Here is a 70,301-nt window from a genome sequence, read left to right on the forward strand (position 1 = left end):
AGGCCTCTCAGCTGGCAGAAGAAGGGATTGGTGGCAGCTGGCAGGACCCTCGGACCTATGCGTGCCTAACCTTCTGCAGTGAGAGAAACGAAGCAAAGGCGGCCGCTCACAGATTCCGAGCGTGCAGGATCCACCAGATGGGCAGGAGCTGGGCTGCCGAGAACACGGGTTGTGTCCAGTGCAGGGCGATGCTCAAGGCTCAGCTGACTTAAAGGCTGCAGAAGAGGATTCCCGAAGGCATTACTGGACCCCTGGACACTTGTCTCCACGTGTGGCAGAGCCGTAGAAGCAGGGGTACCTGGGAATCTGTCCACTTACCCTGTGGACGTCACCCCCCGGGTGTGGGGATTCCTCCGCCCCGCGTTTCTAGCAGCCGCGAGGGCGACCCGCCCCTTCCCCCCGCGGGACTCATTTCTAGCCTCCTTCTCCAGCCCCCGGGGCCGAGCGCTGGGTCCAGGGCGGGAATCTTCGGGGGCAGCCCAGGGCCACTTGGGTTCCTTGCACACCGCCAGCTGCTCTCTTGCGTCTGGGCTCCTTCCTCTCCCCCCAGGTGGTCTCTGCGCACCGCGAGTCGCGGCCGGACCGCCCCCCGCCTCTCTCTTTCTCAGGTGGCACCGCCTCGTCTGCGCCCCGGGCTCCGCGTCCCTTCCGCTCGCTCCAGAGTGGACGCCCCTCCCCGATGCTCCGCAGCCCGGCCGGGCCCGGGTTTCTCTCCCGCTCGCTCCGGCGCGCACCTCGGGTCCCCAGGCGCCCTGTGCTGGCCTCCCCAGCGGGAGCGGAGCCATTCCCGGGCTTTGGCAGGAGGGCTCCGGCATGGGGGAGGGCGGCGGGCGGCCGGAGGGCGTGGCGGCGGGTCTCACGTTGCAGCCCGGCCTGCGGCCCGCGGGATGCCGGCGGGGGCTGCCGGCTGCTGCCAGCACGCGGGCCGGAGGCGCGGCCAGAGCGAACGGGTCTCGCCCGGAGAAGCGCTCGCTCGCTCGCTCGCGCGGATCCCTCTTTTTCCCTTTGAAAGGATTGAACCCGCTTCCCGCTCCGGCTCCGGGCCGCGCACACGTCCCCGCGCTCCCCGAACCCGCGCCGCCCCCGGCCCGGTCCGCGACGAGGACCGCCGCGTCCCGGAGCCGTCCGCCGTTCGCCCGGCCGAGGGGGCGAGGCATGCCCACCCGGGACCTGGCGCCATGAAGAGGCCGGGCGAGGGCTGAGCGCGCAGCGGCGCGGCCAGGGTCCCTTGGCTCAGGCCGGCGCGCCGTCTCCCCGGGGTGGGGCAGGGTGGGGGTGGGCCGAGGCGTGGACTCGGGGATAAAAGGGCGCTGGCTGGCTCTGCCGCGCTGGGAAGCGGAGCAGCCTCGCCCCGGGCCCCGGGAAGGGCATGGCCCCGGCCGACTCGCGGCGGTGACTCGCGCGCCCCAGACCCGTGGATGCTCCCGGCTCACCGCTCCCGCGTACCTCGGCTTCCCAAGGGCAGGTGAGGACCCGGGGTGACCCGGCGCGCGGGGGACGCTGGCTCTGCCCGCCGAGGGTAACAGAGCTGGAGGGAGCCGGCGGAAAGACCCGGGCGCGAGGGTCAGAAGGCACAGCCAGCGGGTCGCTGGCCCTGTCCTAGGAGGGGTGTTGGGGGCAGATCCGACCCACGCCGGCTCTCTGTCCCTCCCTCTCTCTGGCCAGCGCGACACCCGTCCCTCCCTCTCCCAAGCAGCCCCCCACGCCCGTCTCCGCCGGGCTGCCAAAGGGATTTCTCGGTGAGGTCGCCTCTGTTCCTGCGATCACGGGGAAACGGCCGTCAGGGGCCCCTTTCCAAGTTCCTCTGGCTCGGCTTTCCCTTCCCTCCCCCTGCCCTCTCCCTCCTCCTCCTCCTCTCTTCCTGCGCAGTCCTCCCCTCCCCCCTCCGGTCCTTCCTCGCGGTCCTCCTCCTCCTCTCCGCTCTCCTCCCTTCTCCTCTTCCTCTGCCCCCACTACCTTTCTCCTCCTCCTTTTTCTCGCCCCTTCTCTTCCTCCTCTCCCTCCTCCTCCTCCTCCTCCTCCTCCTCCTCCTCCTCTCCCTCCTCCTCCTCCTCCTCCTCCTCCTCCTCTTCCTCCTCCTCCTCCTCTCCCTCCTTTTCCCCCAGACCTTTTCGGGAAAGGGGACCAGACGAACGTCCAGATGTGAACCGAGCTGTGCGGAAACCCAGCGAATCAGCGCCGCGGGGAGATGGGTTGGAGGCCCGCGCCCCGGGCGGCTGGGACGCGCGGGGGCAACCCGAGCCGCGTTCCAGGAAAGCTCATAATTCACCGCGCCGCCGGCTGGGCGAGACCGAGCGGGCCCTGGAAGCCGGCCAGGGGCGCAGAGCCTCCCGCCCGGACGCTCCAGGTTGCGGGCGCTGGACCAGGAGGACGCCGCCCCCAGCTTGCCTGGGATCCCCGGCTGCCCTGAGGCTTTGCCAAGCAGGGTAGCGGGGGACCCTAGGACTGGGGTTCCCGGGGGCGAGTCCCCCGGGGGTAGAAGGAGCGGGCGGAGGCAGAGCAAAGAGGAGGGAGTCGCTTGAAGCGCTCGGGCCCGGTCCGCCCGCAGGCGCTGGGCGCGGGACGCTGGCCGGGATGCGCTCGGAGGAAGCCAACCGCGAGGTCTGGCGCCCAGGCCGGCGGGCGGGGAAGCCCGGGCGCCCGCGGCGAGGAAATCCCCCTCGGCAAAGCTGCAGGAGCCGGTGGCTCCCAGCACTCGGCCGCGGAGCGCGTCTGGCTGGCGGAAAGCGCCGGTTCTCTGCGCGCAGCCGAAAGGCTGCAGGGAGGACCGACTTCGAGGTGGTTCGGAGCCGGGGAAGCGCCGGGCTGTGGATGCGGCTCCCCAGGGGAGCGAGGGGGCTGGAGGGCGGGCGCGGCTTTCCGTCCCGGGCCGCCCTGTACCGTCCGCGCGCATCGCCTTTCTTAAGGAAACTGCATTCCGGCATTGGCAAAAATTCCTAGAAGGCCAAGGCACGAAGGGAAAACCGAATCGCCGGTGTCCGAACGAGGTGGCTCGGCGATCTCACCTTTGTGCGAGCGTTTCGCATTTTATCTCTTTACTTATTATTATTTTTTAATTTCCTTGGACACGTCTGTTTGGTGGCACATACTTCACCAGGCAGTCCTTTCTCTATTTCAGGGTCGATTTTTACAGAGGTTCGCCCCAAGCTACCTCCCCAGTAAACCCCGATACCCCACCGTCCAGTGTAACCCACGGGTTTTCGCAAGAGAAAGTAACCGGCTTTGTTCCTCACGAATGACGTGACGGATCTCCTTCCCTTTTGTGCGTCTTTAAAAAGGTGTCATTAAAACTTTGAGGATTGTCACTGAAGGAAGACGATCCTTCTATTCAAAAATAACTTTTCTGTTGTTGTTGTTGTTTTTGTTTGTTTGTTTTTTTAATTCAAATACGTACCAGGTTCTGGGGACTCAGGAGACAGGAATGAGACTCGTTCCTATTTAATTTTTGCAAAAGCACCAATGCGTCGCCCCTGGGTCCCTTCCTCTCTTTTTCTTCTTTTTGCACAACCTGCTTGCAGAGAACAACACCGTCCGGTTCCCCCAAACGACCATCGAGGTCAAGAATGAAGGTTCTTTTCTACCGTCGCGATTAAAGAGAAGGTCGAAAGGTCGCGCGGCCTGGAAGTAAGCGCCTCTCCCTGTCTTCTTGCTCCGCAGGTGTCCCAGGACCACGCACCCGGACAAGATGCTGACGCAGGCGCACTGGGGGGCACTCTCCGTGGTGCTGATCCTGGCCTGGGGCCATCCGCCGGCCGCGCGGGCCTGCCCTCACCCCTGCGCCTGCTACGTGCCCAGCGAGGTCCACTGCACCTTCCGGTCCTTGGCTTCGGTTCCCGCTGGGATTTCTAAGCACGTGGAAAGAATCAACTTGGGGTTCGTACCACACTCTTGGCGCACGTGCGTCTTTATCCGGGTCCGCCCAGACCTGCGCGTCTCCCCCGTCTCTTCCCGAGTGCAGTGTCTGTCTGTCTGTCTAGCGTGGCTTCTCTCCGTGTGCGTCGGGTAGAGGGGGTCATTTCTGAGTCCTCTCGACGCCTGCGTTCCAGCGACGCCCTGACTCTCTCCAGCCTTTGGCTACAAGGTCGGCAAAGTTCACTCAGAACTTTGCACGCTTTGGTTGGTGGAGCAAATTCCCAGAGAGCGGTGTCCTTAATTCTTTGTCCCTGGCAATGTCCGGGGCCACAGTTAAGGTGCCCGTTTATACAGAGAGACTTCAGAAACGAAGATTACGTAGAACAGGAGGGATTGGGTGCTAGGACTCTGGCTAGAGGATGCCAAAGATGTGCTCTGTTTGCCTCTTGAAATTCAGCATGTGCTTTGGGTTTTAAGAAACAGGGTCGTCGGTTCCCATGGTGAAGTAAGATTTTTTTCTTTTAAAAAAAGGAGACTCCTTCAAAGTTTGTCTCAGCAAATGCAAGGCGCCGAGGAGAACCAGAAAACACCAACTGTTGCCCTCTCCTAGCCAGCAAGGTTGAGTTCTGCTCTTCTACCATGACAGATCGAATCCCTTCCAGGCCTTTCCTCCTTCCACCAAGGCTTGGCTAAGAGACTGGCCAGGAATGGACCTGGCTCCTGGGTACCATTCAACCCAATGCCAGTTTCTATCTTTATTTTATTTTTTTAGGGTGTACCAGGGATTGAACTCAGGGGTGCTCAACCCCTGAGCCACCTCCCCAGCCCTGTTTTGCATTTAATTTAGAGACAGGGTCTCACTGAGTTGCTCAGGGCCTCTCTTTGGCTGAGGCTGGCTTTGAACTCACCGTCCTCCTGCCTCAGCCTCCCGAGCTGCTGATTATGACAGGCATAGGCCCCTCTCCTGACTGCTTCTTTCTTTATCAGAACCCTGATGAAATTCTCCAAGCAGAGTCAAGTTCTATAACTCTGATGCTCCTTCTAGCCCACGGTTGACCCCCTCATTGGGTTCCCCTGGCGGCAATTGCAATAATAAACTGATTCGACTTATTCACCACCAACAAGAAGAACCCAAAATCCCTTGAACGGGTATTTTTAGGCAGCGTGACTTGCGCAGTTTTTAATTTTTATTTAATCGCACATAGTTTACAGACCCAGAGGTCAGTCATCATGAATCACATGCAATTTTAAGAGGTGCCAATCTCGTGGATTTCTCCCACGAAACACATTAGCTCTTTTTTACTATCCTGTGAATGACACATTGAATTCATGTCTGATCAATGTCCCCCAGGGGGACTTTTTAGTAAAATGAACTGGCCAAAGTGACTTATTAAACATTAATAAATGGAGTTGGCATCTTGGTAGAGGGATATGCATCTATTACCTATCCATGGCATTCAGTAATTTTCTCCACACAACCTTAGGAAATTGTCCCGTTGGACTGTCTGAAGATCCATGCCCAGTGCCGCTCGCTCGCTGGGGAACTCAGTTTGGCTGGACCAAAGGAGAGAAGGGCAACACTGAAACGGGGTTCCCTTCTTACAGTCTGTCAAGGAACCAGCACCTCTTCCCGCGCTCGTGGGAGTAAAAGTTGCTCAGACCGCCAGGCAGCAGCCTGTCATCCCAGCAGCTCGGGAGGCTGAGGCAGGAGGACCTCAAGTAGGAGGCCAGGCAGCCTCAGCAACTTAGTGAGGCTCTAAGCAACTCAGCCAGACCCTGTCTCAAAATAAAATATTAAAAAGGGGCTGGGGAGGTGGCTCAGTGGTGAGGCGTCCTTGGGTTCAATTCCTGGTACCTAAAAGAAAAGAAAAGAAAAACCAAGTGGCTGGAACAGATTTGGAAATGGAAGACTGTGTCCTGTGGTGATTCCAGCTCATAAGACGAAGCTGAGACTCAGTTTCCCTTCTTTCCTTTTCCTCTCGGGGTGCTAGATGCTCTCTTGAGGAAAGGACTGTTCTTTCATGAATGGCTTTAGCACCTGGTGGCCTTGGCTGGGATGAGCCACCTCGTCCGTCAAGCCTGGCTCATGTTTGGAAGCACCTTCGGGGGGGGGGGGGGGGGGGTCTTAATAGGACCCCGGGAAATGCCCGGGATCGGGACCATGTCCTAGATCCAATTTCTGCTGGACTGAGGTGCAGGAGACTCGTGGGCTGTGTGCGTGGCTGATGGGCACAGGGCCGATCAGAGAGGGCTGGGGAGGACAGACTGACCTCATGCATGCACCCCAAGAGAAGGCTGATAATCGTAACACGTGCTTTGGAGCCACTTCAAGGTCGTGTCGATACCTGTCCGGCTGTTGGCACCCAGTAGCGTCTGGGATGCTTTCCTAACTACCCATTTTAAACTGCACTATTTCATAAGCATGGAATGTAACCAGCCTCCAAATTAGAGCCCAGTTCCTGAAGGCTTTGTTTTAAGCATCCTGTAGTAAAGACCAGGAGTCGCAGTGCAAGTAAGATATAAACATGCTCCTTTTCCTATTGATGCCGATGCTATCTTGAGATGGATTTGTGTCACAATGTTTAAAAAAAAGGGGGGGGGGTGAGGAATCTGTCATCCCAGTGGCTCTGGAGGCTTAGGCAGGAGGATCACAATTTGAAAACCAGCTTCAGCAACTTAGCAAGGCCCTGAGCAACATAGCGAGACCCTGTCTCTAAACAAAATGTTTTTAAAAAGGGCTGGGGAGGTGGCTTCATAGTTGAGGGGCCCTGAGTTCAATCCAAAAAAGAAAAGAAAGAAAATCGAAATTCCGTCAGGCCTCAGTTCATTGCACAGGCATGTATGTTGATTCCCACTGGCTTGACTTTCATTGTGGATGAAGAAGCTGCTTTTTAAAATCACTCATGATCTCCCTGCATGCTTCTGAAAATGGATTTCCAAGTAGACCGTGAAGCCAGCCTTCTGCATGTTTTTGCAGATTCTGAGACAGAGGGAGACACGGCGTGATGCCTCACGCTGATAAAACTCGGGATCTTGATTTATCTCTTGGCGGTTTGGAGAGAGAGCCAGGCTCTCAAGCAGAGCAGGCTCCCTGCCAGAGTCTTCGTGAAGCCTCTCCTTCCCCGCAGCTGTGTTTAGTGTTTGCAGTTGCTTGTTGTTGCTCCCTGCTTGGAGAGCCTCAGACCTTTCCAGAAAAGGACTTTCCAAATATTTTTCTAAGAAACACACAGACCATCGTTCATCCAGGGCTGGTTCTGCATGCTCTTAAAGATGCATCCCCCCCGCCCCGGCCCCCGGATCACAAGACCAGTTTTGCATGACCTCTTCTGGACCTTCTCAATGGCCCATATTCATCTTTCAAAACTAATTTTCCTACTGGGCACAGTGGCATATGCCTGTCATCCCTGAGGCTGGGGAGCCTGGGGCAGGAGGATCACAAGTTGGAGGCCAGCCTCAGCAACTCAGCGAGACCCTGTCTCTAAATAAAAGATAAAAAGGGCTGGGGATGTAGCTCAGTGGTTAAGCACCCCTAGGTCCAATCGCTAGTACCAAATAAATACATCATCGTTTTGCTTTTGATTCTTGTCTGTGACACGATCTTGCATCTGGTGTCCAACCTTTTCTGAGCTCGCTATGCATGCAGTCAGTGCCAATCAGTGGCTGATAAATGTACTCCAGCACATTGACCAAGTGGCTTCTACGTTACAGAACTGGGTTCCTGCCAGGCTTATATCAGCCTTCTGTCAGTTTCTCTCTAAGTGCCATCTGGAATTTCGTGCTCGCTCTAAGGACGATGCAAAGATGATCCACGTGCATCCTCCGGGGCCGAGCGGGAAGAAGACTCTTCGGCACTGATTACTTGTATCTGGCCACCTTCCCGTCCTGTGCACCTTGGCTGCCCCTAGAGGCTCGATGTCCAGTTGCACCTGGCCGTCTTGCACGGCAGGAGCAGGACGTGGTATTCCCACCCATGTTCTCCAATGGGCCGAGCCCGTCAAATCCTTTCTGCCCCAGTTGCTCTGAGAGAAACCTGATTCCCCCATCCCTGCGCTCCGTCTCCGTGTTACATCCTACGCCTTCTGTTTCCAGTCCGGCCTCTTTCTCCTGCACTCTCCTCTCTGGCTGCATGGTCTCATCTACTACGCCCAGGGCTTGCTCTGGTAGCCAAAGTCCCCTGGAGGTGCATCTGGGGGTCTCCAAGATGCTTCTGCTTCTCCTTTGAGCACGTGCAGGAACTTGCCACCAGCCACTGTTGCTACTGCCCTCGCCCTGGGGGCAGACGCCAGCATCCCTCCGTCCACCTCAGCATCCTCCGGGTCTCCTCCTTCTCCTGCCTCCCTCTCATGCTTTCTGCACGGTGACCACGGGGCCACGCCTTCCTGAAAGCCCTCCATTCGCTTCCATTTGCACTTGGAATGAAGAAAACACTCCTTCCCGTCACCTCTGAGCTCTTAGAGAGCATGAGGTGACCCGTCCACCCCGTCAGCACCGCCTATGCCTCCTCCGTGGCTGACTGATCTCAGACACATCCAGTGGTCCAAGCAGGGAAAGGGCTCTGGATGCTGGCGTGCGTCCTCCCTGAGTGAGCTCCCCACCCCGGACAGGCTGGTGGTGAAGTCCTAGGTAATGATCAGCCAGGAGGCAGCCAGCACGCAGGCCCGACCCAGAGGCAGACCTGCGCCTGTCCAGCTCAGCACCGTTGACCTGAGGGACAGGTGTGCTATTTGAGATAGGGTGGCTCTTTGCTGCCCAGGGCTGTCCTGTTATTTGTAGGGTTTCAGGAGATCCCTGATGTGATGCTTGAGGTGGATGCTAGTGGTGGACCCCTTCTGAGACTGGGACCGAACACAATGTCTCCAGATATTTCCGTGTGTGCCCCAGGGGGCCAGCCTATTCCTATTTGAGAATCACTTTGATAGACAGATAGATGGTAGAGAGATAGGTTGATATGGAAATAGATGATAAATAGATACAGGAGGAATGACAGATCGAGGAATGGATGGGTGGGTGGATGGGTGGGTGGATGGGTAGATGGATGGATGGGTGATGGGTAGATGGATGGATGGGTGGATGGGTAGATGGATGGATGGGTGGATGGATGGATGGATGTGTGGGTTGGATGGATGGGGTGGATGGATGGGTGGGTGGATGGATGGATGGATGGGTGGTTGGATGGATGGGTGGATGGATGGATGGATGGATGGATGGGGTGGGTGGGTGGGTGGATGGATGGATGGATGGATGGGGGGGTGGATGGATGGATGGATGGATGGATGGATGGAGTGTGGGGGTGGATGGATGGATGGATGGATGGATGGATGGATGGATGGATGGGTGGGTGGATGGATGGGTAGATGGATGGGTGGATGGATGGGTGGGTGGATGGATGGATGGATGGATGGGTGGATGGATGTATGGTGGATGGATGGATGGATGGATGGGTGGTGGATGGATGGGTGGATGGATGTATGGATGGATGGATGGGTGGGTGGATGGATGGATGGATGGGTGGATGGATGGGTGGATGGGTGGATGGGTGGGTGGATGGGGATGGATGGATGGGTGGGTGGGTGGATGGATGGATGGATGGATGGATGGATGGATGGATGGGTGGATGGATGGGTGGATGGGTGGATGGGTGGGTGGATGGATGGATGGATGGATGGGTGGGTGGATGGATGGATGGATGGGTGGATGGATGGGTGGATGGATGGGGGGTGGATGGATGGATGGGTGGGTGGATGGATGGGTGGGTGGATGGATCGGTGGATGGATGGATGGATGGGGGGTGGGTGAGTGGATGGATGGGTAGATGGATGGGTGGATGGATGGATGAATGGAAGGATGGATGGATGGATGAGAATATGGACAGATGGATGATAATGAATGGATGGATAGATGGATGGGAGGATGGATGGATGCAAAGAGAGCCCAGATGGGTGAGTAATGGAAGGATGGATGGATGGGTGGAGATAGATACTTCTGTGCTAAGGGCCACATTCCAAGACCCTTGATGCTATCGATGTTTGAGACTCTCATCATCCACTCTACACGATCATGACACCTAACAGCATCCAGGCAGGTCCAGATGTGCCCCGGTGGGAATTGCCCAGTTACCACACCCTCGTTAGACAACTCAGATTTGGACAATTCAAGTAAAAGTGTCAGAAACATGGAACCACCCTGGGCAAGACCCCAGAGCAGAGAGATGGCTGACAGCAGCTGAGTCATAGGCAAGTGTCCCACAGGACGCTGGGCTGAAATCATATGGCCAAGACCAAGTGGAGAAAGATTTCATATCTGTCAGTAAAAGTCGGCATCTGGACACATCGATCGAAGAAAGAGAATGAATTTCCCCCTGGTGAATCGTGTTCCTAGAGGTAAGGGCTATGGGGTGGGTCTTTAGAGTAGCACCCCACCAAAAATAAAATAAAATAAAATAAAAGGTCTTGCAGAACCAAGAAACCTAGTATTGAATAGAATGGAGGGGATCCCGGTGGCTCTCACCACTAGGCTTTCCTTCAGGGAAAACTTCAAGCAATAATCGAGGGAAATTTAATCAACGTTTTTCTCCTTGGTTCCCATTTCTACCAGCCCTGCAGCTGGTTTGCAGAACCAACCATAGCCTGACATCAGGTACAAAGTGAATCTGTAAATTGCCTTTTATTTTTTAAAGGTCAAAGTCAAATAACATCAGACTCAGTCCTCAGGTGTGTAGTTGAGTGACTGCTGGTACATTGGTACAGTCATGGCTCCAGCCACCGAGTTCCAAATATTTCCATCATCCCCCAAGAACTTCGGTACCCATGAAGCTGGGTTTCTCCTTCTGCTCTCCTCAAGCCCCCCCAGTGCGTTTTCTGTCTCTCTGAGTTTAACAGGTTTGGGAGCCTCACCCGAATGGGGTCTTAGGACAGCTGACCTTTGCTGCCAGGTGTCAGTGTGACCTGGTTCTGAGGTTCATTCCGCCGGGCAACTCGGCCCGGGCTCCGCTCCGTATCCCGGTGCCATCTGCTGCAATGATCTGGCCAGAAGCAGATTTGGAAAGTGGACGAGGAGAGTCATGGGCGAGGTTCCCCTTGTGCAGAAGGCGTCTCTAGAACATTACTGTCGACTCAGGTCACTTGGGACAGGTGGGCATCTCAAGCATGCTTCACGGTTGATAGTCTTCTCCACGAAATTCCTTAGCACCAAGTGATCCTGAAGTTGGTTTTTTTGGTGGGCGGACAGACCAGGGACTGAACTCAGGGGGCGCTCGACCCCTGAGCCACCTCCCCAGCCCTATTTTGTATTTTATTGAGAGGCAGGGTCTCATCGATTTGCTTAGGGGCCTCGCTTGGCTGAGGCTGGCTTTGAACTCGCCATCCTCCTGCCTCAGCCTCCCCATCTGCCAGGATGACGCACAGGCCTGGTTGCCTGGATGATCTCACGCTGCTAGCTCGCGTGCGCTTGCATTTACATGCAAAGAAAGAAAGAACGTAAGAGATGTTTCCTTAACCAAGAAAAGGGCTACTTAGGACGGCTAGGCGGTCCTGCACTTGGCCCCTGAGGTGTTTCCGAGGAGAACCCGAAGGACGGAAGCGCGAAGCCCTGTCATTTTTATTGCGTGACGTTTTGTTTCCGCTTTGACGAATCTGAAGCGCTTGGCTGCAGAGGATTTGCTCTGCTGCTTCTCTCAGGCGCGCACCACTCGGTGGCTATTTTTCTGCTCCTGCTAACTCTAGCTTTGTGTCTCTTTGCTGTCAAGTCTCCTCCCGTCTCCCGGGCTCTCCTTGGCCAGGAGGCAGAGTCCACTCCAGCCAGCGATCCCGGGCCTCCAGGGCCCGTGGCCGCCCCTGCCGGACTACAGACGTTACGTCATTGTCCCATACCGTCTCCTGCAGGGAGACACATCAGGGCCATTCCTAGTGGGCAGCCGGGAGCCAGAGCAAAATGCAAGTTCTTTCCAGAGTGCCCTGTCTCCTCTGACCCGGCACCGTGCAGACCTAGAACGCGGGACCCCAAATTCTCCCCCCGTCTGCAGAAATTAGCTCCCATCTTGCAGTTTTAACCCACATAAGAGGGTCCTTGCTATTCGGATCGAGAAAGGAGTTTTGCATGTATCTTTATCTTTGCAACATTATATAATCGTAATAATTATTCTGGTACCAGGGATTGATCCCAGGGGTGCTTACCTGCTGAGCCACATCCCCAGCCCTTCTTATTTTTTATTTTTATTTATTCATTTATTTATTTGCAGTGCTGGGGATTGAACCCAGGGCCTTGTGCATTTGAGGAAAGCACTCGACCAACTGAGCTACCTCCCCAGTGCTATTTCTTTTATTTTGAGAGACGGTCTTGTTAAGTTGCTGAGGGTTTCACCAAGTTAAGACTGGCCTTCATCTTGCCATCTTCCTGTCTCAGCCTCCTGAGCCGCTGGGATGCCAGGTGTGCACCCCCAAGCCTGGCTTGCAGCATTATCTTTGGGGAGTTCTGCACCGTGATGCAGCCCTTTTGAGCTCAGCACGTAAACAACGGCATTTTTTTGCTTCTCCCAACTCGGTTAGTGAAGTCCGAGTGCACGGAGAAGCCTCCGTCCTGTGGGATCTTAATTTCACCCATAGCGATGGTGCATTGTGGGTAACATTCCTAGGAAGTGTGAGTTTCCCCTTCTGTAAAATGGGCATGTCCCGGTTGGATTTTGGTGGGGTTTTTTAAGTCCTGATTGAACAGGACCAGAGGCCACCTGCAACACGGGATGTAGACTTTGGAACTGGACGTCCCGTGACTATCCCCCTTCCTTGTCTCTGTGTCTGTGGTCTGTGTTGGGATCCTACAGGGTTCCCTGTGGCAGGTGGGGACCTGCTGAGCCTTTCTGCTCTGTAAGACTGGGGGACACAAGGCAGAAAGCAACCCACAGAGAGACTCCTTCATCCCGCCCCAGAGCATAAGCATTGTGGACCAAAGAGCTCTGAGTGTGTGCTCAGTTCTGAGTGTGTGCTCAGCTCTGAGTGGGTGCTCAGCCCTGAGTGCGTGCTCAGCCCTGAGTGGGTGCTCAGCTCTGAGTGCGTGCTCAGCTCTGAGTGCGTGCTCAGCCCTGAGTGGGTGCTCAGCCCTGAGTGCGTGCTCAGCCCTGAGTGGGTGCTCAGCCCTGAGTGCGTGCTCAGCTCTGAGTGCGTGCTCAGCCCTGAGTGGGTGCTCAGCTCTGAGTGCATGCTCAGCCCTGAGTGCGTGCTCAGCCCTGAGTGGGTGCTCAGCCCTGAGTGCTTGCTCAGCTGTGATGCGTGCTCAGCTCTGAGTGGGTGCTCAGCTCTGAGTGCGTGCTCGGCTCTGAGCGCGTGCTCAGCTCTGAGCGTGCGCTCGTTAACTTTTGCCCTCATGTCTGTCAGAGAGAGCAGGGCTCAGTGAGCAGGAGCAGGGACTGGGAGGGATCCTAACATTGGTCTGTGGACGACCCAGCTCAAAATGAAAATCGGGCAATGGAAGCATCTTGCACTACATTCCCCCATGTCCCCTTTTGGCTCCGTGTGACATCACCCTGCTAAGTTGACTGGCGTTTCATTCCGCGTGTTGGGCTTGGCGTGACAGGGTCTTACTGAAAGCGAGGCAGTCGTAAGTCGGTGGTTGGTTTAGAGAGTTCACAGCCATCGAGATCATGCTGCGGAGGGTATTTCCTGCACTCGGGACCTGATAGCTTGAAGGTGTCACCTTAGAGAATAACACACCCAGCCCGGCGTTCCTATCGGCTTGGAAATTTGGGTCTGGATTTGGGCACCTTTGAAGTGACAGGTGGACAGGTCCTGTGCGGGGTGAGCTCGTCACCCGCCTGTCTTTGGGCTGTGTTTCCTCGGATTCCCGGGTCAACAGAAGCAACCGAGGAGGCCAGACTCCACGTGTTCTCTCTCCAGGAAACACACCTGTTAGGATGCGGCCCGCCAATCAGACCCAGCTACTTCGTAACTGCTGCCCTGGGACCCAGTTGGGCAGTTGCTGTACGCTCTGGCTAGCTCCTCACTAAGTTACTGAGGCTGGCCTCCAATTTGCCATCCTCCCGCCTCAGCCTCCCAAGCTGCCGGGATGACAGGTTTGGCCCTCCACAGACCCATTCTTGCTAGCTCTGTGCCGATCATTATTTTAATTTCTTATTTGTTCTAATTAGTTGTGCACGGCAGTAGACCGCATTTCTGCAATCATTATTATTATTACCAGTTTAATGGAAGAGACTCATGGGGAACCCTGAGTCGCGCCAGGAGCTACTGCTCCGCTGACCCCTTGGGCATGAGGCGACGTTCCTGGTGGCGACTCCGCAGCGGAGCGGTGATAAACATGCTGTCGTGCCTTTTCACACCCGGGAGACGGACGGGACCAGACCTCGCTCTGCTCGCGAGGAGCCCGGGAACCCCGTCCCACCAGGGAAGCTAGCGCCTCCGCTCATGCTAACCGCCGCCCTCCTGTCGGGCAGGTTCAACAGCATCCAGGCCCTGTCGGAATCGTCCTTCGCCGGCCTCACCAAGCTGGAGCTGCTCATGATCCACGGAAACGACATCCCGAGCATCCCCGACGGGGCTTTGCGAGACCTCAGCTCTCTGCAGGTAAACCCGGGCCTCCGAGTCCGCCTGTGAAGAAGGGAAACTGTAATTCTCCCCTAAGGGTCGAGGACGTGCTAGTTGTTGACCTGAGACGCGAGCCTCATGTCCTCAGGTTCCCGCCCTTTGAGCTGGTTTCTATTCTTGGCTGTAAAAAAAAAAAAAAAAAAAAGTTTTGCAGAAGGTCTGACCTCATCTGCTTACGAACAGGCACCTGTATTTACAACCAGGGGATCTCAGATGAGTCACTCGGGGGCAGGCGGAGACACTAAAGGCCTTGAGGATCGATGTGTGCGTCTTTGCTTGGGGATGGATGTCAACCTGATCCCCAGGGCACCTTGCGCCTGCTCACCCAGGCGGCTGCTCCCAATTCCTATGAGAGACATCTTACCCAGGAGCATGACGTCACCACCTCCCTGGCGTCCCTGAAGGCATCCCGGGGTCAGAAGAATCGAGCCTCAGGGTGAAGCTTCACCTTGTCACGAAAGGGCAGGTGTCCGGCAGCCTTTCTGAGCACATGCTTACCTCGAGTCCTTCCGTGGAGTCCCTGGACAGCTGTCTTCCAGGGGTCTGCCAGGCTGCAGGAAGGAGAATGGGCCTAATGCATGGAGAGAGAGAGAGAGAGAGAGAGAGAGAGAGAGAGAGAGAGAGAGAGAGACAGAGAGACCAGAGAGAGAGAGAGACAGAGAGAGAGAGAGAAAGGAAGGAAAGAAAGAAAGAAAGTCTGAATACTGCAGTCGCATACTTGTGAACCCTTTAGCGCCGTTTTAGGCTCACAGCAAAGCTGAACACACATGCACAAATTTTCACATGGGTTTAGCCCTTGCTTTCTGTGGATTCCACCAACCACAGATTGAAATGCAAAAATAAAAGTTGCATGCATATGGAACAGAGCCTTCCTTCCTCCTTCCTTCCTTCCTTCCTTCCTTCCTTCCTTCCTTCCTTCCTTCCTTTCTTTCTTTCTTTCTTTCTTTCTTTCTTCTTTCTTTCTTTCTTTCTTCTTTCTTTCTTTCTTTCTTCTTGGATAGTTACTTCCTCAAAAACAGAGCATGCCAACGTTTACCCTGCATGAAGTATGATCAGCCACCTAGGGATTTGATGCACATAGGAGGATGCGTATGAAAATTTTGCATCCATTTTGAGGGTCCTGGGAATTGAACCCAGGCGTGTTTGCATTGGGTTTCCCCCAATTCCAGAGCCACATCTGAGCCCTTTTTATTTTTATTTATTTATTTATTTTTAATTTTCAGACCGGGTCTTGCTAAGTTCTTCAGGGCCTGGCTACATGGCTAAGGCTGGCCTCCAACTTGCTATCCTCCTGCCTCAGCCTCCGGAGCCGCTGGGCCCTGCTTTGCACTATTTTATATAAAGGACTGGAACGGCTGCAGATCCTGGTGTCTGCAGGGGTCCTGGAACGAATTCCCTGCAGATTCCGAGGGGCGACCCCATCCCTTCCCTTTTCAAGGGCACCCACGGCCCCATCATCCAGAGGGGAAATCTGCAGGTGAATCTGCGCGGACACCTCCGGACCCATCCGCGTCCGCACGTGCGCGCAGGCTCCATGTGCGGGTGGTGTCGCTAGAGAATTTCGAGCAGGCCCCCCGGACGGGACCTCTTTTGCGCTGAGGGCGCGGGCGGTGTGAGTTCGCAGGCGAGGCCGGCCTGGGCTTGCGTGGAGGTCTTTGCAGGGCCGCCTCGGTACTGGCTGGCATCCCCCTTCCCTGCCCGCGTCTGCAATTCCCAGCTTCTGTGGTGCGCGAAGGGAAGATCTGAGGGGAAGCAAGGTTCCATGACCTCACCCTCCTGCATCCTCTACCAAGACGGAGTCTGGAGACCCAGAGGGGGAGAAGCCCGTTCCAGGGCCCAGCAAAGGGCCCGCGCCTCTGTCTCCCCGCGAGCTGCCCAAACCAGCCGGGCACCCTCCCCTCCAAACTCCATGCCAAAGACAGGACGGCCTCCCCGGCCGCCGACACCTCCGACGTTTCCCCTGCAGGCGTCTCTTATTTATTTACAATCCCCTGAACTAGCTGAACAAAGGCTGTGGGCAGGAAAAAAAAAAAAAAGAATCTGAAAACCTTTCGGTAAAGGCAGCAGAAGAGGGTCGCTGCGTCCCCACACGGCCAAGGAAAGCGCCTCTGCTCTGGCCAGCCGGCTGCATGGCTCCGTGTTGCTGTTCAAGTTTCACCCCGGGGCCAAGTTTCCCAGGGAAAATTCCTGAAAGTCTGTTCTGCTCTTGGGACTTCGGAGCTCTGGAAGTCGGTGAACTGAACACACACTTCCTGGGCAGATGCTTATTTTTAAGTCTCTCTCTCTCTCTCTCTCTCTCTCTCACGCTGTTACCCTGGTGAACTCGGGGTGAGGCGGATCCTGAGGGCTGGGAGGCCCCCCGAGTGTCAAAGTGACTGAGGATCCCGGATAACCAAACGACAGGGTGATCCCCAGAGTCTTCCAGAATATTAAACTCTCGAGCAGAGGTCAGGGCCCGTCAAGGGATTTAGCTCCTGCAGAAAGCAGCCAGCCAATCTGCAGGAGACCCTGCCCGCCGGCAAAAGTTTGGTAGGAGGCGAAAAGATGTAACCACGCCGTAAAAAAGATGGGGCGCCCTGGCTTCTTACAGCTGCAAGCAGACAGCATCTTCCTTTCCCCCCGAGGAAGCTGGTTCTGGAGAGAATGTAAACAGTGTGCGGTTCCAGCCCTGTTCTCTGTCTGCCTGGGTTAGACTGGACCCAGTGGCTACGTCCCCAGACCCCCAGTGGATGGCTCACCCTCACCTGGCACCAGACCCAATACACACTGTGGTTGTCTCTGCGAGGTTACCTACGGTAGCTTCAGGTGTGACTCGGGTACACGGAGAGATTGTCTTAGTCAGCATTTTGTTACTGTGATGAAAAGACCGGACAGGGAGAACTTATAGGAGAGTCAGAGGGTCAGTCCATGGTGGGCGACTCCATGGCTCTGGCCCAAGGTGAGGCAGAACAAAATGGCGGAAGGGCCTGGAGGAGGAGAGCAGCTCAGGACGTGGCACCAGGAAGCAGGGAGAGCTCTGCACCAGGGACCAGATATAAACCCCAGGAGCCAGGGACAAGATATAGTCCCCAGGAGCCAGGGACAGGATATAGTCCCCAAGGAGCCAGGGACAGGATATAATTCCCAAGGAGCCAGGGACAGGATATAGTCCCCAAGGAGCCAGGGACAGGATATAGTCCCCAAGGAGCCAGGGACAGGGTATAGTCCCCATGGAGCCAGGACAGGATATAGTCCCCAAGGAGCCAGGGACAGGATATAGTCCCCAAGGAGCCGGGGACAGGATATAGTCCCTAAGGAGCCAGGGACAGGGTATAATCCCCAAGGGATGTCCCCAGTGACCCAGCTCCTCCAGCCACACCCCACCTGCCTACAGTCACCACCCAGTGAGTCCATTCAAGTGGATTAATCCACTATTATATTAAGGCTATCATAACCAGATCATCCCGCGTCTGAACTTTCTTGCATGCTCCACCACATGAGCTTTTGGGGGACACCTCTTATCTGAGTCACAACAGAGATGAATCATCATAGCCAATAAGGAAATTCACAACTGCGACGATGTCCTGCAAGAAAACTGACGTGAATGTGGTCTCGGTTTCTCTCTCCGTCTCTCAAAACATCTCACTGGACGGAAGCCGCCCTTCTTGTGATGGGGTGAGATGATTCAGGGGTAGGGGTGGTCCCATCATTAAAACCAAAGCAACGAGTTAAACGTTTCTGCCACTAGGTATTTCTTCTGCCTTGCTCGCTGTTTCATGACATAGGAGTCCACGCTCCAATTCAGCACCCAATCCGGGTCTGAATCGCCCTGGTCTCATGCCTCCAGGTCATTAGGAAGTAAATATTTGGAACCCAGGTGCTGTTGTATCCCAGCCGTCGATCTGATAAGCTCGTGGGCTGCGGGGTGACTCACGGCAGCGGTGTATACAGAGTGGATACACTGGTCGCAGAGGTGATTCTGGCCCCGGGCAGGCTGGATCGAGGTGACGCGTGATTCCGTCATGCTCCTCAGCACGGAGTGTGATTTAAAACCCATGAATTGTCTATTTGGGGATTTTTTTTTCCACTTCATTGTTTCAAAACACAGATGATCACAGTCAATTAACATCCTGACACCGGACCTCACGATAGGAGGGACTACTGTATCTACTGTTCTGCTGCTGGTGTAGGGCAGCTGGGCTCCCCGGGCAGGAGGGCCGGTCAGGGACATTTTGGTGGAGTCAGGGACTCCGCGTGGACTCCTCAGCTCTGCCGGGTCACTGGACCCAGATTCCTAAACCACGTTTTGACGGAGATCCAGGGTCGGAGCTGGGTGGATAGCTGCTGACCTGGCAGACTCGGTTTTCCTTCTCAGCGGCCACATCTGGAGGGTTGCATTTACAAAGGGATGCTTTGCTTTTTCTCCCTTTTTTAGAAACTAAATTCTTTTTAGATTGACATCCGCCCCCCCTTGTATCAGATCCAAAAGAACCAGATGAAAAGCCAATGACAACTCCTCCCTCCGCCCTCCTGAATACCAGCGTGCTCCTTCCGAAGCCCCTGAGAGCATCAGTTTCTTCTGAGCGCGCTGAGATATTTCACGGGTACGAATTTCTGCAAATTCTGTAATCTCACGCACACGTTTTGGAACATGAATAACAGCACTTAAACACATGCTTGTGCTTCTTGGTTTGTTTTTTTTTTTTTTTTTTGGTACAAAAGTTACACAAACTTTTTAAAGATAAAAGGAAGATCATTGTTTTGCAGAAAACAATTTTTTGTGATTTTCAAACATATGCATCACGAGCCCACATAATAGCGGGATGCTCCTCCGGGACACTCTTCCATGCACGGGCTGTAAAGGATGCTTGCTCTCGCCTGCTCCCTGGACCGTCCAGCTGACAGGATTCCGAAAGTCAAGGATTCCACTGCGCTGGTGAAAAAAAATTTTTTTTTTTCTGTATTCACAGATGTTTTTGTAGATGGAAGAAGAACAACAGGCATAAATCGACCTTGAGTCCCTAGTGTCAAAATTCTGGTACTTGAGGGAGGAGAGCGAGTGATGGCTGGGGCCCCTGCAGCTTGCAGAGATCATGAGGGTCCTGAGGCTGGGCTCCCTGGTGGGTTCCACCCTCCCGGGCTCGACCTCTGCAGCTCCCCGGGCTGCCTTGCCCTCCCGCCCTCCACCTGGCCGCAGACTCTTCCTTAACAGACAGACGAATCCAATTTAACTGCCATGGACTTCAAACCTTCATTTGCAGGACTTTTGGAACATCAAGGGATCCCACAATTAATAAGGCATGGCCCCCACCATCCCAGGAGAAAGGTCAAAAGGAAAAGAACAAAATATACAAAAACTCTGATTTAAAAAAAAAAAAAAAAAGACTGAGTCATGGATTGTCAGTAATGCTCTCCGTGAGGCACGTGACTTTTCTCTAGTCTACACTTCCGCAGTAGGATCTAATACCACTCAGTCCTGTGTCCATTCGTGCATGCTGTTCATATCGCTTCCTGAGCCGGTCAGCTGAATGTCTAGTGCGTGCCCAGTTCCTGCTGCTTTAGGCCTTTGGAAAGGCATTAAAAAAAAAAAAAAAAAAAAAAAAAAAAAAAAAAAAAGGTCTGGGCATGTTGGTGGCATGCCTGTAATCTCAGTGAATCAGGAGGCTGAGGCAGGAGCACGCAAGTTGGAGGCCAGTCTGAGCAACTTGACGAGGCCCTCAGCGACTTGGCAAGGCCCTGTTTAGAAATAAAGAATAAAACGGGCTTGGGGATGCCGCTGGGTGATAGACCGCCTTTGGGTTCCTTCCCTGGCTTGGCAAAAATCAATGAATTAATAATTAAGAGGGTCTGGAACAAGGTCAGGGACCGTGGGTGATTCAGGAGCATGTCCACACGTGGGCAGGAAGACAGAAGGGAACTTTCTTGCGGTAGAGGCCTTAAAACACTAGCAAGAAGGAGCAACCCTGGGAGGGGACGGGTCTTTGACAAGGCAGCAGAGGCGAGACCCAGGGGGCTCTGGCTCAGAAGCACGAAGCCCTCCGTCTGCCCATGACTTCAGGCTGCGGTTTGCGGGATGACACCAACTCTCCAGGCCTCTCAGCTGGCAGAAGAAGGGATTGGTGGCAGCTGCAGGACCCTCGACCTATGCGTGCCTAACCTTCTGCAGTGAGAGAAACGAAGCAAGGCGGCCGCTCACAGATTCCGAGCGTGCAGGATCCACCAGATGGGCAGGAGCTGGGCTGCCGAGAACACGGGTTGTGTCGCAGTGCAGGGCGATGCTCAAGGCTCAGCTGACTTAAAGGCTGCAGAAGAGGATTCCCGAAGGCATTACTGGACCCCTGGACACTTGTCTCCACGTGTGGCAGAGCCGTAGAAGCAGGGGTACCTGGGAATCTGTCCACTTACCCTGTGGACGTCACCCCCCGGGTGTGGGGATTCCTTCCGCCCCGCGTTTCTAGCAGCCGCGAGGGCGACCCGCCCCCTTCCCCCCGCGGGACTCATTTCTAGCCTCCTTCTCCAGCCCCCGGGGCCGAGCGCTGGGTCCAGGGCGGGAATCTTCGGGGGCAGCCCAGGGCCACTTGGGTTCCTTGCACACCGCCAGCTGCTCTCTTGCGTCTGGGCTCCTTCCTCTCCCCCAGGTGGTCTCTGGCGCCGCGAGTCGCGGGCCGGACCGCCCCCCGCCTCTCTCTTTCTCAGGTGGCACCGCCTCGTCTGCGCCCCGGGCTCCGCGTCCCTTCCGCTCGCTCCAGAGTGGACGCCCTCCCAGATGCTCCGCAGCCCGGCCGGGCCCGGGTTTCTCTCCCGCTCGCTCCGGCGGCGCACCTCGGTCCCAGGCGCCCTGTGCTGGCCTCCCCAGCGGGAGCGGAGCCATTCCCGGGCTTTGGCAGGAGGGCTCCGGGCATGGGGGGAGGGCGGCGGGCGGCCGGAGGGCGTGGCGGCGGGTCTCACGTTGCAGCCCGGCCTGCGGCCCGCGGGATGCCGGCGGGGGCTGCCGGCTGCTGCCAGCACGCGGGCCGGAGGCGCGGCCAGAGCGAACGGGTCTCGCCCGGAGAAGCGCTCGCTCGCGTCGCATCGCGCGGATCCCTCTTTTTTCCTTTGAAAGGATTGAACCCGCTTCCCGCTCCGGCTCCGGGCCGCGCACACGTCCCCGCGCTCCCCGACCCGCGCCGCCCCCGGCCCGGGTCCGCGACGAGGACCGCCGCGTCCCGAGCAGTCCGCCGTTCGCCCGGCCGAGGTGGCGAGGCAGTGCCCACCCGGACCTGGCTGCCATGAAGAGGCCGGGCGAGGGCTGAGCGCGCAGCGGCGCGGCCAGGGGTCCCTTGGCTCAGGGGCCGGGCGCGCCGTCTCCCCGGGGTGGGGCAGGGTGGGGGTGGGCCCGAGGCGATGGACTCGGGGATAAAAGGGCGCGGCTGGCTCTGCCGCGCTGGGAAGGCGGAGGCACCTCGCCCCGGGCCCCCGGGAAGTGGCATGGCACCGGGCCGACTCCGCGGCGGTGACTATCGCGCGCCCCAGACCCGTGGATGCTCCCGGCTCACCCGCTCCCGCGTACCTCGGCTTCCCAAGGGCAGGTGAGGACCCGGGGTGACCCGGCGCGCGGGGGACGCTGGCTCTGCCCGCCGAGGGTAACAGAGCTGAGGGACCGGCGGAAAGACCCGGGCGCGAGGGTCAGAAGGCACAGCCAGCGGGTCCTGGCCCTGTCTAGGAGGGGTGTTGGGGGCAGATCCGACCCACGCCGGCTCTCTGTCCCTCCCTCTCTCTGGCCAGCGCGACACCCGTCCCTCCCTCTCCCAAGCAGCCCCCCACGCCCGTCTCCGCCGGGCTGCCAAAGGGATTTCTCGGTGAGGGCGCCTCTGTTCCTGCGATCACGGGGAAACGGCCGTCAGGGGCCCCTTTCCAAGTTCCTCTGGCTCGGCTTTCCCTTCCCCCCCCCCTGCCCTCTCCCTCCTCCTCCTCTCTCTTCCTGCGCAGTCCTCCCCTCCCCCCTCCGGTCCTTCCTCGCGGTCCTCCTCCTCCTCTCCGCTCTCCTCCCTTCTCCTCTTCCTCTGCCCCCACTACCTTTCTCCTCCTCCTTTTTCTCGCCCCTTTCTCTTCCTCCTCTCCCTCCTCCTCCTCCTCCTCCTCCCTCCTCCTCCTCCTCTCCCTCCTCCTCCTCCTCTCCTCCTCCTCCTCCTCCTCCTCCTCCTCCTCCTCTCCCTCCTTTTCCCCCAGACCTTTTCGGGAAGGGGACCAGACGAACGTCCCAGATGTGAACCGAGCTGTGCGGAAACCCAGCGAATCAGCGCCCGCGGGGAGATGGGTTGAGGCCGCGCCCCGGGCGGCTGGGACGCGCGGGGGCAACCCGCGCCGCCGGCTGGGCGAGACCGAGCGGGCCCTGGAAGCCGGCCAGGGGCGCAGAGCCTCCCGCCCGGACGCTCCAGGTTGCGGGCGCTGAACCAGGAGGACGCCGCCCCCAGCTTGCCTGGGATCCCCGGCTGCCCTGAGGGCTTTGCCAGCAGGGTAGCGGGGGACCCTAGGACTGGGGTTCCCGGGGGCGAGTCCCCCGGGGTAGAAGGAGCGGGCGGAGGCAGAGCAAAGAGGAGGGAGTCGCTTGAAGCGCTCGGGCCCGGTCCGCCCGCAGGCGCTGGGCGCGGGACGCTGGCCGGGATGCGCTCGGAGGAAGCCAACCGCGAGGTCTGGCGCCCAGGCCGGCGGGCGGGGAAGCCCGGGCGCCCCGCGGCGAGGAAATCCCCCTCGGCAAAGCTGCAGGAGCCGGTGGCTCCCAGCACTCGGCCGCGGAGCGCGTCTGGCTGGCGGAAAGCGCCGGTTCTCTGCGCGCAGCCGAAAGGCTGCAGGAGGACCGACTTCGAGGTGGTTCGGAGCCGGGGAAGCGCCGGGCTGTGGATGCGGCTCCCCAGGGGAGCGAGGGGGCTGGAGGGCGGGCGCGGCTTTCCGTCCCGGGCCGCCCTGTACCGTCCGCGCGCATCGCCTTTCTTAAGGAAACTGCATTCCGGCATTGGCAAAAATTCTAGAAGGCCAAGGCACGAAGGGAAAACCGAATCGCCGGTGTCCGAACGAGGTGGCTCGGCGATCTCACCTTTGTGGCGAGCGTTTCGCATTTTATCTCTTTACTTATTATTATTTTTTTAATTTCCTTGGACACGTCTGTTTGGTGGCACATACTTCACCAGGCAGTCCTTTCTCTATTTCAGGGTCGATTTTTACAGAGGTTCGCCCCAAGCTACCTCCCCAGTAAACCCCGATACCCCACCGTCCAGTGTAACCCACGGGTTTTCGCAAGAGAAAGTAACCGGCTTTGTTCCTCACGAATGACGTGACGGATCTCCTTCCCTTTTGTGCGTCTTTAAAAAGGTGTCATTAAAACTTTGAGGATTGTCACTGAAGGAAGACGATCCTTCTATTCAAAAATAACTTTTCTGTTGTTGTTGTTGTTTTGTTGTTTGTTTTTTTAATTCAAATACGTACCAGGTTCTGGGGACTCAGGAGACAGGAATGAGACTCGTTCCTATTTAATTTTTGCAAAAGCACCAATGCGTCGCCCCTGGGTCCCTTCCTCTCTTTTTCTTCTTTTTGCACAACCTGCTTGCAGAGAACAACACCGTCCGGTTCCCCCAAACGACCATCGAGGTCAAGAATGAAGGTTCTTTTCTACCGTCGCGATTAAAGAGAAGGTCGAAAGGTCGCGCGGCCTGGAAGTAAGCGCCTCTCCCTGTCTTCTTGCTCCGCAGGTGTCCCAGGACCACGCACCCGGACAAGATGCTGACGCAGGCGCACTGGGGGGCACTCTCCGTGGTGCTGATCCTGGCCTGGGGCCATCCGCCGGCCGCGCGGGCCTGCCCTCACCCCTGCGCCTGCTACGTGCCCAGCGAGGTCCACTGCACCTTCCGGTCCTTGGCTTCGGTTCCCGCTGGGATTTCTAAGCACGTGGAAAGAATCAACTTGGGGTTCGTACCACACTCTTGGCGCACGTGCGTCTTTATCCGGGTCCGCCCAGACCTGCGCGTCTCCCCGTCTCTTCCCGAGTGCAGTGTCTGTCTGTCTGTCTAGCGTGGCTTCTCTCCGTGTGCGTCGGGTAGAGGGGGTCATTTCTGAGTCCTCTCGACGCCTGCGTTCCAGCGACGCCCTGACTCTCTCCAGCCTTTGGCTACAAGGTCGGCAAAGTTCACTCAGAACTTTGCACGCTTTGGTTGGTGGAGCAAATTCCCAGAGAGCGGTGTCCTTAATTCTTTGTCCCTGGCAATGTCCGGGGCCACAGTTAAGGTGCCCGTTTATACAGAGAGACTTCAGAAAACGAAGATTACGTAGAACAGGAGGGATTGGGTGCTAGGACTCTGGCTAGAGGATGCCAAAGATGTGCTCTGTTTGCCTCTTGAAATTCAGCATGTGCTTTGGGTTTTAAGAAACAGGGTCGTCGGTTCCCATGGTGAAGTAAGATTTTTTTCTTTTAAAAAAAGGAGACTCCTTCAAAGTTTGTCTCAGCAAATGCAAGGCGCCGAGGAGAACCAGAAAACACCAACTGTTGCCCTCTCCTAGCCAGCAAGGTTGAGTTCTGCTCTTCTACCATGACAGATCGAATCCCTTCCAGGCCTTTCCTCCTTCCACCAAGGCTTGGCTAAGAGACTGGCCAGGAATGGACCTGGCTCCTGGGTACCATTCAACCCAATGCCAGTTTCTATCTTTATTTTATTTTTTTAGGGTGTACCAGGGATTGAACTCAGGGGTGCTCAACCCCTGAGCCACCTCCCCAGCCCTGTTTTGCATTTAATTAGAGACAGGGTCTCACTGAGTTGCTCAGGGCCTCTCTTTGGCTGAGGCTGGCTTTGAACTCACCGTCCTCCTGCCTCAGCCTCCCGAGCTGCTGATTATGACAGGCATAGGCCCCTCTCCTGACTGCTTCTTTCTTTATCAGAACCCTGATGAAATTCTCCAAGCAGAGTCAAGTTCTATAACTCTGATGCTCCTTCTAGCCCACGGTTGACCCCCTCATTGGGTTCCCCTGGCGGCAATTGCAATAATAAACTGATTCGACTTATTCACCACCAACAAGAAGAACCCAAAATCCCTTGAACGGGTATTTTTAGGCAGCGTGACTTGCGCAGTTTTTAATTTTTATTTAATCGCACATAGTTTACAGACCCAGAGGTCAGTCATCATGAATCACATGCAATTTTAAGAGGTGCCAATCTCGTGGATTTCTCCCACGAAACACATTAGCTCTTTTTTACTATCCTGTGAATGACACATTGAATTCATGTCTGATCAATGTCCCCCAGGGGGACTTTTTAGTAAAATGAACTGGCCAAAGTGACTTATTAAACATTAATAAATGGAGTTGGCATCTTGGTAGAGGGATATGCATCTATTACCTATCCATGGCATTCAGTAATTTTCTCCACACAACCTTAGGAAATTGTCCCGTTGGACTGTCTGAAGATCCATGCCCAGTGCCGCTCGCTCGCTGGGGAACTCAGTTTGGCTGGACCAAAGGAGAGAAGGGCAACACTGAAACGGGGTTCCCTTCTTACAGTCTGTCAAGGAACCAGCACCTCTTCCCGCGCTCGTGGGAGTAAAAGTTGCTCAGACCGCCAGGCAGCAGCCTGTCATCCCAGCAGCTCGGGAGGCTGAGGCAGGAGGACCTCAAGTAGGAGGCCAGGCAGCCTCAGCAACTTAGTGAGGCTCTAAGCAACTCAGCCAGACCCTGTCTCAAAATAAAATATTAAAAAGGGGCTGGGGAGGTGGCTCAGTGGTGAGGGCGTCCTTGGGTTCAATTCCTGGTACCTAAAAGAAAAGAAAAGAAAAACCAAGTGGCTGGAACAGATTTGGAAATGGAAGACTGTGTCCTGTGGTGATTCCAGCTCATAAGACGAAGCTGAGACTCAGTTTCCCTTCTTTCCTTTCCTCTCGGGGTGCTAGATGCTCTCTTGAGGAAAGGACTGTTCTTTCATGAATGGCTTTAGCACCTGGTGGCCTTGGCTGGGATGAGCCACCTCGTCCGTCAAGCCTGGCTCATGTTTGGAAGCACCTTCGGGGGGGGGGGGGCGGGGGTCTTAATAGGACCCCGGGAAATGCCCGGGATCGGGACCATGTCCTAGATCCAATTTCTGCTGGACTGAGGTGCAGGAGACTCGTGGGCTGTGTGGCGTGGCTGATGGGCACAGGGCCGATCAGAGAGGGCTGGGGAGGACAGACTGACCTCATGCATGCACCCCAAAGAGAAGGCTGATAATCGTACACGTGCTTTGGAGCCACTTCAAGGTCGTGTCGATACCTGTCCGGCTGTTGGCACCCAGTAGCGTCTGGGATGCTTTCCTAACTACCCATTTTAAACTGCACTATTTCATAAGCATGGAATGTAACCAGCCTCCAAATTAGAGCCCAGTTCCTGAAGGCTTTGTTTTAAGCATCCTGTAGTAAAGACCAGGAGTCGCAGTGCAAGTAAGATATAAACATGCTCCTTTTCCTATTGATGCCGATGCTATCTTGAGATGGATTTGTGTCACATGTTTAAAAAAAAGGGGGGGGGGGTGAGGAATCTGTCATCCCAGTGGCTCTGGAGGCTTAGGCAGGAGGATCACAATTTGAAAACCAGCTTCAGCAACTTAGCAAGGCCCTGAGCAACATAGCGAGACCCTGTCTCTAAACAAAATGTTTTTAAAAAGGGCTGGGGAGGTGGCTTCATAGTTGAGGGGCCCTGAGTTCAATCCAAAAAAGAAAAGAAAGAAAATCGAAATTCCGTCAGGCCTCAGTTCATTGCACAGGCATGTATGTTGATTCCCACTGGCTTGACTTTCATTGTGGATGAAGAAGCTGCTTTTTAAAATCACTCATGATCTCCCTGCATGCTTCTGAAAATGGATTTCCAAGTAGACCGTGAAGCCAGCCTTCTGCATGTTTTTGCAGATTCTGAGACAGAGGGAGACACGGCGTGATGCCTCACGCTGATAAAACTCGGGATCTGATTTATCTCTTGGCGGTTTGGAGAGAGAGCCAGGCTCTCAAGCAGAGCAGGCTCCCTGCCAGAGTCTTCGTGAAGCCTCTCCTTCCCCGCAGCTGTGTTTAGTGTTTGCAGTTGCTGTTGTTGCTCCCTGCTTGGAGAGCCTCAGACCTTTCCAGAAAAGGACTTTCCAAATATTTTTCTAAGAAACACACAGACCATCGTTCATCCAGGGCTGGTTCTGCATGCTCTTAAAGATGCATCCCCCCCGCCCCGGCCCCCGGATCACAAGACCAGTTTGCATGACCTCTTTCTGGACCTTCTCAATGGCCCATATTCATCTTTCAAAACTAATTTTCCTACTGGGCACAGTGGCATATGCCTGTCATCCCTGAGGCTGGGGAGCCTGGGGCAGGAGGATCACAAGTTGGAGGCCAGCCTCAGCAACTCAGCGAGACCCTGTCTCTAAATAAAAGATAAAAAGGGCTGGGGATGTAGCTCAGTGGTTAAGCACCCCTAGGTCCAATCGCTAGTACCAAATAAATACATCATCGTTTTGCTTTTGATTCTTGTCTGTGACACGATCTTGCATCTGGTGTCCAACCTTTTCTGAGCTCGCTATGCATGCAGTCAGTGCCAATCAGTGGCTGATAAATGTACTCCAGCACATTGACCAAGTGGCTTCTACGTTACAGAACTGGGTTCCTGCCAGGCTTATATCAGCCTTCTGTCAGTTTCTCTCTAAGTGCCATCTGGAATTTCGTGCTCGCTCTAAGGACGATGCAAAGATGATCCACGTGCATCCTCCGGGGCCGAGCGGGAAGAAGACTCTTCGGCACTGATACTTGGTATCTGGCCACCTTCCCGTCCTGTGCACCTTGGCTGCCCCTAGAGGCTCGATGTCCAGTTGCACCTGGCCGTCTTGCACGGCAGGAGCAGGACGTGGTATTCCACCCATGTTCTCCAATGGGCCGAGCCCGTCAAATCCTTTCTGCCCCAGTTGCTCTGAGAGAAACCTGATTCCCCCATCCCTGCGCTCCGTCTCCGTGTTACATCCTACGCCTTCTGTTTCCAGTCCGGCCTCTTTCTCCTGCACTCTCCTCTCTGGCTGCATGGTCTCGTCTACTACGCCCAGGGCTTTGCTCTGGTAGCCAAAGTCCCCTGGAGGTGCATCTGGGGTCTCCAAGATGCTTCTGCTTCTCCTTTGAGCACGTGCAGGAACTTGCCACCAGCCACTGTTGCTACTGCCCTCGCCCTGGGGGCAGACGCCAGCATCCCTCCGTCCACCTCAGCATCCTCCGGGTCTCCTCCTTCTCCTGCCTCCCTCTCATGCTTTCTGCACGGTGACCACGGGGCCACGCCTTCCTGAAAGCCCTCCATTCGCTTCCATTTGCACTTGGAATGAAGAAAACACTCCTTCCCGTCACCTCTGAGCTCTTAGAGAGCATGAGGTGACCCGTCCACCCCGTCAGCACCGCCTATGCCTCCTCCGTGGCTGACTGATCTCAGACACATCCAGTGGTCCAAGCAGGGAAAGGGCTCTGGATGCTGGCGTGCGTCCTCCTGAGTGAGCTCCCCACCCCGGACAGGCTGGTGGTGAAGTCCTAGGTAATGATCAGCCAGGAGGCAGCCAGCACGCAGGCCCGACCCAGAGGCAGACCTGCGCCTGTCCAGCTCAGCACCGTTGACCTGAGGGACAGGTGTGCTATTTGAGATAGGGTGGCTCTTTGCTGCCCAGGGCTGTCCTGTTATTTGTAGGGTTTCAGGAGATCCCTGATGTGATGCTTGAGGTGGATGCTAGTGGTGGACCCCTTCTGAGACTGGGACCGAACACAATGTCTCCAGATATTTCCGTGTGTGCCCCAGGGGGCCAGCCTATTCCTATTTGAGAATCACTTTGATAGACAGATAGATGGTAGAGAGATAGGTTGATATGGAAATAGATGATAAATAGATACAGGATGGATGACAGATCAGAGGAATGGATGGGTGGGTGGATGGGTGGGTGGATGGGTAGATGGATGGATGGGTGGATGGGTAGATGGATGGATGGGTGGATGGGTAGATGGATGGATGGGTGGATGGATGGATGGATGTGTGGGTGGATGGATGGGTGGATGGATGGGTGCGTGGATGGATGGATGGATGGGTGGGTGGATGGATGGATGGGTGGGTGGATGGATGGATGGATGGATGGATGGGTGGGTGGGTGGGTGCATGGATGGATGGATGGATGGGTGGGTGGATGGATGGATGGATGGATGGATGGATGGATGTGTGGGTGGATGGATGGATGGATGGATGGATGGATGGATGGATGGATGGGTGGGTGGATGGATGGGTAGATGGATGGGTGGATGGATGGGTGGGTGGATGGATGGATGGATGGATGGGTGGATGGATGTATGGGTGGATGGATGGATGGATGGATGGGTGGATGGATGGATGGGTGGATGGATGTATGGATGGATGGATGGGTGGGTGGATGGATGGATGGATGGGTGGATGGATGGGTGGATGGGTGGATGGGTGGGTGGATGGATGGATGGATGGATGGGTGGGTGGGTGGATGGATGGATGGATGGATGGATGGATGGATGGATGGGTGGATGGATGGGTGGATGGGTGGATGGGTGGGTGGATGGATGGATGGATGGATGGGTGGGTGGATGGATGGATGGATGGGTGGATGGATGGGTGGATGGATGGGTGGGTGGATGGATGGATGGGTGGGTGGATGGATGGGTGGGTGGATGGATCGGTGGATGGATGGATGGATGGGTGGGTGGGTGAGTGGATGGATGGGTAGATGGATGGGTGGATGGATGGATGAATGGAAGGATGGATGGATGGATGAGAATATGGACAGATGGATGATAATGAATGGATGGATAGATGGATGGGAGGATGGATGGATGCAAAGAGAGACAGATGGGTGAGTAATGGAAGGATGGATGGATGGGTGGAGATAGATACTTCTGTGCTAAGGCCACATTTCCAAGACCTTGATGCTATCGATGTTTGAGACTCTCATCATCCACTCTACACGATCATGACACCTAACAGCATCCAGGCATGTCCAGATGTGCCCCGGTGGGAATTGCCCAGTTACCACACCCTCGTTAGACAACTCAGATTTGGACAATTCAAGTAAAAGTGTCAGAAACATGGAACCACCCTGGGCAAGACCCCAGAGCAGAGAGATGGCTGACAGCAGCTGAGTCATAGGCAAGTGTCCCACAGGACGCTGGGCTGAAATCATATGGCCAAGACCAAGTGGAGAAAGATTTCATATCTGTCAGTAAAAGTCGGCATCTGGACACATCGATCGAAGAAAGAGAATGAATTTCCCCCTGGTGAATCGTGTTCCTAGAGGTACAGGGCTATGGGGTGGGTCTTTAGAGTAGCACCCCACCAAAAATAAAATAAAATAAAATAAAAGGTCTTGCAGAACCAAGAAACCTAGTATTGAATAGAATGGAGGGGATCCCGGTGGCTCTCACCACTAGGCTTTCCTTCAGGGAAAACTTCAAGCAATAATCGAGGGAAATTTAAGCAACGTTTTTCTCCTTGGTTCCCATTTCTACCAGCCCTGCAGCTGGTTTGCAGAACCAACCATAGCCTGACATCAGGTACAAAGTGAATCTGTAAATTGCCTTTTTATTTTTTAAAGGTCAAAGTCAAATAACATCAGACTCAGTCCTCCAGGTGTGTAGTTGAGTGACTGCTGGTACATTGGTACAGTCATGGCTCCAGCCACCGAGTTCCAAATATTTCCATCATCCCCCAAGAACTCGGTACCCATGAAGCTGGGTTCTCCCTTCTGCTCTCCTCAAGCCCCCCCAGTGCGTTTTCTGTCTCTCTGAGTTTAACAGGTTTGGGAGCCTCACCCGAATGGGGTCTTAGGACAGCTGACCTTTGCTGCCAGGTGTCAGTGTGACCTGGTTCTGAGGTTCATCCGCCGGGCAACTCGGCCCGGGCTCCGCTCCGTATCCCGGTGCATCTGCTGCAATGATCTGGCCAGAAGCAGATTTGGAAAGTGGACGAGGAGAGTCATGGGCGAGGTTCCCCTTGTGCAGAAGGCGTCTCTAGAACATTACTGTCGACTCAGGTCACTTGGGACAGGTGGGCATCTCAGCATGCTTCACGGTTGATAGTCTTCTCCACGAAATTCCTTAGCACCAAGTGATCCTGAAGTTGGTTTTTTTGGTGGGCGGACAGACCGGGGACTGAACTCAGGGGCGCTCGACCCCTGAGCCACCTCCCCAGCCCTATTTTGTATTTTATTGAGAGGCAGGGTCTCATCGATTTGCTTAGGGCCTCGCTTTGGCTGAGGCTGGCTTTGAACTCGCCATCCTCCTGCCTCAGCCTCCCCATCTGCCAGGATGACGCACAGGCCGGTTGCTGGATGATCTCACGCTGCTAGCTCGCGTGCGCTTGCATTTACATGCAAAGAAAGAAAGAACGTAAGAGATGTTTCCTTAACCAAGAAAAGGGCTACTTAGGACGGCTAGGCGGTCCTGCACTTGGCCCCTGAGGTGTTTCCGAGGAGAACCCGAAGGACGGAAGCGCGAAGCCCTGTCATTTTTATTGCGTGACGTTTTGTTTCCGCTTTGACGAATCTGAAGCGCTTGGCTGCAGAGGATTTGCTCTGCTGCTTCTCTCAGGCGCGCACCACTCGGTGGCTATTTTTCTGCTCCTGCTAACTCTAGCTTTGTGTCTCTTTTGCTGTCAAGTCTCCTCCCGTCTCCCGGGCTCTCCTTGGCCAGGAGGCAGAGTCCACTCCAGCCAGCGATCCCGGGCCTCCAGGGCCCGTGGCCGCCCCTGCCGGACTACAGACGTTACGTCATTGTCCCATACCGTCTCCTGCAGGGAGACACATCAGGGCCATTCCTAGTGGGCAGCCGGGAGCCAGAGCAAAATGCAAGTTCTTTCCAGAGTGCCCTGTCTCCTCTGACCCGGCACCGTGCAGACCTAGAACGCGGGACCCCAAATTCTCCCCCCGTCTGCAGAAATTAGCTCCCATCTTGCAGTTTTTAACCCACATAAGAGGGTCCTTGCTATTCGGATCGAGAAAGGAGTTTTGCATGTATCTTTATCTTTGCAACATTATTATAATCGTAATAATTATTCTGGTACCAGGGATTGATCCCAGGGGTGCTTACCTGCTGAGCCACATCCCCAGCCCTTCTTATTTTTTATTTTTATTTATTCATTTATTTATTTGCAGTGCTGGGGATTGAACCCAGGGCCTTGTGCATTTGAGGAAAGCACTCGACCAACTGAGCTACCTCCCCAGTGCTATTTCTTTTATTTTGAGAGACGGTCTTGTTAAGTTGCTGAGGGTTTCACCAAGTTAAGACTGGCCTTCATCTTGCCATCTTCCTGTCTCAGCCTCCTGAGCCGCTGGGATGCCAGGTGTGCACCCCCAAGCCTGGCTTGCAGCATTATCTTTGGGGAGTTCTGCACCGTGATGCAGCCCTTTTGAGCTCAGCACGTAAACAACGGCATTTTTTTGCTTCTCCCAACTCGGTTAGTGAAGTCCGAGTGCACGGAGAAGCCTCCGTCCTGTGGGATCTTAATTTCACCCATAGCGATGGTGCATTGTGGGTAACATTCCTAGGAAGTGTGAGTTTCCCCTTCTGTAAAATGGGCATGTCCCGGTTGGATTTTGGTGGGGTTTTTTAAGTCCTGATTGAACAGGACCAGAGGCCACCTGCAACACGGGATGTAGACTTTGGAACTGGACGTCCCGTGACTATCCCCCTTCCTTGTCTCTGTGTCTGTGGTCTGTGTTGGGATCCTACAGGGTTCCCTGTGGCAGGTGGGGACCTGCTGAGCCTTTCTGCTCTGTAAGACTGGGGGACACAAGGCAGAAAGCAACCCACAGAGAGACTCCTTCATCCCGCCCCAGAGCATAAGCATTGTGGACCAAAGAGCTCTGAGTGTGTGCTCAGTTCTGAGTGTGTGCTCAGCTCTGAGTGGGTGCTCAGCCCTGAGTGCGTGCTCAGCCCTGAGTGGGTGCTCAGCTCTGAGTGCGTGCTCAGCTCTGAGTGCGTGCTCAGCCCTGAGTGGGTGCTCAGCCCTGAGTGCGTGCTCAGCCCTGAGTGGGTGCTCAGCCCTGAGTGCGTGCTCAGCTCTGAGTGCGTGCTCAGCCCTGAGTGGGTGCTCAGCTCTGAGTGCATGCTCAGCCCTGAGTGCGTGCTCAGCCCTGAGTGGGTGCTCAGCCCTGAGTGCTTGCTCAGCTGTGATGCGTGCTCAGCTCTGAGTGGGTGCTCAGCTCTGAGTGCGTGCTCGGCTCTGAGCGCGTGCTCAGCTCTGAGCGTGCGCTCGTTAACTTTTGCCCTCATGTCTGTCAGAGAGAGCAGGGCTCAGTGAGCAGGAGCAGGGACTGGGAGGGATCCTAACATTGGTCTGTGGACGACCCAGCTCAAAATGAAAATCGGGCAATGGAAGCATCTTGCACTACATTCCCCCATGTCCCCTTTTGGCTCCGTGTGACATCACCCTGCTAAGTTGACTGGCGTTTCATTCCGCGTGTTGGGCTTGGCGTGACAGGGTCTTACTGAAAGCGAGGCAGTCGTAAGTCGGTGGTTGGTTTAGAGAGTTCACAGCCATCGAGATCATGCTGCGGAGGGTATTTCCTGCACTCGGGACCTGATAGCTTGAAGGTGTCACCTTAGAGAATAACACACCCAGCCCGGCGTTCCTATCGGCTTGGAAATTTGGGTCTGGATTTGGGCACCTTTGAAGTGACAGGTGGACAGGTCCTGTGCGGGGTGAGCTCGTCACCCGCCTGTCTTTGGGCTGTGTTTCCTCGGATTCCCGGGTCAACAGAAGCAACCGAGGAGGCCAGACTCCACGTGTTCTCTCTCCAGGAAACACACCTGTTAGGATGCGGCCCGCCAATCAGACCCAGCTACTTCGTAACTGCTGCCCTGGGACCCAGTTGGGCAGTTGCTGTACGCTCTGGCTAGCTCCTCACTAAGTTACTGAGGCTGGCCTCCAATTTGCCATCCTCCCGCCTCAGCCTCCCAAGCTGCCGGGATGACAGGTTTGGCCCTCCACAGACCCATTCTTGCTAGCTCTGTGCCGATCATTATTTTTAATTTCTTATTTGTTCTAATTAGTTGTGCACGGCAGTAGACCGCATTTCTGCAATCATTATTATTATTACCAGTTTAATGGAAGAGACTCATGGGGAACCCTGAGTCGCGCCAGGAGCTACTGCTCCGCTGACCCCTTGGGCATGTTCCAGGCGACGTTCCTGGTGCGGACTCCGCAGCGGAGCGGTGATAAACATGCTGTCGTGCCTTTTCACACCCGGGAGACGGACGGGACCAGACCTCGCTCTGCTCGCGAGGAGCCCGGGAACCCCGTCCCACCAGGGAAGCTAGCGCCTCCGCTCATGCTAACCGCCGCCCTCCTGTCGGGCAGGTTCAACAGCATCCAGGCCCTGTCGGAATCGTCCTTCGCCGGCCTCACCAAGCTGGAGCTGCTCATGATCCACGGAAACGACATCCCGAGCATCCCCGACGGGGCTTTGCGAGACCTCAGCTCTCTGCAGGTAAACCCGGGCCTCCGAGTCCGCCTGTGAAGAAGGGAAACTGTAATTCTCCCCTAAGGGTCGAGGACGTGCTAGTTGTTGACCTGAGACGCGAGCCTCATGTCCTCAGGTTCCCGCCCTTTGAGCTGGTTTCTATTCTTGGCTGTAAAAAAAAAAAAAAAAAAAAAATTTAAACTGGAAATTGAACCCAGGGGTGCTTAACCACTGAGCCACACCCCCAGCCCTTTTTTATTTTTTATTGAGAGACAGGGTCTCGCTAAGTTGCATAAGATCTCGCTAAGTTGCTGAGGCTGGCCTCCAGCTTGCCATCCTCCTGCCTCAGCCTCCCGAGTTGCTAGGATGACAGCTGTGTGCCACCAGGCTTTGACTTTTTAAATTATAAACCAGATTTTCTGTGTGTGTGTGTGTGTGTGATACTGGGGATTGAACCCAGGGACGCTTGACCACTGAGCAACCTCCCTAGCCCTGTTTAGCTTTTATTTAAAGACAGGGTCTCACTGAGTTGCCTTGTGCCTTGCCAAGTTGCTGAGGCTGGCCTCCAGCTTGCCATCCTCCTGCCTCAGCCTCCAGAGTTGCTAGGATGACAGGTGTGTGCCACCAGGCTTTGGCTTTTTAAATTATAAACAAGATTTTTTTTTTTTTTTTTTTTTGGTGGAACTGGGGATTGAACCCAGGGATGTTGACCACTGAGCCACGTCCCCAGCCCTGTTTTGTATTTTATTTAGAGACAGGGTCTCACTGAGATGCTTAGGTCCTGGCTAAGTGGCTTAAGTCCTTGATAAGTATCCGAGGCTGGCCTCCAACTTTCCATCCTCCTGCCTCAGCCTCCGGAGCCCCCAGGACGGCTGGCCTGGCTGTAAAGCAGACTTCTTTCTATTCACCCACCGTCCTCTCTCGTCTCTGGCCCTCTCCCGACAGGTGTTCAAATTCAGCTACAACAAAGTGCGCGTGCTCAGCAGGCAGACACTGCAGGGCCTCTCGGCCTTGCTGCGCCTGCACCTGGACCACAACCAGATCGAGTTCATCCACCCGCGGGCCTTCCAGGGCCTGCTCTCGCTGCGGCTCCTGCACCTGGAGGGCAACCTGCTGCACCAGCTGCACCCGGACACCTTCTCCACCTTCGTGCTGCTGGACCACTTCCGGCTGTCCACCGTCAGGCACCTCTACCTGGCTGAGAACGCCCTCCGCCGGCTGCCCGACGGGCTGCTGCAGGCGCTGCCCCTGCTGGAGAACCTGTCCTTGCACGGAAACCCCTGGGCCTGCGACTGCAGAGCCACCTGGCTCCACGGCTGGGGCTCCGCATCCAGAGGTGAGCACGGGCCAGACTACGGAGAGGCCACGGCCTCTGGACCTCCCGCACTCCTGGGCGCGGGTGTCACGGGCACTCGCCCGGCCCGCTGGGCAGCTCAGCGGGCGCCATGGAGCAGCTCGGGCATGTCCGACCCCACCCAGGGCTGCGGGGGAGGCCAGTGCGCTCACTTGGCCTCGAGAAAGAGAGGCCGAAATTGCTCCTTGCTTCATCCACGGCCAGTGAGCGGCTGGGGAAGCAGCGCGGGCCACAGGTTCACGGCGGGAAGCGGGGAGAGGCCAGTCTGGGACCAGATATAAACCCCATGGAGCCAGGGACAGGATATAGTCCCCAAGGAGCCAGGGACAGGATATAGTCCCCAAGGAGCCAGGGACGGGATATAGTCCCCATGGAGCCAGGGACGGGATACAGTCCCCAAGGAGCCAGGGACGGGATACAGTCCCCAAGGAGCCAGGGATGGGACACAGTCCCCAAGGAGCCAGGGACGGGACACAGTCCCCAAGGAGCCAGGGACGGGACACAGTCCCCATGGAGCCAGGGACGGGACACAGTCCCCAAGGAGCCAGGGACGGGACACAGTCCCCAAGGAGCCAGGGACGGGACACAGTCCCCATGGAGCCAGGGACGGGACACAGTCCCCAAGGAGCCAGGGACGGGACACAGTCCCCAAGGAGCCAGGGACGGGACACAGTCCCCATGGAGCCAGGGACGGGACACAGTCCCCAAGGAGCCAGGGACGGGACACAGTCCCCAAGGAGCCAGGGACGGGATATAGTCCCCAAGGAGCCAGGGACAGGACATACTCCCCAAGGGATGTCCCCAGTGATCCAGCTCCTCCAGCCACACCCCACCTGCCTACAGTCACCACGGAGTTACTCCATTCAAGTGGATTAATCCAGTAAGATGAGGTCACAGCAGCCTGCACCGTGGTCAGTAAAACCATGAAGTTCCAATGGGCCAGAGTCACCTCTGCCATTATGGAGAGGTTCTGAGTGTGTGCCCACGTTTGCCTGTGTGTACACGCGCATGGACACATACCGTGGTGTGTGCTAGTGTGAATTTGCACACGCACATGCGTGTTTCTGCATGAGCACAGTGGTTTTCCACGTGACGTTGAAACAGACTCATTTAAAGGTGCTCATTGTTTGAAAGTCACACAGAAAAGTGTCCTTGGGGAAAGCAAACGCAAACAGAGAGCGGTCAGTGGGGAGGTCCCGATGCTGCACTGTGACTGGCTCATTCCCAATGCAAACAGACAGGAAGGAGCAGATTCCCGGGGGGCTATCGAAACGTGCTGCCTCCCCGGCTAGTCTCCCCGATTGCTGGCATCTGTTATGGATGCAGAAAAGGCAGGAGAAGCCTGAGTCTGCAGCTGGGGAGTGAGCAGTCTTGCTCCGTAGACCTCAGCTCGGGAGGCTTTGTAGTGTCTGCACAGACGTGTCGGGGATGCAATTGGGCGTGGAGCTCGGAGAATGTGTTTGGACAGGGGACGGGCATATGGGAGTCATCTGTGGCTGGGGGGCGGTAATGGAAGCCATGCACGGGGGCTGAGCCTCCTCCTCCCTGTGGCTCAGCCAGGAGGAAGAGGGTGGGGACCCCAGAGTGGATTCTACTGGGAAAGAGTTGGGCGGGGAAAGAGGACCAGTGACCAAGCTCAAGGAGTGGCTGGGAAGGAAATGCAGAGAGATTTTAGAGGCCAGAATCCAAGAGGAGAACGGGAGCTCAAGTTGCACACTGTAAAAATGGAAATGAGATCCAGGCAGCAAGGGAGGAGAACGTCAGGCCAGAGCTGGTAGAGGCTCCTCTGCAAAGCTGACCCTTCACCTGGAAATACTCTCCTGGGCCTCCCTCCTTTACGGAGCTTCTTGTGGACTTTCACAGAAGGTCAACTGGAAAAAATAATGTGTATTATTCACTAAGCAAAGTCTGTTCCGAAGCAGAAAGTGCACACTCTAAAAATCCAGGAAAATGTCATTTAAAAAAATGCACTGTCTGCATCAGCTTTTCCAGGACTGTGGCCAAAAGACCTGACAAGAACAACTGTAGAGGAGGAAAAGATTGTTTGGGGCTCATAGTTTCAGAGGTTCAGTCCATGGTTGGCAGACTCCATGGCTCTGGCCCAAGGTGAGGCAGAACAAAATGGCGGAAGGGCCTGGAGGAGGAGAGCAGCTCAGGACGTGGCACCAGGGACAAAGGCAGGCGCCCAGTGACCTACTTCCTCCAGCCACACCCCACCTGCCTTGAGTTACCACCTGGTTTATTTTGGTTCATAACTTCAAAGGTTCATCCATGGTTGGCCAACTCCATGGCTCTGGTCCAAGGTGAGGCAGAACAAAATGGCGGAAGGGCCTGGAGGAAGACAGCAGCTCAGAGCATGGCACCAGGAAGCAGAGAGAGAGAGAAAGAGAGAGAGGAGGCAGGGACAGGATATAGTCCCCACTGGCACACCCCAGTGACCCACCTCCTCCAGCTACACCCCACTTACCTATGGTCACCACCCAGTCAGTACATTCAAGTGGATCAATCCACTTATTAGATTACAGCTCTCGTAAACCAATCATTTCTCCTCTGAACCTTCTTACATGATCTCACACGTGAGCTTCTGGGGACACCTCACATCTAAACCACAGCACACGTAAGCCAGTAACATCTGTGCCATCACGCAGTAATCTGTGCTGTGCGAGATGATGCACACTGTCTTTTATACATCTGATGGGTTGATGCACAACAGTGTCAACGCATGAATGATGTGTCTCTGTCAGATGTTCCCATGGTTACAGCATCGCTAGGCATGGGGATTTCTTACCTCCATGATAATCTTTGGGGACCAACATCACGTATGTCCCTCAGGGTCCCAAACCTCATGATAGGTGGCATGACCACCATGAGAAGACCCAGTGAGTGAGAACATGGGGTGCTAGAACTGAGTCTTGGAATGGAGGCAGCCATGGAAGCCAGCCTCCCATGCAGATGGGAGTCCATCATGGCTGGAACCTTTGTCTGATGAGAAGCACCGTCTTTACTGCCCAACTTCCATGCAAAACCCGGCGCACTGATGAGAAGCGCTGTCTTTACTGTCCAACTTCCGTGCAGAACCCAGCGCTCTGATGAGAAGCGCTGTCTTTACTGACCAACTTCCGTGCAGAACCCAGAGCTCTGATGAGAAGCGCTGTCTTTACTGTCCAACTTCCGTGCAGAACCCAGCGCTCTGATGAGAAGCGCTGTCTTTACTGTCCAACTTCCGTGCAGAACCCAGCGCTCTGATGAGAAGCGCTGTCTTTACTGTCCAGCTTCTGTGCAGAACCCGGAGCTCTTGCTGTTCTCCTGCACTTACTGGGTGTTTGCTTGCTTCTCTGTTGCAGGGGTTCTCAAGTGCAAGAAGGACAAAGCCTACGAAGGTGGTCAGCTGTGTGCCACCTGTTCCAGCCCCAGGAAGCTCCTGAAGCAGGAGATCCTCAAGCTGACCAATGTCGCCTGCCTCAAGCCCACCATCGAGTCCCCTCTGAGACAGAACCGGAGCCACCTGGAGGAGGAGGATGAGGAGGAGCAGGAACCGGAGGAAGCTGGCGATCCCCAGAGAGCTCTAGAAGGCTCCGAGTCCCCACCGTGGAACATCTCTTTGAATATGACCGACGAGCATCGGAACATGGTGCTTCTGCTGTGTGACATCAAGAAGCCCAGGGGTCTGCATGGCCTGCAGCTGAACCAGACGGATCCCCCGGAGATCGACGTCAATGCCACGCTGGCCCTGGACCTCGAGTGTCCCATGACCAGAGAGAACTACGAGAAGCTGTGGAAGCTGATCGCCTACTACAGCGAGGTGCCCGTCAAGCTGCACCGTGAGCTGGCGCTCAGCGGGGACCCCGCCATCGGCTACCAGTACCGGCAGGACTCCGACGCCGAGGCCCTGTACTACACCGGCGTCCGCGCCCAAATTCTGGCGGAACCAGAGTGGGTCATGCAGCCGTCCATCGAGATCCAGCTGAACCGACGGCAGAGTACGGCCAAGAAGGTCCTGCTCTCCTTCTACGCCCAGTATTCGCAGACAGTGTCCCCCAAAGACACCAGGCAGGCTCGGAGCAGAGGCTGGGTCATGATCGAGCCAGACGAGGCCACATCGAGTGCTCAAACCATCTTGGAAGGGGGCCAGTGTCAGCTGAGCTGCAACGTCAAGGCCTCTGAGAGTCCGTCCATCTTCTGGGTGCTTCCCGACGGCTCCGTCCTGAAGGCGCCCATGGAGGACCAGGAGGGCAGGCTCTCCGTGCTCAGTGGTGGGCAGCTGAGGATGCAATCCATGGAGCCGTCGGACTCGGGGCTGTACCAGTGTGTGGCTCGGGTGAGGGACGAAGTCGCCCGAACGGCCTACCGGGTGCTGGTGGTGGCCGCTGCCAATCAGCCCCTGGAGAGAGAGACAGTGAGCATTGACAAGGGCCCCGGGGACTCGGTCATGCTACCATGCAGTACCCTGGCCGTCCCCGAAGCCCACGTTACTTGGATCCTTCCAAACAGAAGAATGGTCAGCGCTGCGGCCAACACATCCCACGCGTACGTGCTGGCCGATGGGTCGCTGTCCATCCCCAAGCTCCAGGTGGGTGACGGTGGTTACTACAGATGCGTGGCCATCAACCAGCAGGGAGCCGACCAGTACACGGTGGGCGTCACGGTGAGTAGGAACGGGCCCGGCAGGTCCTCCAAGAGGGGCAGACGTCCGGCCGCCAAAGCTCTCTCCAGAGTCAGGGGAGATGTCGTGGAGGACGAAGGAGGATCGGGGACAGGAGAGGAAGGAGAGTCCTCAAGGAGAGGTCCCCACCCAGAGGACCCACAGGCGGCCATGAAGACCAGGGACGAGGCTTCCCCGGGAGACAAGAAGGTCAAGAAAGGACGCCGGAAACTCAAGCTCTGGAAGCATCCGGAGAAGGAGCCCGAGGCCAACATGGCGGAGGGCCGCCGAGTGTTCGAATCCCGGCGCCGGGTCAACGTGGAGAACAAGCAGATCAACCCGGAGCGCTGGGCGGACATCTTGGCCAGAGTGCGGGGCAAGAATCTCCCGAAAGTCACAGAAGGACCCCGGGTCCTGGACACCAGCACGTCCGCACCCCTGAGTGCAGAAGGGACGTCTCCTTCTCCCGCCGTTTCTCCCCCGTCTGTGTCCCCGGCGCAGACGGCAGCCAGCGACGAGGGCTCCTCGGAAGACACGTCTCCGTTCGTTGAAGGAGAGCAGGGATCCAGTGCCGTCTCCCCAGCCGGGACGGGACCGGGGCCGACCCCCAATGGCGTTGCTCTTGCAGGGCCCCAGGTCACCGGGGTCCCTCTGGAAGAAGACGCGCTCGAGGAGGACTCGGCGGGGAGGACTGAGGACCTGGCCCCCACCCAGGTGGACGCGGGGTGGGTGGCGGCTACCACCCCACAGCCTGAGCCTCCCGAGTCGCCTGCTGCTCCGCAGACCTCAGCCTCGGTCTCCGGAGAGCCTGCGGAGGAAGAGGCCGTGACCGAGCCGTGGTCCGCGGCAGAAGAGGCTGTGTCCCTGCCGCAGCGCACAGCAGGGGAGGACGAGCCTCCCCTGGAGGCAGCCTCTCTGGCCGACTCTGAGATCCTGCGAGTCTTCCATCGGGATCCGGGGACGAGTTCAGACCCTAGGGCGTGGAGCATCACTCCCCGCGTCCCTCCCACGCCCACCGGGTGGGTGGCCGACCCCGGTCCATCCGAGTCGCTGGGAGAGCCGGGTGACCCGGCCCTGTCACCTCCTCAGGGGCCCAGGGACAGTCCCCACCTGGAGAAGAGCCACCTGAAAGCCCCACGTCCTCCACTGACTGAGCAGGACCCGGAGGAGACGTCTCAAGCTCCAGACCCCCGACCCTCCATTCTGCCCGACCCCACGCCGGCAGCCCCGAGCCGCCACTCTCCGTCCGCGCAGCCCGGGGAGACCACACCTGGCGCTCGGCTGGACCAGGGCACCATGGTGGTGGCCGCGACCACACCAAGTCACGAGAGCACTTCGCCATGGGGGACGGCCACTCCTAGAAGGAGGCCCGGAGGGCGGAGGAGAGCGCGTCCTCACAAGCTCCGCCATCGGCACAGGCAGACCCCAACCTCCACCCCGGCCTCCACGGAGAGGCCAGCGACTCCATCGGCTCGCACCCCCGGGACAAAGGCTCCCAAGCCAGAGGAGGGCGCCCCGGTCCCCACCTCCTGGGCCGGTGGCACGGTGGGCACCCCCAAGACGTGGGACCTGGAGAAGGATCCGGAGCCGGTATCCAAGGGAACCCCGCGGAGGAAAAACGGGAAGAGGCTGAACAAGCATCGGTCCTCCACTTCCACACCGCGCTCCCCGGCGCCTGCGTCCACGCCCAGCCCCGCTCCGGACGCCGGACAGGAACGCGTCACCAGGCCCAGCAGGGAAACCGCGTCGTCGTCTGCAACGGTTCCGCTGAAAACCGGGGACCCCTACACCTCGAAATCAGCTTCGCCTGGTGACGGAGGCCAGGAGACGATTCCAGCCACACACACGCCGGCCTCGGACGGAAGAGAAACGACGGATCACGGAGTCACCGAGGTGGACGGCCATGCGGCTGACCCCTCCGTCCCCGGCGCACCTTCCACGGGCGTCTCGCCGACGTCTGCTGCCTGGGTTTCCACACTGCGGGGTTTCACGGGAGGGTCTCCTCCTCCGAGCCTCCCCGTGGCCTCCAGTTGGAGTCCCCCCGGGACGCTGCAGACGGACGCGATGGTCACTGATCTGGGGGGAGACCACACAGATCCGCCCTTGGCCAAAGAGCCGGGAGACGTGGACTCCGCTCCTGCATCTTCGGCTTCTTCTCGGGTCTCTACGCCTTCCCAGCTGGAGGAGGTCGCTGGAGCCTCAACCGCCGTCTCGGACGTCAAGGTGGACTGGCCTTCAAGTCGGGCAGAAGCCACCCTCGGTGGTCAGGGCCAGGGTGACGCCACGCTGGGCCAGGGGCCTTCCCAGAAGCCCACCTCGAGCCCTGCCCGCTGGCAGGAGGGGACATCTCCATCCCCGACCACCATGGCCGCAGCGTGGGGACCGGCCACCGCCAAACCCACGCTCCTCAGCCTGAGGACATCTCCAGCACCCACGGAGGACGAGGACCAGGTTCTCCTGAACTCTGTGGGGCGTCCCGGAACCCAAGGACCCCGGGCGGACAATGAGGGAACGCAGCTGCCGTGGAGACCCCCCGAGCGGTCCACCCCCTCTTCCCACCAGGACGGGGGGAAGCCGTCCCCACCACAGGACCTGGGGACGGACGCGTCTGGCGGCAGGAACAGGGGCAGCCCCTTCCCTGCTCCAGAGGGTCCTGCTTGGCGTGGGACGGGCCACCGTCCTCAGCCCCCGGCCGGAGACCCCACCCAACCTACCGCACCGCCCGTGACCACGCAGAGCAGCTCGCACTCGGCCACCGTCCAGCCGTCTGGCCACTCGGCCCACAAGCTGGGAGCAACTGCGTTGCCTTCCAGGGTCTGGCCGGAGGACGGACGCTTCCCGGCCCCAGGACTGCCCGGCAGCCGGCTTCCCATCCCGTCCCACCCGCCTGGCACGCCGGCCAACCAGGGAACGGGCGGCTCCAGCCTGTCCGGAAGTAACAGCGTCCCCGAGCCCCGGAGTCCCATCGCCGAGCGTCCGAAGTGGCAGGCGCCTCCTCACCCGCTGGGCAGGCTCCCTTTCTTCACCGACAGGACGCTCTCTTCCCCGCCGCCGAGGGTCACCCTCAAGCCTCAGACGTCCACCTTCCCCGCCCCAGTGACCAGAGGGAGGCAAGTGGACCCCGGTCCCTACCACAGGGGGCGCCCGCAGGGCACCGTCCAGGTGGACTTGGGTCCACCTGCGCCACCTGTGCCGCGTCCTCCCCGGACCACAGCTGCGCCTCCGACCCACCTGCGGAACACGCCCCCCGTCCTGTCCACCCGCGGCTCCGTCCCCTGGGCGACCTCGTCCACTCAGGCTTCCGGAAGCTTCCCCCAGAGCAGCTCCAAGCTCTTGGCCGGGGGACCAGCGACTTCCAAATTCTGGATGCTGGGGGAGAAGCCCCAGATCGTCACCAAGTCTCCACAGACCGTGTCCGTCACCGCCGAGACGGACGTCGCGTTCCCGTGTGAGGCCACCGGGAAACCCAAGCCCTTCATCACCTGGACGAAGGTCTCCACAGGTAAGGGAGGCCCCCAGGACCTGGCCTTAGCCCGTCCACCGGGCAGGGGAGCCGGGAAGGAGAACCGGGTGGTGCTCAGGGCGGCAGGGAAGCGTGGCCTCGGTCCTCTGCACAGGGACGATCCCAGCTCTGAGATAGTCTGAGGGTCCCCTGGCCCTCGGCAGGAGGGTCCAGCAGGGCCCACGCAGGGTCAGAGCAGGACGGAGGCTATACCCGAAAACCCCTTCATCCATCCACCAGCTTGCAGGGCGCACAGGCCACGCTGCGTCTGAGCTGAGCGGTCACTGATCTGCACCTAGAGTCCAGCTGTGGATGCTTCGCTCCAGGTCCCAGAGCCTGGTGGCTTAAATAGCAGATTGATCCTCTACAGTCCTGGAGGCTGGAGGCCCGAGGTCCAGGCGTGGGCAGGGCTGGCTCCTCCCCAGGCCTGGCTCCTGGGCTGGCAGACGCCGTCTTCTCCCTGGGTCCTCACGGGGTCGTCCCTCTGTGTGCGTCTGTGTCCTCACCTCCTCTTCTACCAGGACCCCATCCTGTGGGGTCAGGGCCACCCTGGAACCTCACTGCACCTCAGTCACCTCTGTAAAGACCCCTCTCCACACACAGGCATGTCCCAAGGTCCTGGGGTCAGGGCCACCTGGGAACCTCACTGCACCTCAGTCACCTCTGTAAAGACCCCTCTCCACACACAGGCATGTCCCAAGGTCCTGGGGTCAGGGCCACCCTGGGGACCTCACTGCACCTCCATCACCTCTGTAAAGACCCCTCTCCACACACAGGCATGTCCCAAGGTCCTGGGGTCAGGGCCACCCTGGGGACCTCACTGCACCTCAGTCACCTCTGTAAAGACCCCTCTCCACACACAGGCATGTCCCAAGGTCCTGGGGTCAGGGCCACCCTGGGGACCTCACTGCCCCTCAGTCACCTCTGTAAAGACCCCTCTCCACACACAGGCATGTCCCAAGGTCCTGGGGTCAGGGCCACCCTGGGGACCTCACTGCACCTCAGTCACCTCTGTAAAGACCCCTCTCCACACACAGGCATGTCCCAAGGTCCTGGGGTCAGGGCCACCCTGGGGACCTCACTGCACCTCGGTCACCTCTGTAAAGACCCCTCTCCACACACAGTCATGTCCCAAGGTCCTGGGGTCAGGGCCACTCTGGGGACCTCACTGCACCTCCATCACTTCTTAGGTCTTGGGGATCAGAATTGCAAGATGTGAATTGGGGGGACCCAATTCATTCCATGATGATGGCCGACACTTGGCATCCTGGGGTAGCCCCAGAGCGTCCTGCTTCATGAGTGGACCTTTGATTTGTCTAACAGACACAACCATTTCCAGGTCCCCAGAGAAAATGAGAGCCAAGAACGACCATCCGGCCGTCCCGTCTTCTCCTATCTCCTTCCTTCTGTCTAGCACAGCCGGGTCCTTCTCCCGGGGTGCAGGTCAGAGGGCTGCTTCCACGTCGAAGCTGGGTTTCCAGGGCTCAGTCCTTTCTCCCCAGACCTGGAAGTGTCCCCGAGGTTCACAGAGGCTGTGCGCTAAGGGGGTTCACTCCTTGAGCAGCTCAGCATCTGAAGCCCCACGTTTTCCTGAGCATTTAATGTTTGCAGGAAGTAGTAAACAGTAGACACCGTGCCTCCCTTGGGAGATTCCATTCATTCTAATTTTTAGGACCTTCCAGACGTCGGGCCATTTCAGAGCGTCCCTGGATCCCTCGCCTGACCTCCGGGAGTCCATTTCTGATACCAGCTGATCCTCGGTCAGCTGATTCTAAGCTGTTTGCTGTGGTGCAAACCAGTCACCCCAATGACTCAGGAGGCTGAGGCAGGAGGATGGCGAGTCGGAGGCCAGCCTCATCATCTCAGCCAGACCCTGTCTCTCAAACAAAATATATATATATATAAAGAGCTGGGAAATGCGGCTCAATGGTCTAACATCCCCGGATTCCATCCCCAACACTTCAAGAAAAAAAAAAAAAAAAAAGGAAGAAATGGTCAACTAATTCTGATTTTTGGAAAGCTCTCTCTGACTGGGTGGCAGAAAGAAGACTTTCTCGCCTGCCCAGAACATGGTCATCTACTGTTGTGGCCACGCACGTTGCTCTGATGTTGTTGTAGCTTTGCAGTCAGAAGAGTTAAAGGAGATTTTTAATCCAGATTTTTAATCTGATACCTGCCCAGGCCGATACTCAGGGGGTCCCCGTCCACCTCAAACCCAGCGGTCGAGTCATTGCACCAAATGAAATGCTTTAAGGAGGAGGGCTGACCTGTGGATGAGGGTCAGCAGGGTGATGGACCCACGCACTCTCACCTGCCTTGGAAGGGGGCTCAGCACCAAAGCTGCTCCTCTGAGGGACACTAGGGCTGTGTCCCCTCCTATACTATTTCCTGGTCTGCGGGTGTCCTTGGCTGGAGGCCAAGGTCGTTCCATTTCTCTGTTACATTGTTGAGGCAGCTCCGTGGGGTTTTGCAGGCTGGTTGTGGGAACTCGGATCCGCAGCCACGGGCCAGGGCTGTCTTTTGGGCGAGAGCCGCTCCATCTGCGCTTCCTCCCTGCGTGGCGCGCAGCCTCTCCCCCGCCTGCCCTTTGCAGGCTGAGGTTCGCAGAGGCGGACGGACGCGCTGACCCCACGCGTGCGCGGCCTCTCTGCGCGCGGTGCGGTCCGGGGACACTCACTGCGCGCTTCTTCTCCATCAGGAGCGCTCATGACGCCCAACAGCAGAATTCAGAGGTTCGAGGTCCTCGCCAACGGCACCCTGGTCATCCGGAGGGTCCAGACGCAGGACCGGGGTCAGTACATGTGCACGGCCAGCAACCCGCACGGCGTGGACAAGATGGTCGTGGTGGTTTCGGTCACCGTGCAGCAGCCGCAGATCCTGGCCTCTCGCTACCAGGACGTCACTGTCTACCTGGGAGACACGATCGCCATGGAGTGCCTAGCCCAGGGCACCCCAGTCCCCCAGATCTCCTGGATCTTCCCCGACCGAAGGGTGTGGCAGACCGTGTCCGCCGTGGAGGGCCGCATCACGCTGCACGAGAACCGGACCCTGTCCATCAAAGATGCGTCCTTCTCGGACAGAGGCGTCTACAAGTGCGTGGCCAGCAACGCGGCGGGCGCCGACAGCCTGGCCATCCGCCTGCACGTGGCGGCGCTGCCCCCGGTCATCCAGCAGGAGAAGGCGGAGAACATCTCGCTGCCGCCGGGGCTGAGCGTCCACATCCACTGCTCGGCCAAGGCGGCGCCCCCGCCCAGCGTGCGCTGGGTGCTCTGGGGCGGCACGCAGATCCGCCCCTCGCAGTTCCTCCGCGGGAACTTGTTCGTCTTCCCCAACGGCACGCTGTACATCCGCAACCTGGCGCCCAAGGACAGCGGGCGTTACGAGTGCGTGGCCGCCAACCCGGTGGGCACCGCGCGCAGGACGGTGCAGCTGACCGTGCAGCGCTCGGCCGCCAACGCGCGCATCACCGGCACCTCCCCGAGGCGGACGGACGTCAGGTACGGAGCGACCCTGCGACTGGACTGCAGCGCCGCGGGGGACCCGTGGCCGCGCATCCTCTGGAGGCTGCCGTCCAAGCGCATGATCGACGCCCTCTTCAGGTAAGGGCTGCGCCGGGTTCCGGGTTCATCCCTGGGTTCCCCATTCGTGCTGGGGACAGACTTGGTGGCCCACAGGGGTGTGAATCTTTGTCCTGGATGAGTACGCGTAGGAACTGCGACCTGTGCGCCCTTCTTCCCACAGAGAGATCTGTGGTCTCCGCAGCCTGCAGTGCACAGCACCGACAACCACGGAGGACCTACCCACAGTGCAGAGAAAACCTGCAGGGCGGTCTCTATCATCTGTCTATCCTTCTACCTACCTACCTGCCTATCTATGCATCACCTGCAGTTCTGTCTGTCTAGGTGGCTGTCACACCTGGGTGGGCTGCTCCTGGCACCTGGTGTGTGCAGCCCAGAGAGGCTGCTCCACAGCCTGCAGTGCACAGCCCAGCCCAGCACAGAGAACCTCCAGCCACAGATGCCCACAGTGCAGAGGAAACCTGCAGGACAGTCTCCATCACCTCTCAATCATGTATCATCTATCTATCTATCCATCATCTACCAGTTCTGTCTGTCTAGGTGGCTGTCACACCCTGGGTGGGGCTTCTCTTGGCACCTGATGTGTGCAGCCCAGAGAGGCTGCTCCACAGCCTGCAGTGCACAGCACAGCACAGCACAGAGAACCTCCAGCCCCAGATGCACACAGTGCAGAGAAAACCTGCAGGACAGAGTCTCCATCTACCTATCATCCATCCATCCAGCTGTCATCCATCTGTCTATCTATTATCTACCTATCACCTATCATCCATCAGTCATCTATCTGTTCATATGTTCGTCTTCTCTCAGCTGTCCATCATCTGTGCCTCAACTGTCATCTGTCAGTTAATCTGACATCACAGTGTGATCTACACACTGGGGATGGATCACCTATCTGTTCGATATCTCATATCATTTATTCAAGGCCACAGTTCTCACTGGGACATTGTCCCCCCCTCCCCCGCTTCCCCAGGGGACAATGCACCTTTGTCAGGAGGGTGCAGACATGTCTGGTCTCACACTGGGGAGGCGTGTGCCCCTGGCTGCCCCGTGGGTGGAGCCCAGGGCTGCTGCTGTCCATTCCGGGTGCCCGGGGTGTCCCCCACGGCAGACAGCCACCCGCCCGTCAAGCCAGGGGTGCTGCAGACACCTGAGCTGGTCTGGGAAAGCGAAGGCTCACGTCTGTCTCAGGAGACTTTCAGGAAACAGCAGACCCCTGGAGGAACGGGGAAATGGGGTGAGGCTGGTGTGTGTGTGCATGCGTGTGTGCGCACGCGTGCGGCCAGCATCTGCAGAGGCTCAGGCGGGGACGGCCCCCCAGGACAGAGCCCAGTCGGGGTCCCTGGCACCCTGGACCCCTCCCGGACTCTTCCGATGCCAGAGAAAAGGCTCGGCTCCCCTCCCGCCCTGCGATTTAAACCTCAGAAAGCCAGGGCTGCACAGTCCACGCCGGATACCACGCATCAGGCTTTCCGCGGACGCCGGCCTGGCCCCGACCCTGTGGAAACAAGGTCCGCGGAGGGACGTGGCGCCCTCCTCCAGGGCAGCCCCGTGCACCCAGGTCACACATCGCTTCTTTCAAAGTCCCCACTAATTACAGTCCGAGACCTGGGTCAGCAAACAGCTCAGGCTGCCTCTTTAAAGTGCGTTGGTCATCACAGGGGGCCTCTGTGCCGGCCTGGCCCGCCTGGCAGGGTTCCTCACGGACGCAGGGGCCCTGCCAGGACAGACCGCAGACGCCCCGCCCCGCCACGCCCGCGGGAAAGCCAGATCCCCCCGGATGGGCACCCTGCGTGCGCTTCAGATGTGACGCCCTTAGCGCCCTGGCTGGGGATCCTGGGGGAGAAGCTGCACCGCGCTTAGAAACGCAGGCGGCCGCACCGGGTCTGGGGTCCCGCTCGTCCCAATGCGGGTGAAAAGGCGTCTCCCGCCCTGCTCCCCTCAGAGGGCGTACGGGTCCGAGGCTTGATTGACGGAGACCACGACCCAGTTTCTCTGGCCAGTGTCACGGCTTGCTTTTATTAACAGTGACCAATAAGTCTGTGTCTATCACTCAGCTGTCTTCACCTACACAGAATATATGTGTATATATATGTTATATGTCTGTTCTGTATGTATACACATATATTTTGCACTCTGCTTATATATCATATATATATATTCTGCAGGCAGAATATATACACATGATGCATGCATCTCTCACTAGATATATATGTTATATATATTGCATTCTGCTTATATATATATATTCTGTAAGCAGAATACATGCAGATCATACATGCATCTCTATATGTTCTGTATAAACTACATATATATTTTACATTCTGCTTATATTATATATAAATATATCCTGTGAGCAGAATATATACAAATATATACATGCATCCCTCTCTCTATATATATATGTATGTTCTGTATATACTACCTATGTATCTTGCACTCTGCTTACTTATATTATATAAATATGTCCTGTAAGCAGAATACATACAGATGATACATGCATCTCTCTATATTTGTTCTGTATATACTACCTATATATTTTGCATTCTGTCTATATTATATATAAATATATTCTGTAAGCAGAATACATACAGATGAGACATGCATCTCTCTCTCTATATGTTCTGTATATACTACCTATATATCTTGCATTCTGCTTATATTACATAAATATGTCCTGTAAGCAGAATACATACAGATGAGACATGCATCTATATGTTCTGTATATACTACATATATATTTTGCATTCTGCTTATATTATATATAAATATATTCTGTAAGCAGGATATATACAGATGATACATGCATCTCTCACTAGATATATATATTATACATATGTTCTGTAAATATATATATAGCATTCTAATTACATATATATTCTGTAAGCAGAATACATACAGATGAGGCATGCATCTCTATATATACATGTTCTGTATATACTATGTATATATTTTGCATTGTTTATATTATATAAAAATATATTGTGTAAGTAGGATACATACAGATGAGACATGCATCTCTCTATATTTGTTCTGTATATACTACATATATACTTTGCATTCTGTTTATATTATATATAAGTATATTCTGTAAGCAGAATACATACAGATGAGACATGCATCTCTCTATATTTGTTTTGTATACACTATGTATATATTTTGCATTCTGCTTGCATATATATCACTATCACATCCTTTGCATGTGTGTGTGTGTGTGTGTGTGTTTTAAAGTCAGTGACACAATCCTAGACGTGCCATTAGTGCAAAGCTGTGTCTGGACATATTTGGGGAGCAGAATTCAAGTGTGTGTATATGCTGCCGTCACAGAGTGCGAGGATGGAGATTCCTTCATGGGCCACTCTGAAGACAAAGCGTCCCAAAGGCTTCCCCGGATGATCCGAAGCATGGTTCTGAACGGCTCCAGGCGCCCCGGGTGTTTACTGCTGTCCCTCGTTGCTTCCATGACGCCCCAGTCACACTGGACTTCCCGAGTGCAGGCTCGGAGGCCCTTGGTTTTCCGGTGCAGGACAGAGGCCCGCGTTTGGACTTTACCTGGTGGCTGTCACTTGGCCTCAGGCACAGACCCTGGGGAGCTCGGCCAGCTGTCAGGAGGGCAGGGTCCACACTGCAGCAGCCCTGCACTGCACCTGGGGGAAGACCTTCTTCAGGAAGAGCTCCGCCTCCTCGTGGGGTCAAGGCGGCCTGATTCTCCCGGGCGGCTGCATTTCCTGAATCTGCGGTCACAGTGAACTTCAGGCCTCGGTGCAGAGAGTTGCTCTCACACACGCATGCGCGCACACAAACCCAGAGCCGAAACCAGAAGGGCGTTCCCCATCCTTAATCCACGGCCAGGGCAGCCGGAGGTCAGACACTCAGGGAATTCCAATGTGTGGCAAATCGTTCCCACCTTTGGACGCTGTCCCTGGAAGTTGCAGGAATCCGTGGGCCTTCAGCACAGGCGGCTGCACAGGCTGATCCCTCCCTGCACCAAACGTTCCCAGGAATCTGTGCCTTGCAATCTCCAAACGAGATTCCCTGAGCCTCGCTTCCCATGTCTCCTTTTTGATCTTTGATTTTATTTATTTGAACTTTCTTGCTGACAAGCATCTACCAATATATCTTGGTCTAGCTAAGTTACATTAATTTTGTTCCCCTTTTTGAAAAAAAAAAATCTTCCTTTTGTTGGGTCGTTGCATTTTTTTAAGCAAGGACAGATTGGCAGGGGAGAAAATAAGGAGAATATGATTTATCTGTTAGAGTTGCAATTGGATAAGAAAAAATTCTGGTCCTATTGCATACTAGGGTGACTATATATGTTTACAGTGTGCTATGTATTGCAAAAGCAAAGGAGAAGAAAAGATTTTGAATGTTGTCAGCACAAAAAAATAAAGCAATCATTATTTAAAAAGATAGAAATGCCCACCCTAATTAGATTAGTATACATTGCGTACATGTAGTGAAGCATCACGTGGTACCTCATAGAGATGCACGATTTTTGTAGACCAAATAAAAGTTTAAAAGAACCAGTTTTTGTGCAGCCAAGAGAAATAAATTCAAAGAACCTACATTTAAAGTTTTACCTTTTTTTTTCCTGGTCCCAGGGGTTGAACCCAGGGATGCTTAGCCACTGAGCCACATCCCCAGCCCTTTTTGGTTCTTATTTACAGACCAGGTCTTGACACATCACTCAGGGCCTTGCTAAGTTGCTGAGGCTGGCCTTCAACTTGCTATCCTCCTGCCTCAGCCTCCCAAGCCACTGGGATTACAGACAGAAGCCACCACACTGGCTTCAAGTTTTGCTTTTTAATGGACACACAATAACTGTACAGGTGTGTGGGCCACCCTGTGACAGATGGATACATGTTCAAGATGCCTAATGATCAATTTGGGGTAAAGCAACATCTTCGACACCTGAGATCATATCTCTGTCTTGGAAAGATGCAACATCTTCCCTTTCAGGTTTTTTTTTTTTTTTTTTAATTTCTTCTAATGAGCTGCACCTGACAGCAGAAGGCATGGATGCATTTTGATAGATCAGACATAAATGGAGGGTCGTCTCTCATTTTTCTGACTGTCCATGTTGCAGGATCACATGGTCATGCAGTGACACATGCACATGAGTCACCATGTCTGTTCACTCTACTGTCCTTCCTGCCCCACACCCTTCCCTCCCTTCACTCCCTCTACCTCATCTAAAGCACCTCTATTCTTCCTTAGCTGCCTTCTTATTGTGAATCAGCATCGGCATATCAGAGAAAACATTGGACCTTTGGCTTTTGGGGATTGGCTTATTTCACTTACTATGATATTCTCCAACTCCATTCATTTACCAGCAAATGCCATCATTTCATTCTTCTTTAGGGCTGAGTAATATTCCACCCTATATAGACACTCACGTATGCCCCATGTTCAGCAGCTCAACTCACATCTCCCCTTTCAGCTTTTCTGAAATACCTAATAACGATGGTGAACTCGATTCGCCCTCCTGGAATCCCCCCGTTTTTCTTTTATTCTCCGCGCCTACAGCCCGGTGGGGCGCTTGTGAGACTGACCTCCAACTGCTTTCTCTTCTTCTCCGTCAGCTTGGATGCCCGGGCGAAGGTGTTCAGCAATGGGACCCTGGTGGTGAAGTCGGTGACCGACAAGGACGCTGGGGATTACCTGTGCGTGGCCCGCAACAAGGTGGGGGACGACTACGTGGTGCTGAAGGTGAACGTGGAGATGAAACCGGCCAAGATCCAGCACAAGGAGGAGAACGACCACCGTGTCTTCTCGGGGGGCGACCTCAAGGTGGACTGCGTGGCCACCGGGCTGCCCAACCCGGAGATCTCCTGGAGCCTGCCGGACGGCAGCCTGGTCAACCCCCTGATGCAGGCCGACGACAGCGGGGCGCGCACCAAGCGCTACGTGGTCTTCCACAACGGCACGCTCTACTTCAACGAGGTGGGCCCGCGCCAGGCGGGCGACTACACCTGCGTGGCCGAGAACCAGGTGGGCAAGGACGAGATGCGCGTGCACGTCAAGGTGGTGCCCGAGCCCGCCGCCATCCGCAGCAAGGGCCCCGCCGTGGTGCAGGTGGCCTACGGCGAGGTGGCCACCCTGGCCTGCGCGGCCAAGGGGGAGCCCGTGCCCCGGGTGACCTGGCTGTCGCCCACGCACCGGCTGATCCCCGCCTCCTCCGACAAGTACCGGGTCTTCGACGACGGGACGCTGCTCATCCAGAAGGCGCAGCGCGCCGACAGCGGCAACTACACCTGCCTGGTGCGCAACAGCGCGGGCGAGGACCGCAAGACGGTGTGGGTGCAGGTGCAGGTCCAGCCGCCGCGCATCAATGGGCACCCGGGCGCCGTCGCCGCTGTGCGCGAGGTGGCGGCCGCCGGCAGCCGCAGGCTGATCGACTGCGCGGCGCGGGGCATCCCGGCGCCGCGGGTGCTGTGGGCCTTCCCCGAGGGCGTGGTGCTGCCCGCGCCCTACCGCGGAAACCGCGTCACCGTGCACCACAACGGCACGCTGGACCTGCGGGACCTGCGCACCAGCGACTCGGCGCGGCTGGCCTGCATCGCCCGCAACGAGGGCGGCGAGGCGCGGCTGGAGGTGCAGCTGACGGTGCTGGAGCCGGCGGAGGGGCCTGCCTTCCACGACCCGCCCCGCGAGGAGATCACGGCCTCGGCCGGCCACACCATCAGCCTCAACTGCTCGGCCGCGGGCAGCCCGCCGCCCAGCCTGCTCTGGGTGCTGCCCAACGGCACGGAGCTGGCCAGCGGGCAGCGGCTGCAGCGCTTCTTCCACAAGCGCGACGGCATGCTGCACGTCAGCCGCCTGTCCCCCGGCGACGCGGGCGCCTACCGCTGCCTGGCGCGCAACGCGGCCGGCCGCGCCGAGAGGCGGGTCTCGCTCCGCGTGGGGCCCAGCCCCGAGCCCAGCCCGCGGCACCACAGCCTGGTCAGCATCGTCAACGGGGAGGACCTGCGGCTGCACTGCGCCGCGCCCGGGGGCCGGCCGGGCCGCTTCTCCTGGACCCTGCCCAGCGGGCTGAGCCTGGAGGGGCCCCAGGCCCGGGGCCGCTTCTCCCTGCTGGACAACGGCACGCTGACCGTGCGCGCAGCCTCGGTCTTCGACAGGGGCACCTACGCGTGCAGGACGGAGACCGAGGCCGGCGCCCTGGTGCTCAGCACCCCGGTCATCGTGATCGCCTACCCGCCCCGCATCACCAGCGAGCCGCGGCCGGTCATCTACGCCCGGCCCGGCGGCGCCGTGGAGCTTCCCTGCCTGGCCATGGGGCTTCCCAAGGCCGAGATCACGTGGGAGCTGCCCGACAGGTCGCTGCTGACCGCCGCCGCGCAGGCCCGGCTCTACGGGAACCGGTACCTCCACCCGCAGGGATCGCTGACCATCCAGCAGGCCACGCAGAGAGACGCCGGCTTCTACAAGTGCACGGCCAGGAACGTCCTGGGCACGGACTCCAGAACCACCTACGTCCACGTCTACTGAAAGCCCCTCGGGTCGCATGCGAGGCGGCTGCCCCTCGGGAGGCAAGGGTCTGCAGGGGTCATCGGTAAGGAAATCCCGAGCCGGCAGACTGCAGGTCTGAAAGGGCCCCTGGGTCCCTGCCGGGTTCCAGCGGAGGCTGGCCTTGATCTAGCCTCCTTGGAGGACCTGACTTCCCTCCTTGGGAGCTGACAGCCCACTGGACGCTCTCATCTCTCATTTCCCAGGGGGACCTGGACAGCTGCAGAGTCTGGTTTGCAAATGTCACTCAAGACCATCCCTAAGACCCTGAAGAAACGTCTCTGAACACACACGGTGCTGATCCAGTGTCTTGCCAACCCCGTGACAGGTCATCCCCTGGTGAATTCTCTGCACTTTTCCCCTGATTCAACAAACATTCCAGAATTTTCCAGTTCTTTCCCCTGATGCTTCACTATTCCATCGTGTCCCTTAAAAACCATCAATGCATTCTGTTTTTTTTTTTTTTAATCTCCCGTTTCCCACGCGTACAGTTGACCTCTCAGATGTAAAGACTCTTCTGCTGAAAGCCACTTTTTATATACTGTTATAAATATATATATATATAAATGTTTTTTTCCTTCCTAATCAGACGATGAGAATAGAAAGAGAGAGACTTTCTAGCTCATTAAAAATAATAAATTATTGGTCTTTACAAGACTCGGGTACATTCCCGCAGACATGGAAAGGCGATTAACACGAGCGGCTCCTCGGCTGCTTTCCGGAAGCCGCCCCTCGGGGGAGGCTGGGAGATGGGATGTCCTGCTGTGGAAAACGAATCGGGAAAGCCGAGGTCGGGGGGTAGAAAAAGAGTGGAAGGAAGACGAGAATCCCAGAGGCCATGGAACAGAGTCCAGAGTCTTCCAAAAAAATTAAATTAAATGAAACGGCAAGTCAGGAGACTTGTCTGTGACCTGTCCACCCCGTCCTCCCAGCTGCTGCAGGAGAGCTGCTGTTGCCCCGGCTGCTTTACTGTATTTTCAAGGTCGATAGACTGTACATTTGACAATAAAGTAATATTTTCCAAAAGAGCCGGGCTGTGGCCATAGATGATGTTTGCAGGAGCAAAAGGATCTGGGGCAGCTCAGAGCTTTGGGGAAACTGCCGTGAGCCACGCATTTCGCTGATTCCGTTCTCCATACCTTTCTAGATGGGGAAGGGAACCGGGACTTTTCTTTTTTCTGTTTTCTTTGGATGAAGATTCCCCTGCAGGTCCCGGCAGGCCTTGCAGAGGAAAATCTCTCCTCCTTTGCTTCTCCTGAGAGACCCTCAATCTCTCGCTTCCCGCAGGCAGGGAGGAAAACGGCCCCTTAAGATAAGCACTTGGAGAGGAGCCAGGCTGTGGGCATTTTAGCAAACACGCTTCTGCCTATTGATAAAAACCACGCTCCGTACACGCAACAGGGCTTGCTTTTCTTGTAACACGTCTCCGGGAAGCACGGAGTATCTCTGCTTCATGCACTAGAGGGTCGCTTTGCTCACAGACTTGATGGGCAGCATGGACCAGGAGAGGTCCCGGGAATGCAGAGACGGGAGGAAACGGTGGCTGGAAGCACGGAGGAGCCACAGAGGGACCTCCCACCAGAGCAGGCTGCTCCGCCTCCGCACCGTGGGCCTCGGGGCTGGGGGTCTCTGTGCTGGGCTGTGCTGTGCACTGCAGGCTGTGGAGCAGCGTCTCTGGGCTCCACACACCAGGAGCCAGGAGCAGCCCCACCCAGGGAGTGACAGCCACCTAGACAGACAGAATTGGTAAATGACAGTTAGATAGATAGATAGATAGATAGATAGATAGATAGATAGATAGATAGACAGATGACAGCTGAATGGATGGATGATAGACAGAGACTCTGTCCTGCAGGTTTTCTCTGCCCTGTGGGCCTCTGGGGCTGGGGTTCTCTGCTGGGCTGGGCTGTGCACTGCAGGCTGTGGAGCAGCGTCTCTGGGCTGCACACACCAGGTGCCAGGAGCAACCCCACCCAGGGAGTGAGAGCCACCTAGACAGACAGAACTGGTAGATGACAGATAGATAGATAGATAGATAGAAGATTGATAGACAGATAGAGAGATGATAGCTGGAGGGATGGAGGGTAGATAGCTGGCATCCTGTGAAGGTCTCTTGCTTTAAGCTGGTGTGGGGCATGGAGCTCCAGCGGTCCTGGAAAACAAGCACAGATAATTAACGGTTTTGGGTGGAGATGGTCACGTGAGAGGCCTGGAAGTTTGTGACCTAGCTCAGCGGGAAGCCCATAAACCAGTGTCCCTAGAACAGGGACGTGGGTGATTTCAGCCGCCCGTCCGATGCATTCACCGAAGGTTGCATCATTTTTTAAAAGAATATCCGAACGGAAACAAGCCTGCTCTTCCCTCCCCGGAAGGGCTGACTCCTGCCGGCTGGGCTGTGAGCTGGGAATCTGGGCGCACTGCAGAGTCCTCCACCCGTGCTCCGTTCCCGCCACGCAGGGCTGCCCGGTCCTTCCTCTCTGTAAAGCAAACCCCCGGCAGGCCGGGCCGCTGGCACTGCAGACGTGGCTCTTGCTCAGGGACACCGGCTGTTTGCCGGGCTCCGTGAGGGAGGCCGCCACCCTGCCACCAAGCTCAAGGTGAAGGATGCTGAAGCCACGGGAGACTCTTCCGCACTGTTATCACGCCCGGCTCAGGTCTCCTGCGTGCGCCCACGACCTGAGGTTCAGGGTGATGCTGGCAGGTGGGTGTCCTGACTTCCTGGAGGGCCACCAGGACCTCACGCCACGTGGGCAAACCCACAGGTCAAGGTCACTCAGCCCCGAGAGGCTGGCTCTTCAGCTGCCCCTTCTCTGCTGGAGTGTTGAGGGCTTCCTGGGCCTTCGCCTTGTGCTCGCTGCAGAGACCCAAGATGCTCACGGCAGGCGTCCTCCTGCAGGGCTGCTGTGACCGCAGCTTGGTGGGTTAAAATAGATGCCATATTATCTCTGCTCTGACGGCCGGACGTTTGAGATCCACTGTCCCAGGGCTGCTCCCTCCACGGGCTCCAGGAGGCTCCTTCCTGCCTCTCCAGCTCCTGGGCTCCAGGTGGCCCTGGGCTGGTGGCCCCAGCCCTCCAGCCTCTGCCTCCGTCTCCACGTGGCTCCTCCTCTGTGTCTGTCTCCTCTTCTGTCTCTTGTGAGGACACGGCCATGGCCTCAGGGCCACCTGACCAGGAGGAGCTCCTCTCAGGGTCCTGCACTCACTGCCTCTGCAGAGACCCATGTCCACACCAGGTCCCCTTCACAGGTTCTGGGTCCACATGTGGACAGGACCAGCCTCTTCCCATGGTGTCCAGCTGCCTCCACAGGCTCCAGGAGGCTCCTTCCCTCCTCTCCAGCTCCTGGGCTCCAGGTGGCCCTGGGCTGGTGGCCCCAGCCCTCCAGCCTCTGCCTCCGTCTCCACGTGGCTCCTCCTCCACATCTGTGCCTCCCCGTCTGCCTCTCATTAAAAGGAAAATCCTGCAGACCAATTAAATTCAGTAGCTTATTTGAGCAAACAAAAGGAAAATATTCCAAACATGAATTGCCAGTTGGGGCAGCTTCCGGAACCACAGAATGTTCCGAGAGCCGCCAACAGGGACGGGAAGGGGCAGCATGGTGGAAAAGCCGGGGAGGTCTGGAGGCAACTCGACTCATCGTTGGCTGGCTTGCAGGATGTTCTGGGCTTCACCCAATCTCAGCCTCCGTCGTTAATGGTTTGGGGCCTGGCGTCTGGCCACATGCATGGCCCCCTCGAGCCACGCTGTCCTTCGAGGACACTCTCTCTTGGATCTGTGGCTCCCCCGGTGCCCAGCGATCTCCTCTTGAGACTCTCCCTTCGATCCCGGCTCATCCAGGACAAGGGCACAGACACGTTCAGGGGGAATCCTGTTCCCCTGGGGACTCCAGCTGTGTCTCTGCTGGACAGATGAGAGGGTCTGCAGGAAGCGGTAAACGGTGACCCTCCGCAGCCAGGCTGAGAGGAAGGAGCGCCATCTTGGGGGTGGCGTTCCCCATCCCTGAGGGGATCTGGCAAATGGGCACCATATGCTTCACTGATTCTGGGGAAATTCAAGGGGTAGCTTCTGCCACGCGGGGGACCGTGCCTCTCCCCACGCAGAAAGCACAGGCCCGGTGCGCGCTGCATCTCCGTGCTCTGCTTTCGACTGGGAGGAAGAAGTGCTCACGCACAGGGTGCACTTGGATGTATGGGGTCATACACACTTGGGAGGGTCACCTTCTGGAGAAGGTGTCTCCAGAGGGCTGCGGCTTGCCTGTCTTATGCTGTGTGGCAGAACCAGGACCAGACACCAAGGCAAAAAGCCGTCCGTGGGCCCAGCCATGCCAGCTTTGGAGGACAGGGTGGAGCAACAAGCCGTTGAGTCAGCAAAACATGGCATCATGCACGCGAGCTTCCACTCCTCCTGTCAAGTGGTGTTGAGGCCACTGTCCTGGCAGGATTGTTGAAGAAGCTGCTGGAGTGGCAGGACCAGTTATGTGCAGGATGATGGTTCAGCCAACCACCGTATGCCCCATGGTGATGGTTCAGTCAACCACCATATGTCCCCGGTGATGGTTCAGTCAACCACCATATGCCCCAGGGTGATGGTTCAGTCAACCACCATATGCCCAGGATGATGGTTCAGTCAACCACCATATGCCCAGGATGATGGTTCAGTCAACCACCGTATGCCCCATGGTGATGGTTCAGCCAACCACTGTATGCCCAGGATGATGGTTCAGTCAACCACCGTATGCCCAGGATGATGGTTCAGTCAACCACCATATGCCCCAGGGTGATGGTTCAGTCAACCACCATATGTCCCCGGTGATGGTTCAGTCAACCACCATATGCCCCAGGGTGATGGTTCAGTCAACCACCATATGCCCAGGATGATGGTTCAGTCAACCACCATATGCCCAGGATGATGGTTCAGTCAACCACCGTATGCCCCATGGTGATGGTTCAGCCAACCACTGTATGCCCAGGATGATGGTTCAGTCAACCACCGTATGCCCAGGATGATGGTTCAGTCAACCACCATATGCCCCAGGGTGATGGTTCAGTCAACCACCATATGTCCCCGGTGATGGTTCAGTCAACCACCATATGCCCCAGGGTGATGGTTCAGTCAACCACCATATGCCCAGGATGATGGTTCAGTCAACCACCATATGCCCAGGATGATGGTTCAGTCAACCACCATATGCCCCATGGTGATGGTTCAGTCAACCACCATATGCCCCAGGGTGATGGTTCAGTCAACCACCATATGCCCAGGATGATGGTTCAGTCAACCACTATATGCCCCAGGGTGATGGTTCAGTCAACCACCGTATGCCCAGGATGATGGTTCAGTCAACCACCATATGCCCCATGGTGATGGTTCAGTCAACCACCGTATGCCCAGGATGATGGTTCAGTCAACCACTATATGCCCCACGGTGATGGTTCAGTCAACGACCAACGCCATAAAAGGAGCATGCACCCTACGGTCCAGGGCTGCCGTGAGACCTACAAAGTGTGTTTGTGTCCATGCGCCCTGGAATTTTCACACAACCACACTCATGGCTAAGATGGCTCTCGAAGGTAGGACAAAGCTCATTGGTTGCTTTAAGGAAAGGAAGGGAAGGAGAAGAGAGGAGAGGAGAGGAGAGGAGAGGAGAGGAGAGGAGAGGAGAGGAGAGGAGAGGAGAGGAGAGGAGAGGAGAAGCTACACTCTCCATCTAGCAGGGTCACCTCAGTGAAGGGAGAAGTTGACCTCTCTGTTTGAGAAGAACTCTCTGGGGCTCTTTGGTTAAGTGAAAGCAAGGAGATCCAAGGCCGAGCAGCACAGGGGTCTCCAGTGGGAGGGGGTTTCTGGAGGGGGTGGGACTCAAAGAGCAAAGACCTGAGGTGGCCACTGGTACAGGGTCACCAGTAAGTGGGCTGCAAGGTGCTGGTGTCTGAGCCCAAGCTCAGGAGCTGCAGCTCAAGGTCAAGACCAAGGAAGACCCCACGTCCCCTCTGCCACGTCTGCTCCACACTCCGGCTCGGTGTCCCATGGCTGAGCCCTGCCGGAGGTGGCTAAGCCATTAAGTCCCTTCCTCCCAGAGGTGGACCGCCCGAGATCACCTAACCCAATCCACAAACAGACCACCACGGGTAACTTGTGAACTCCACACTATGTTCATAGACGTCCATTCTTTGGGAAAAACATAATCAATAAATGATAAAAGCATCTGAAAAAAGATACATATGAAAGATCCCTAAGCTCTTGATTGAGATTCCCAGCCCGTGTGAATGTGCCAGCATCCATCTTGTGGAAGGAGTCACGGAATTGGAAACTTGGAACCTCAGGGTAAGAGGGGGACATCCTCCTCTCCAATCTCCTGCTCCTGGAAAAAAATAATACACTCCATCTACTCTACCACCAAGGCTCAACCCAGGAGGCGTCTGTTCCTGCAACTGGAAGATCTGATCCCAACTCCAACTCTGTCCTTCCTGAGTTCCACACAATGACGATGATAGGCAGAGACATGGATGTGTGTTCTGTCTCCACTGAAAACTAAATTTAATTGAGATTTTTTTCAACGTTAAGAATTGGTGGCCACGTGCTGAGTCTTAGTCACCACCGATCCATGTGTTTGATCCTCACAAGGACCTGGAGCAAGACCAGAGTCCCCCTGGACAACTAGGAATTGGAGGCTCAGGAAGTCCAAGCAGATAATGAGAGGTAACTACTTACCCACAGGGCGGGGAGGAGAGACCAGAGCCACGTCGAACCTCGTCTTGAGTCCCAGAGAAACTCTGGTTCTCACCACCGGCTGCACCTCCCATTGAAGGTATCGGAGGCAGGAAAACCCCACGTCTGGGTTCCTCTCTCCCGCACACACCCGGGGACTCACCGCCTTCTTTGCAAAATCACAAAGACTCACTGACATCTTGGGTTTCCCCCAAGAGAAGACAGATGATAGGAAACAGATGGTAGATAGAAAGATGTTCGTAGATGGTGGACAGATGAGCGGGTGGATTGACAGATGATGGGCAGATACGGATGTAAAAATATCTATAAAATAAATCAATATTAAACCATATATGTGCTATGGCACTACACAAGTATATAAATCAATATAAAGTAGCAAACACATCATGTGTCTTACCATATACGTGATCCCATACAGTGTACGGGTATACAGTACATACCTCTATTACTATATTCAGTTTGAGCATTCCTAATCAAAATCCAATTTCCAAGGAACGCCAAAATCCAAACTTTTCTTTATTGATTTTTTATCTGTTCCAATGAGTTGCCCCTGACAGTAGAAGGCATGGATGCACTTTGACAGATCATAGACCAGTGAAGCCTCAGCTCTCATTTTTCCGACTGTACATATTGTAACGTCATCTTGGAGTTAAGGAGTTTGCAGCTCTTCACCTGGCTTGACATGATGGTCACAACCCAGGCACACGAAAATCAGCGTATGAGGTGACCTTTGGGCTCTGTGGATAAGGTGTGTCTGGCACGTGGAGGAATCTCAGGGTCAGAGTGGACCCCATCCCCAGGAGATCTCATTACGTAGGTGCAAACCTTCCAAAATCCGGAGAAGTCCAAAGTCCAAAGTCACTTCTGGTCCCAACCGTCCCGCAGAAGGGATGCTCAGCCTGTGTGTGTGTGTGTGTGTGTGTGTGTGTGTGTGTGTGTGTGCACGCGCATGTGTGTGAATTCGAGGTAATTCAGAGACTCGTTTCTGAGCCTACTTTTTATTTTTCTTAGTTTAAACATCTTTTTATGTCCTTTGGAGATCATGTAATAACCACTTGGTGACATTCCAAGTATAGGTGGGGACAACCCAGAAAGACAGGAAGCATAACTCGGGAGAAAATACAACCACCCCCAGATATGAATTTTTTTAAAAAATCTTGGGAACACTTGATTTTGTTTTCTGGAATAAGAAATATGATTGCAAAAAACAAGAATAAAAAAAAAACCCACAAAAACAGGTCTTGGTTATTCTTTCTTCATCCGACACCTCATTTACATTTAGATGCACAAGCAACATATTTTAAAGCTACCCACAAAGCAGCTGGGATTGAAATCCTGCTCTCGGTCACTGAGTGGCTCAATTTCATGGTCTGCTAGCACATGGGTGGGGGGGTCACTGCCCTGAAGCAGATGCAGCTAGCCGTCCAATGAACCCCATGCACCTCCGCCATATTGCAGAATGTTGAAGAGACTACATTTCCCAGGATCCCTTGCATCAAGGATGGGTCACATGATGAATTTCTACCCATGGGAAGCAACTCATAACGTATTACAGTCTAGCAATTGTTCCACTTCACTTTCAGTTATTATTATTAATCTCTCGCTCTACCTAATTCATAAATCAAACTATCAGGGGGATACGCATGTAGGAAAAGACTTATAGGGTTCAATCCGGTGCAAGGTGTCAGGCAGCCCCTGGGGGGGTTCTTCCAAGGGGAGAAGAGTCCACAGCTATACTTGTTGTTCAAATCATTGTTACTTTCCTGATGCAAAGAAGCGATCATTCAATTTTACACAATGGGCTGGGGCTTTTCAAAGCCCTTGAAGGAAACTCCTTTTCCAACTCCATGACAGCATCTTTCTTGGCAAAGGGTCTTTGTTATAAAGCAGAGTCCAGAGCTCAGGGGATTACGTGGCCAAGCCAGCTCTCCCCAGCAGCGGTCAGAGAGAAAGACCGTCTGCTGTCCTGGCAACCGGCCCTGACATATTTATGCTGGATAATTCATCATAGCAAACATTACAATTTTCTACAAAGCCCCAGTCAGAGTCTGCAGACTTATAGGTCCTTGTTGTCATTTAAGAGAGAGTTCTTCTTTTTTTTTTTAAAGTTTCAGTTTTATAAAAAAAAAAGCCCCATCCCCCTAAAGCATTCTGGGGATCCCCAGGCGTTGTTATGGGAAACTCGATTCAACTTTCTGGCGTGGGAAACGCATCTGGACCTGAGGCTGGGGGAAGAGAAACACAGGGTTATTTTTCATTCACATCCAGGAACGTGAATTTTCGGAAGATGGTAAGAACAGGGAACTGAGACCCCAGGAGATTCCCAGTCCACCGCGAAGGCGCTCGCTGTTCCTATTTTATTACTCTATGTTATGGGAGCTTTCCTGACATCCACTCCTATAACGCGGTAATTTCGTTTTCTGGAACCCGCTGGGGGGCGGGAGTTGGTAGATGGCCTCAGGCCGGGGCTCAGAAGGATGTGCAGAGAGCTCGTGTTGTGACCCTTTGCTGTGTGTTTCTTTTTGCATCAAGACGGGAGGCTGAGGTCTATTTTAAAGCAGGTTAAAGGCAGAGGAATAAAACAGCTTTCCGAGGGCCAGAGAAGAAGCCTCTGGTGCCTTTTGTGATTGTTGATTTTGGAAATGGAGATTTTCGTTAAGCCCAGATTTAAAGTCACGGGAAGAAAAAAAAAAAAATAGAAGAATCACCACGGGTATTTATTTACCTACAGAAGATTCCGCATCCAGCGGATTTTCATCTTTCTTCATGTCGTTGCTGCTGGAATCCAGATGGGACCCGAGGCCACCCATCAGGAGACCAGGTGGCCTCTGGGAGGCAGATCAACCTCCACTAGGAAAGCAAGACCCCATCTCCAGCCTCTTCGCCCACGTAGCTGGAACCCCACCAGGGTTTCGTAACAAGCCTTGACTTCCTATTAAAACTCACATAAATATCAAGATGAAGAGATAGAGGGGGAAAAAATTCAGAAACTGCTTTACAATCCTGTGGCTGAAACTCCAGCGCTGGGGTCGCACGCAGAGTCTGGCACGTGATGTGAGTTCAGTTTGCTTCATCCGTCAGATCCTGGGCTCGGGTTCCTGCCCTGCCCCACGGTCTGCATACTCCACCCTGAGTTTGCCAGTCCCGCTGGGTGGGTGGGTGGGTGGGTGCCCAGAAATCCAACCCTGCAACCCTTCACCCACTCCAGCGAAGCACCTCCCACCCGTCTCCAAAGCTCCCCAGACGTCCAACGACTTCAGTGCAGCCTGCGACTCGATCGGGTGCACTTGCAAAACATTTCCAAAGCTCTGCCCCCCAAAAATCATAATTTTTGATTGACAGGGTGGTTTAAAAGCTGACACAACACCCCCCCCCCAGAAATTGTAAACAATGAACCAAATCCCAAGTTGAAATGCACACAGCAGATTCCTCTTCATCTTTCTGTTTGAATTTTTATTTGTACATGTGAGAGTAGAAGGCACGGATGCATTTTGACAGATCAAACATAAATGGAGGGTCATCTCTCATTTTTCTGATTGCACATGTTGCAGGATCACATGGTCACACAGTCACACATGCACATGAGTCAGCATGTCTGTTCACTCCACTGTCCTTCCTGCCCCACACCCTTCCCTCCTTCACTCCCTCTACCTAATCTAAGTAACTCTATTCTTCTCTGTCCCCCTTATTGTGAATTAGCATCCGTATATCAGAGAAAACATTCAGCCTTTGATTTTGGGGAGATTGGCTTATTTCACTTAGAATGATATTCCCCAGCTCCATCCATTGACCAGCAAATGCCATAATTTCATTCTTCTTTAGGGCTGAGTAATATTCCATTGTGTAGATGTACCACAGTTTCTTTATGCACTCATCTGTTGAAGGGCACCTAGGCTGGTTCCATAGTTTAGCTATTGTGAGTTGAGCTGCTATAAACATGGATGTGGCTGTGTCACTGTAGGGTGCTGATTTTAAGTCCTTTGGGTATAAACCGAGGAGTGGGATAGCTGGGTCACATGGTGGATCCATTCCAAGTTTCCTGAGGAATCTCCACACTGCTTTCCAGAGTGGCTGCACCATCTTGCATTCCCACCAGCCACGTGTGAGTGGACCTTTTCCCCACGTCCTCGCCCACACTTATCGTTGCTGGTCTTCTTGATCACGGCCGTTCTGACTGGGTGAGATGGAATCTCAGAGTAGTTCTGATCTGCATTTCTCTAATTACTAGAAATGGTGAACATTTTTTCATATATTTATCGATGGATTGTATTTCTTCGGTGATGTTTCTGTTCAGTTCCTTAACCCATTTATTGATAGGGTTATTTGTTTTAAGTTTTTTTGATTCTTTATAGAGTCTAGAGATTGGGAGAAAATCTTTACCACATGCTCCTCAGATAAAGCATCAGTCTTTCCTCTTCTTTTAATTTAATAGTCAGCTACATACTTTGCTTAACTGGTGGAGGAACTTAATTTCCGATGTTTTCTCTGCATTGCTCTTGAGCTTCTGAGCTTTTGCATTGGAGAAGGAAGAATAATTCACTAGGAAGGCATTAAGGTCTCCAAGGAGCAAATGCATGAGAGACTTGGACACTTGGTCTGAAGAGAGCAAATTCACTCTGTTTTTTTGGAAGGATGGAAGTTTTTGACTGTTTGTGGCTGGATCCCCCTGTCCTTTTTTTTTTTTTTTTCAAATTAATTCTGTGGGTTTTTTTTTTTTTTTCACCTTTTCTGAATTTCTAGAATGTTCTTTTCGTTCTGAGGTTCGATCTCTATCTGACCTCACGCCTTTAGAACGGTTTTATTGTTTTTGCCTGCTAAGACTCGGACGGTTTGGAGCTCTCTGGATTGCAGCCTGTGAGGTAAAGAGGCAACCGTTCCAACCCGCATAGGAATTGACTTTCCTGACAAACGTCATTTCTTATTTTCCTGGAGGTTGGAAATCGCACTCGCCTGAAGTCTCTGGGTGAGCTTCTCTTCTCTATTAGGACGTCGGGTAGTGTACCCTTGACTTTCACAGGACAATGCGTATTTCTTAATATCTCCCATGGCGCCATAGGTATTGTGAATTGCTTTTGCCCTTTGATGAATTTCACTGAGTGAACTTTTATAGCCAAATTCATTGAGCGCTCAATGGAATGTGTGCAGTTAAAAACCCATAGGAGTTAATTACTGGGTACTCATCCTTTATAATATCGTATCTTCCAAGGCAAGCAGATGACAGGTGCTTTCACGTTTCACACATGAGCGTGGAAGTCTTCCATGAATTCGCTAAATATTCAACTGATGAATATGTCATGGGAACTTGTCAATCTACCACATTTTAGTTCAGCTACTTAATGGATCATCTGGCATGTGAGCAATTACAAGTTTCTCTCTCCCCGAATCATTACCTCTCTCTCTCTTTACCGTCATTTTCTTCTTACTTTGCTTCAAAACAATCGTTGGCCATATTTCTGATTCTCAGAGAATGAAAACGTACCTGGAAAGGTGTTTGGTAGGTATTGCTCAGCAGGCTGCTGCTGATGTGGACAGAGGACCTAGAAAGATACCAGACCTTCTCTGCTCAAGGGAATCTGTGTTCAGTAGCCTCCTGGAAAGAGCCGTTCGTCGCATTTAAGAAGGAATCTGCCTATGTCTGCCTTCCTCCGCGTGTTTTTTTGGTGAGAGGGGCTATTTAGGTTTGTCAAGGACTTCTTTTCAAACTTCACGCCACTGGATTGGGCTCAGCCTGGCTCTTGGGAATCACAGGAACACTCTGAGCCATCTGGTCAACCAAGGGTAGACTGGACTCAACCATTGCACAAGCATTTACACCACAGGAAGTGGCGAACATGATATTCCCAGCTCCATCCACGTACCAACAAATGCCATCATTTCATTCTTCTTTAAAGCTGAGTAATCTTCCATCATATATATATATATATATAAATGCATTGTGCACCCAAATTAGAACAAATAAAAAAAGTTAAAAAAAAAAAAAAGAATTGGCAAACACTACAAAAATTCTGGATGTGTGTTGGTGTGTTTGTTTGAGAGCTGGTTTGCTGGCATACCATGTATTACAGAGAAGATCTTACGGCTGCGTATTTTTCAATCGATATTTGGGGGCACGTTTTATGTTCCCAACAAGGGCAAACAAAGGTAATATATTTTTGACAGGGTGGTGAAGTGCAAGTGAATAATTACACCCATAATGGGGGAAGCCTGTTATAACTACTCTCAAGAACAGATGCCACCAAACTCTAGGACACGTGCGTAGTGAAATTCCCACAACACCGTGCTTTTTAAATCGTCCTTATTATAGTAGCTGAATGATAGGTCAGCTTTGACCTCGTCACTTTCCAGGACATTCAATCTTCCCCATATATACAGAAATGGTCGTTTCCCACCTGGACTTGCCTGTGTAAGTTCAGAGAAGCTGTGTTTTATAGACGCTTTTAACACTTACCCAAATAAATGGAGCCCGCTCCAGCCGGGACAGCCAAGCCTCAGATTCGCTCTCCAGAGGGAGATTTGAGATGGAAAGAATGGGAGACAGCGTGGACCGGGGAATTCGTGCAAGAGTTGCAGGGTCTCTTCTGAACGTCTCTCTGTTTCCAAGACGTCCCCAGTTTACTTTCTCACCACCAAAATGGTCCCCAGCTCTGCTTCTATGGCTTCCAGACACATCACCCTCTCTGTGCAGTAGGGGACTCTGTGGAAAAGAAAACTGAATGCTTTTCACGTGGTTTGAAGAGAAAGAACAAAGCAAAGCTTGGAACAATCCACCCTCTAGTTTCCTACCAAGGACCCTATGCTAAGCCTCTTGGCATTTTATTTCTTCTGCCTGCATTTGAGCTTCGGGTGGGTCAGCAGGGCTAGAGAGAAACTGGCCTTCCCCTGCCGAATGCCGTTCATGTCAGCTCCCTACTAACCCAGCTGACGAAATGTCAGGCCGACGTGTTTCCCGACGGAGTTTCCTTTTCCACGAGATGAACTTTGATTCTAAGCTGCAGAGTTTCAAGCACACTCGGCCATTGCTATCCATGTGGGATGGGTTCCAGGGCCCCTCCAAAGTCTCAAGACCTGCAGATGTTCTAGCCCCTGATCTGAAATGGCAACCAACACACATTCCCCATATTGTTTAAATCATCTCTAGATCACCAACTACTGCTCCTGCAAAGAAAAGGCCATGCTGTTATAATGGCTCAGGGAATAATAACGAGAAACACACTACATGTGTTCAGGACAGTTGCAATGTGTCCAAATATCTTCCATCAGCCTCAGTTCCACCAGCAAACACAGCAGGCTGACTATCCACACCACGGTGCATGGAGCAGATAAATCAGCATTCATTACCTAGATGCCCATTTCACTCATGTGGACCCTCCCATAGTTGGTGACTATCTACCGGGGAAATTGACTTGCCCTTTGGTGAAAGAAAAGAGGCAGAGAACTGTCCACATGGTGCAGTACCCACCATGGGCTCATTAGCAGAGGAAATTGGCAGACCTGTAAAGAGAGAACAAGGCTGGATTAGAAATTTGATTCATAGAGAAGGTAACTCAAGGATTGTTGCAATTTGCATATGGCGGACAATTGTCTTGGGCAATCACCGAAGGAGTGTTGTTGTTTGCATATGGCGGACAATCGTCTTGGGCAATCACCGAAGGATTGTTGTTGTTTGCATATGGCGGACAATCGTCTTGGGCAATCACTGAAGGATTGTTGTTGTTTGCATATGGTGGACAACTGGCTTGGGCAATCACTGAAGGATTGTTTTTGTTTGCAAATGGCAGATACTTGGCTCAGACAAGTGGGAGATGAGGCTCTTGTGTGATCTGGGGAAACCACAAAGGGTTCAATTTAGCTCAAGGTTGGTTGCATGGGGTTTAAGGTGGGAAAAAAAATGCAGGGCACTATTTTTTTTAATTTTTAAATTTTATTTGTTCTAATGAGCTGCACCTGACAGTAGAAGGCATGGATGCATTTTGACAGATCAGACATAACTGGAGGGTCGTCTCCCATTTTTCTGACTGTCCATGTTGCAGGATCACATGGTCATGCAGTCACACATGCACATGAGTCACCATGTCTGTTCCCTCTACTGTCCTTCCTGCCCCAC

The 70,301-nt window shown here is 55.2% G+C and overlaps 2 protein-coding genes across 3 annotated transcripts; both read left to right on the forward strand.

Moving 5' to 3' along the window:
- Positions 1–1,134: 1,134 nt before the first annotated feature.
- LOC306651627 (matrix-remodeling-associated protein 5-like) lies at positions 1,135–14,881 on the forward strand (the record flags this gene model as incomplete). Its single annotated transcript, XM_079124269.1, has 4 exons — positions 1,135–1,465; positions 3,658–3,873; positions 14,291–14,420; positions 14,771–14,881. Exons 1-4 carry the CDS (start codon positions 1,419–1,421, stop codon positions 14,879–14,881), a joined length of 504 nt encoding a protein of 167 aa, XP_078980395.1. The 5' UTR covers positions 1,135–1,418.
- Positions 14,882–21,925: 7,044 nt separating this feature from the next.
- On the forward strand, positions 21,926–56,171 carry MXRA5 (matrix remodeling associated 5). Of its 2 annotated transcripts, XR_013761041.1 has the most exons (8): positions 21,926–21,988; positions 24,146–24,361; positions 34,789–34,918; positions 35,837–36,227; positions 39,590–44,389; positions 47,088–47,988; positions 53,547–55,519; positions 55,680–56,171. XR_013761041.1 is itself a non-coding variant. In XM_079123112.1 (7 exons), exons 2-7 carry the CDS (start codon positions 24,174–24,176, stop codon positions 55,453–55,455), a joined length of 8,319 nt encoding a protein of 2,772 aa, XP_078979238.1. In that variant the 5' UTR covers positions 21,926–21,988; positions 24,146–24,173; the 3' UTR covers positions 55,456–56,171. The 2 variants fall into 2 exon arrangements, 1 of the variants encoding a protein (XP_078979238.1); XM_079123112.1 differs by having other exon boundaries at positions 53,547–56,171.
- The last annotated feature ends 14,130 nt before the right edge of the window (positions 56,172–70,301 follow it).

Source organism: Sciurus vulgaris, assembly GCF_902686455.1.
Source record: "Sciurus vulgaris genome assembly, chromosome: X".
Classification (NCBI taxonomy): Eukaryota; Metazoa; Chordata; class Mammalia; order Rodentia; family Sciuridae; genus Sciurus; species Sciurus vulgaris.

Bases quoted from the DNA above. Each gene is read 5' to 3' on its own strand.
- MXRA5 (XM_079123112.1), top strand. From the start codon at position 24,174: ATGCTGACGCAGGCGCACTGGGGGGCACTCTCCGTGGTGCTGATCCTG. The intron at 34,919-35,836 runs GTAAACCCGGGC...CTCTCCCGACAG, and splicing joins GAGACCTCAGCTCTCTGCAG to GTGTTCAAATTCAGCTACAA. The intron at 44,390-47,087 runs GTAAGGGAGGCC...CTTCTCCATCAG, and splicing joins CTGGACGAAGGTCTCCACAG to GAGCGCTCATGACGCCCAAC.